The 67,918-nt window shown below is 47.3% G+C and overlaps 17 protein-coding genes across 17 annotated transcripts; 8 read left to right on the top strand and 9 right to left on the bottom strand.

The window, feature by feature from the left end:
- Nucleotides 1–5,571: 5,571 nt before the first annotated feature.
- MYCFIDRAFT_83780 (uncharacterized protein) lies at nt 5,572–6,506 on the bottom strand (the record flags this gene model as incomplete). The annotated part of the gene is made up of 7 exons (XM_007932941.1): nt 5,572–5,664; nt 5,880–5,967; nt 6,047–6,091; nt 6,147–6,182; nt 6,239–6,257; nt 6,376–6,409; nt 6,462–6,506. 7 exons carry the CDS (start codon nt 6,504–6,506, stop codon nt 5,572–5,574), a joined length of 360 nt encoding a protein of 119 aa, XP_007931132.1.
- Nucleotides 6,507–17,025: 10,519 nt separating this feature from the next.
- Nucleotides 17,026–18,395, top strand: MYCFIDRAFT_43498 (uncharacterized protein; the record flags this gene model as incomplete). The annotated part of the gene is made up of 2 exons (XM_007932345.1): nt 17,026–17,998; nt 18,067–18,395. 2 exons carry the CDS (start codon nt 17,026–17,028, stop codon nt 18,393–18,395), a joined length of 1,302 nt encoding a protein of 433 aa, XP_007930536.1.
- Nucleotides 18,396–18,796: 401 nt separating this feature from the next.
- On the bottom strand, nt 18,797–20,422 carry MYCFIDRAFT_43551 (uncharacterized protein; the record flags this gene model as incomplete). The annotated part of the gene is made up of 3 exons (XM_007932351.1): nt 18,797–19,573; nt 19,679–19,864; nt 19,916–20,422. 3 exons carry the CDS (start codon nt 20,420–20,422, stop codon nt 18,797–18,799), a joined length of 1,470 nt encoding a protein of 489 aa, XP_007930542.1.
- A 681-nt stretch (nt 20,423–21,103) lies between these two features.
- Nucleotides 21,104–21,839, top strand: MYCFIDRAFT_144592 (uncharacterized protein; the record flags this gene model as incomplete). The annotated part of the gene is made up of 2 exons (XM_007932940.1): nt 21,104–21,410; nt 21,472–21,839. Coding segments are annotated over 2 exons (675 nt in total), but the record flags the coding sequence as incomplete, so codon positions are not given.
- Nucleotides 21,840–22,094: 255 nt separating this feature from the next.
- Nucleotides 22,095–22,655, bottom strand: MYCFIDRAFT_83784 (uncharacterized protein; the record flags this gene model as incomplete). Its single annotated transcript, XM_007932939.1, has 1 exon — nt 22,095–22,655. One exon carries the CDS (start codon nt 22,653–22,655, stop codon nt 22,095–22,097), a length of 561 nt encoding a protein of 186 aa, XP_007931130.1.
- A 454-nt stretch (nt 22,656–23,109) lies between these two features.
- On the top strand, nt 23,110–23,950 carry MYCFIDRAFT_83785 (uncharacterized protein; the record flags this gene model as incomplete). The annotated part of the gene is made up of 3 exons (XM_007932938.1): nt 23,110–23,129; nt 23,196–23,481; nt 23,549–23,950. The coding sequence occupies 3 exons, from the start codon at nt 23,110–23,112 to the stop codon at nt 23,948–23,950; spliced, it is 708 nt and encodes a 235-aa protein (XP_007931129.1).
- Nucleotides 23,951–24,457: 507 nt separating this feature from the next.
- MYCFIDRAFT_83786 (uncharacterized protein) lies at nt 24,458–25,210 on the top strand (the record flags this gene model as incomplete). The annotated part of the gene is made up of 3 exons (XM_007932937.1): nt 24,458–24,477; nt 24,539–24,806; nt 24,899–25,210. The coding sequence occupies 3 exons, from the start codon at nt 24,458–24,460 to the stop codon at nt 25,208–25,210; spliced, it is 600 nt and encodes a 199-aa protein (XP_007931128.1).
- Nucleotides 25,211–26,419: 1,209 nt separating this feature from the next.
- Nucleotides 26,420–27,180, bottom strand: MYCFIDRAFT_212486 (uncharacterized protein). Its single transcript, XM_007932936.1, has 2 exons — nt 27,068–27,180; nt 26,420–27,015 (listed from the first exon to the last, which is right to left on the bottom strand). Exons 1-2 carry the CDS (start codon nt 27,109–27,111, stop codon nt 26,523–26,525), a joined length of 537 nt encoding a protein of 178 aa, XP_007931127.1. The 5' UTR covers nt 27,112–27,180; the 3' UTR covers nt 26,420–26,522.
- A 752-nt stretch (nt 27,181–27,932) lies between these two features.
- On the top strand, nt 27,933–28,433 carry MYCFIDRAFT_43644 (uncharacterized protein; the record flags this gene model as incomplete). Its single annotated transcript, XM_007932359.1, has 1 exon — nt 27,933–28,433. A coding segment is annotated over one exon (501 nt), but the record flags the coding sequence as incomplete, so codon positions are not given.
- A 1,062-nt stretch (nt 28,434–29,495) lies between these two features.
- On the top strand, nt 29,496–32,223 carry MYCFIDRAFT_205194 (uncharacterized protein; the record flags this gene model as incomplete). The annotated part of the gene is made up of 5 exons (XM_007932935.1): nt 29,496–29,651; nt 30,621–31,198; nt 31,257–31,536; nt 31,629–31,799; nt 31,852–32,223. 5 exons carry the CDS (start codon nt 29,496–29,498, stop codon nt 32,197–32,199), a joined length of 1,533 nt encoding a protein of 510 aa, XP_007931126.1. The 3' UTR covers nt 32,200–32,223.
- A 53-nt stretch (nt 32,224–32,276) lies between these two features.
- MYCFIDRAFT_43665 (glycoside hydrolase family 47 protein) lies at nt 32,277–33,999 on the bottom strand (the record flags this gene model as incomplete). The annotated part of the gene is made up of 2 exons (XM_007932362.1): nt 32,277–33,695; nt 33,754–33,999. 2 exons carry the CDS (start codon nt 33,997–33,999, stop codon nt 32,277–32,279), a joined length of 1,665 nt encoding a protein of 554 aa, XP_007930553.1.
- A 615-nt stretch (nt 34,000–34,614) lies between these two features.
- On the bottom strand, nt 34,615–42,390 carry MYCFIDRAFT_43517 (uncharacterized protein; the record flags this gene model as incomplete). The annotated part of the gene is made up of 1 exon (XM_007932347.1): nt 34,615–42,390. The coding sequence occupies one exon, from the start codon at nt 42,388–42,390 to the stop codon at nt 34,615–34,617; it is 7,776 nt and encodes a 2,591-aa protein (XP_007930538.1).
- Nucleotides 42,391–43,793: 1,403 nt separating this feature from the next.
- On the bottom strand, nt 43,794–45,358 carry MYCFIDRAFT_144462 (uncharacterized protein; the record flags this gene model as incomplete). The annotated part of the gene is made up of 3 exons (XM_007932934.1): nt 43,794–44,334; nt 44,449–44,661; nt 44,712–45,358. 3 exons carry the CDS (start codon nt 45,356–45,358, stop codon nt 43,794–43,796), a joined length of 1,401 nt encoding a protein of 466 aa, XP_007931125.1.
- Nucleotides 45,359–45,972: 614 nt separating this feature from the next.
- On the top strand, nt 45,973–46,981 carry MYCFIDRAFT_178957 (uncharacterized protein; the record flags this gene model as incomplete). Its single annotated transcript, XM_007932933.1, has 8 exons — nt 45,973–46,012; nt 46,038–46,152; nt 46,182–46,226; nt 46,265–46,352; nt 46,386–46,399; nt 46,428–46,507; nt 46,535–46,921; nt 46,962–46,981. The coding sequence occupies 8 exons, from the start codon at nt 45,973–45,975 to the stop codon at nt 46,979–46,981; spliced, it is 789 nt and encodes a 262-aa protein (XP_007931124.1).
- A 1,758-nt stretch (nt 46,982–48,739) lies between these two features.
- On the bottom strand, nt 48,740–51,441 carry MYCFIDRAFT_157570 (uncharacterized protein). Its single transcript, XM_007932932.1, has 2 exons — nt 49,329–51,441; nt 48,740–49,269 (listed from the first exon to the last, which is right to left on the bottom strand). The coding sequence occupies exons 1-2, from the start codon at nt 51,114–51,116 to the stop codon at nt 48,973–48,975; spliced, it is 2,085 nt and encodes a 694-aa protein (XP_007931123.1). The 5' UTR covers nt 51,117–51,441; the 3' UTR covers nt 48,740–48,972.
- Nucleotides 51,442–52,370: 929 nt separating this feature from the next.
- On the bottom strand, nt 52,371–54,193 carry MYCFIDRAFT_60460 (uncharacterized protein). The gene is made up of 4 exons (XM_007932425.1): nt 54,084–54,193; nt 53,670–54,023; nt 53,060–53,607; nt 52,371–53,009 (listed from the first exon to the last, which is right to left on the bottom strand). Exons 1-4 carry the CDS (start codon nt 54,099–54,101, stop codon nt 52,472–52,474), a joined length of 1,458 nt encoding a protein of 485 aa, XP_007930616.1. The 5' UTR covers nt 54,102–54,193; the 3' UTR covers nt 52,371–52,471.
- Nucleotides 54,194–54,393: 200 nt separating this feature from the next.
- On the top strand, nt 54,394–55,003 carry MYCFIDRAFT_178954 (uncharacterized protein; the record flags this gene model as incomplete). Its single annotated transcript, XM_007932931.1, has 7 exons — nt 54,394–54,468; nt 54,494–54,605; nt 54,638–54,678; nt 54,702–54,730; nt 54,758–54,819; nt 54,866–54,907; nt 54,963–55,003. 7 exons carry the CDS (start codon nt 54,394–54,396, stop codon nt 55,001–55,003), a joined length of 402 nt encoding a protein of 133 aa, XP_007931122.1.
- Between the last annotated feature and the right edge of the window lie 12,915 nt (nt 55,004–67,918).

Raw genomic sequence — 67,918 nt, 5'->3', positions numbered from 1 at the left:
TCCTGCTTATAATGTTCTCTAATAGTGTCGCTAGGTAATATAGGTTAGAATGTCGTCGCTTATACTCTCTAAATAATTCCCTAATTATTTCAAGAGCTATCCTTATCGCAAATTCGGTAGAATTAAAGCGCGCGGATAATACCTAGAGGCGTAGAAACAGTAGATTAGACTTAGTCGTTTTGAATGTTAGTAATACGAAAGAGGAAAGGACAAGGATACCGATCCCGCTAAGACCCCGGATTTGCTATAATAGAGCCCTTAATTAGCGGGATTAAATATCGCGAATCCTTCCCTCCGCGTATTACAATACTAGCTTTACGACTCTCGCGGTATCCGACTTTTACAATAGCATAATATCTAATCTAGCGAGATACGTCGATTAGGCGCATTTCTAGCAAAAGGCGCTAATAAAAGTATCTAATACGATAACGATAGCGTCCTTAGGTATACCGAAGAACCGCCTCCGAGCCTAAGCATCTCCTCGAAGTCTAATAATAACACTAAAACTAGAACTATACTTATTGCACCGTAGCTATTAGCACTACAATATATACGGCAAGGATAGACACGTAGAGTAATAACATACATTCGAGAACCTAGCGGCCTCTTACGTTAATACCCTTCTATTACTTAGACTCTCCCTAAGTCACGATCTACTAGAAGGACTTAGTTACTATAGAAGGCAGAGAAAACGAATAGTAGTGTCCGGGGATCTAATTTCCTAGCGGCTACTAAGCGGCTATAGAAGCATACACTACGAAGCATATACTAGAAGCATACATTACCTATAGACTTATACTCGAGCGAGCCGAAGCAAGCCGTTATTATAAAAAGTCCTTAACGCATTCTATTACTAACTACAGCACGTATAACTAAAGGACCCGAAGGACTAGGACAAGGTATATAGAACGGGTACTTATTACAAGCGTATAAAACACGTGCGTATATACTAGCGAACTTAAAGAGTTAGATACTAGGTACTAACCGATACTATATAGAGAACAAAGGTTGAACTGCGCCCGAAGATGTTAAAAGACACAAGGTATGTTTTTGTCGAGGGTGCGCACTATAGATATAAAGTAGTCTTAATACGCTCGGTTCGGGGAGGGTACGTACTATAGGTATAAAGCAGTCTTAATACGCTCGGTTCGGGGAGGGTGCGTACTATAGGTATAAAGCAGTCTTAATACGCTCGGTCTTAATACCCCTATAGAGACGTCTTACCTAAGGACGCCTATTCGTACCGTAGAACTATAGTATAGCTAAACCCTTATACGGTCGCAGCCGAAATTAGCTACCGCGTACTCGCTTCCTAGAGCGCTATATCCGACATCGTACGCTCCTATTACCGAGTAGAAGATTAAGACGATTATAGCTGTTAGGAGTCTAAATTCGAACTAAATCGGGATTCGAGAACAACCTATACAATTACGCAAGCTTAACTAGATATACGTTTAGTATCTAGAGAAGAGCCTAACGTAGGAAGCCCTTATAGTAATAGACAAGAAGACTATCTACTAAGGAATTACCTAACAGTAATGCTACGAACCTATCTACTTATTAGGAGAGAGGGCGTCGGTATACCTTATTAAAGAGTTTTTACCTTAGCCGATGCTTTATCGGTGTAACTTACTAAAGAGTTTTTACCTTAGCTAAGCCTATTAGAGACCTCTGCAGTTTGCACTACGCTTAAACTAAACAAACCTCGTTAGGCCTTATTAGTAGTATTTGCTACGTCGAGTACGCAGTCGGCGCCTATCGGAGTCTACTAGTTATCGCCGTAGTTAGGAGATCCTCGCTAGCAGTATATGCGCTACTATATCGGTATTACTCCCTAATCCTCGCTCCTCGCTAGTAGTATATATGTACCGCTATAATAGCTCGCTCGGATCCGACTACTTATCTCTAACTATCTTACTAAGCGGCTCTAGCGATAGCAAGTCGCAGAACTAGCAAGGAATCCGGTATTAATCGCTATAGAGCTACCTATATACGACAAAGGAGGAATAGACACTGTCGCTAGTTACGCGCGAGGCGGATACTAGTATATAGGTAGTAGTATTATTAGTGTATACTATCGCTAGTTACGTAATGCGGATACCGGTACACAGTTAGTATTAATATAAAGAAGAAGAAGAAGTAGTAGTTAGAAAGCGAATTGCTATATATAACGGCGTAGGTAAGGTTTTACGCTATATCGTATAACGAATATCTAGGCACCGACAACGGCTATGTATTATCGCACTATACTATACTATACTTCTAAAGGCAAGAGCAAGCTCCTTCTACCTAAAGTGTAGCTTTCTTAGTATACCGATAGCGAGATTACTACGGCTAGTAGGAGTAGCTACGGCAGAGCGAGCCTCTTAACGTACTTACCGATAGCAACGACGAGGTATTCTTAGGAGCTAAGCGTGCTATCTTAGAGGAAGCGATTAATAGGCGAGATTATAAACTAGAGACTATATTAAACCTTGCAAGATCTACTGCCGCCGGGGTTGCTAAAAGTTAATAAAAGTTACTAAAAATTCTTAGACTTGCCGAGCATATACTTAAGGAGCTGTTTAAATGCAAGATCTACTACCGCCGGGGTTGCTAAAAGTTAATAAAAGTTTCTAAATGTTCTTACCCTTGCCGAGTATATGCTCGAGGAGCTGTTCGAATACAAGATCTACTATCGCCGAGTTGCTAAAGATTACTAAATGTTCTCGAGATTGCCGAGTATATACTCGAGTACTAGATCTACTACGATTACGGATAGGAATGTTACGGCTAATACTAATAACCTCTATAGCCTTATACGTATACGCTAATAGAAGTTTATATCCGATTAGAACTTTTAGTAACTTTTAGCAACTTTTAGCTAATCGTTAGAATATCCGAGGTTGACTATCTTCCGGCCTACCGACGTTATACGCTAAACGCGAGGAGACGCGATATTGCAATACTACTACGATATTTAAGACGAACAACGAAGCACTATAAGTTACTTTTATACGAACGCGCGAATCGAGCTCGATACGGAAGCATTAAAAAGCCGCGAATAGATAGCACTACTCGGACTAAGGGACGCCGAGAGATGCTAAGTAGAAGATGCTAAAAGATGCTAAAAGATGCTAGAAATTAGTATAGGGCGAGATCGTATATCTAGACGCCGTAGTCGCAAAGTGTCCTTATATAGATACTATATAGCAATGCCGCTAAAAGACAGGCTATATCTTAATAACTTGCTAACTTCGTCGATTCTAAGCCTATTAAGCGCTTTATAGTATATATCTTTACTAGAAGACGACGAAGAATACAACATCGTTAAGCGCTTTATAGCGTATATCTTCGAGCATAAGGACTACGAGAAGGACTACGAGAAGGGCTACGAAGAAGCGGATATACTCGAGATAGGAAAGTATACTAGCTGCGGCGACTAGGCTATACCTAGCTAATAATTCCGAGATTAACGATTTATCGATATTAGGCAGTCCGGTTTAATCTTTAGTATAGCAAATCGTTATTATAGGTCGCGGCGATGCCTCCGCCGGTAGTACGACTAATAGCTAACTACATTTCTAGAAATTGTCGGTACGATAGAAGAAAAGTAGTAGTACGGAATGCGGTCGTTATAGTATATTTATATCAAAACAGCTATCGAGAATGCAGATATTGTTTATTTAAACTGCCGGTCGTTATACAACATCTCGCTATAGCAAGTAGCAGCGTATTGTTCCTTCGGTTGTCGGCGGAAGTAGGTATACTCGATATAGTTAGTATCGGCCGAACGAGATACATCGAAGAGCCTAATTCTATAGATACTAAATTCGAGAGATACTAGCTATACTAGTTGCCGAGAAGGAAGAATTTAGCGAGGTTACTATACCTACCTTTAGCGCTATTTAAGGCGATCCTTGCCTCCGCGAGAACATTAACGAAGATACGAGGGGCGTATATGTCTCTTAAGAAGACTATATCTAGCGATTGTTCTAATATTAATATTTGCAACTTTTTAGCAAAGACGAAAGCTAAACTATAGCAGAATACTAGCAATACCGCTAGCCTAGAAGCAGAATCTTAGACATTGCCGCTAGTCCGGAGTTAGAACATTAGGATTACGGCTAGGTCTAATGCCGAATCTTAGACATTACCGCTAGCCTAGAAGTAGAATCTTATACATACCGCTAGCCTAGAAGTAGAATCTTACACATACCGCTAGCCTAGAAGCAGAATCTTATACATACCGCTAGCCTAGAAGCAGAATCTTATACATACCGCTAGCTCGGATGCCGAATCGCATTATTATAGCTATTTCGAAAGCAGAATCGCAGACATTACCGATAGTTTGTAGTCGAAACTTAACACTACCGCTAGATTAGAAACTAAAATTTAACTATTACCGCCTATCTATAGCGGAAATCTAGTGCTCGCTATCGGGTTTTAATCGAATCTAAATACTATTACTACCTTCTACTAGAAATCTCGTGTATGCTATCGCTTTCTAGTCAAAATCTAATAGTGCTTTTGCCTAATAGCTCGTTAAAGCTTTAGCAGATTGACCGATTAATTAACGCAGTAACCGTCTAGTATCGCCTATTAATAAGCTAGTCTATTTTATAGCAGTATCGACGGCGATAGGAAGAGCGACACTTAGCCCGGCGCACTCTTAAATATAACAGAGGTCGCTAAGTTAAACGTCGATAATAACGCCGAGCTAGGCTATATTATTAGTACCAACCCTTAAGAACAGTTATAACGAAGCTATTAAGATCCCCCCCCCCCCTATTACTAGGAGCCGTCGCTATCGTATTAAGCACTTTTGCTAGCTTGTATTAGCGGAAAGTAGCTTAATCGACTCTATTTAATAGTGCCTCTATTATTCGTTTCCCTCTATTAATCTATAAATAAAGACGCTACCGGTATACTATAGCAATCCGAGAAGGACTTCTACTATAGACCTATAGAGTGCCTATTAGCACGCTAGCAAGTTAAGGAACAAGGACACTAGAATATTAACATAGTAGTAGGATTAGCAGAGCGAGAAGAGACTTTATTTATAGCAGCAGAACTGCTATACCTAAACGCTAAATAGAAGACCCGCTAAGAGTATAAAAACAAAGCAAAGAATATAGCCTATTATACCCGAAGGCTAGCAAACAGCAACAGCAAAGCAAAGAAACAAACAAAGAAGCAGACTAGCTACTATGCCTAAACGCTAAACACCGAACACCTTTAGTAAGCATCGTGCGACTTACTACTATATTTTAGGTCTTACTACGCAAACAAGCAAAAGAATTAGTAGGCGGCGAGGCTACCGCAAGCACTACTACCTATCCTACTATCCTTGCTACTACTATAGCCGCTACCGAAGCTACCGCCGAAACTATCTAGCTTTAGAGCTAGGCTCTTAAGCTCGAGCCTAGGCTCCTCGTCGCGGTAAGAGTAAGGGATCTAAAACAATATTAGCTTTATATCTCAATATTAGTATAAGAAGACAAGACTAGAATGCTATACCTTGCGGAGACGACAGCGAGCACAACTACGGCTAGGCTTCTTAATAAAGGCCTTAATGCCCTCTAAATAACCCTAGTATTCGAAGCCGTCGCGACGGTAGGCATCGTATAGGCGAGCAAAGCGACGGCCTAACGTCGTCTCTATAATACGAACAACGTAGTATAGCTACGGGAAGCGATTAGCATAGGCGGCTACAAATATATTAACTCTTAGTTCTATCGCTTGCTCGATTAATATAACTTACGGTCGATAGTGCCCGGAGACTACTAATGTCCTATTGCCTAAGCAGGCTTAGGCGTCGTGCCTAGAATCGGCGGTCTAGTAGGCTAAGGGCGAGGCACGATAGCACCTCTAGCTAGGATAGGCGGCATATTGCTAACCTGCCCGCCTATTATCGGTGCGGCGGCCGGCGGAGCGAAGAAAGGAACGGCAGTAGTAGGAGGCAGCGCAAACGCGGCGGCAGTAGGGCTAGTAAAGGGTTTATTCTCGCTATAGTATAGTTAGCAATTGCACTTCTACGATAGTATAACAGGAATTAGTTACTTACTCTTCGTTATCGTCGCTACTAGCGGTAGCAGGATTATAGTCGTTACTATAGCATAGTTAGTATCTGCTATAATAGTAAGCGGTACGAAGCAATAACTTACTCGTCGCTAATAGGGCCGAAGTTAATGTCGTCGTCGCTATAATATAGTTAGTATGCTAACACTACCGACGACTAGAGCTTTAAGACACTTACTTGCCGTCTTGCGGCGTAACTAGTAGAGTAGGAGTAGGAGCGGGTACTAGTACTAGAGCTAGAGCTAGAGCTAGAGCTAGAACTAGAACTAGAGCTAGAGCTAGAACTAGAACTAGAGCTAGAGCAGGAGCAGGTACTAGAGCTAGTGCTAGCGCTAGCGGAGGCTAATAGCTATTATATATATTAGTATTATTCTCGGAGATCGATAGATAAAGATACGTACGTTGCTATACCCTAAAGGGTCGTAAAGAAAGGGCCGCTTAGACATATTAGTATACGCTCTTACTAATACGCTAAAGACTAAGATTAGTATACTTCTATTAATGCTGCTACTACTATATACGTAGACGAGCAGCGACGAGGCGGCGGCGGCGGATAGCGCGACGAACGCGCCGAGTAGCGTATACTATAGCTCGATCCTCCTATATACCTATTAGTACTATCTCGGCCTCTTAATACCTTCGAAGCTAGTAAGCAATACATATATCTACGCCGAAGAGAGGGTAGCCGCGAGCGGCCGGAGCAAAGAAAGGACCCGGTATTTTGTTACTTTCTATACTATTAACGTAGTTCTTATATTTAAGGTAACGTTATAGGCGATAGTAAGAGGGTATATACGATATCTAGTAGAAGAAGAAGAAAGGAAGGAAACGAGAGAGAGACATCTAAGATATATACCTATAAGACTAAGAGCGGAGTGAGTTCTATTATCCTACTAAAGAGCAACGTAAAACCGACTAACAATAGTATCTAAAGCTTACTACTAGGGAAATGTAGGGCAAGTAAAGTAATAGCTCGTTCGCTCGCCCTATTATTATAGGAGCGGACTAGGAGGGTTGATACTTAGTCTGCTCCGGCTGCTTTAATCCGCGCGTTCTTATTAGCCGAAAGTTAGTAAAAGTTCCTAAGAGATGCAGAAACTTTATATAGATAGCTAATTAATAATAGCAAGGCCCTACTTTTCCTAGCATTTACTATACGAAGTGCCTAGCAGTTGCCTAAAATACCCGGAATAGTATTGCAGAAGCCCGGAACGTATATTAATCCTCCGCTACTCGAAACGAAGTATACACTAATCCTTTGTAGGTAGGATACGGCGTTACACGAAAGTACTCTCCGCTAAGCCGTTTTGCGGCCGTATCCGCTAGTTACTACTCCTTCCTACCTAGGTCTTACACTTTTACTCTTAAAGCTACTAAAAGACAAAGGGCGACAAAAAGAAGCTATATACTAAATCGCTACGAAGCCGGACTTACCCTTTTTTCTACTTAGTATATACGCCGCTCGATATACGCGCGCTAAATAGAACGACTCTACTAAGTGCCTAGAGCATATAAAAGGTGCTAAAAGTTGCTAAAAGTTGCTAAGTATATAGACAAGCTATTCTAATAGAATTAGCATAGTATACCTAAGCGGAGATACACACTAAGACCGAGCGCTACTAATACGAATCGTAGCATCTCCTATATAGCGTTCGCACTTAATATACGCGGATTCGAGGACTGAAAGATGCTAGAGAATGCTAGAGAATACTAGAGAATGCTCGAAGATATCTTAAAATCACAATTACTAGTCGAGTATAAGGAGCTATACTACTATAGGAAAGGAAGGTACTATATCGCTAGACTTAGGCTCTACCGAAGGTTCTACTTCTAGCAACTATATTATACTCTCTCTCTAGCTATACTACCCGTTCGGGGCACTTACGGTTCGCTCCCCGGTTCTACTATCGACATCGCATTAGTAGTATTAATATAAGCTACGTTACGATGTTTCAAGTCTGCAATATCGGGCTTACTATACTATATCGAGAAGTTTCTAAACATCCCTATTAAATAGGATGCACTAAATCTGCAAATAGGCCTTACGAGGAGCACTTCCTTAGCGCTATACCTAAAGCAAACCCGCTACTTCTATAGTTAAGCTAAGAGCAAGAAGTTCAACTTCGACTAGTAGGCAACTAATCGCCGCGGTAACGATGTCTCTACTTCTCTATCCTCCTACTAGGATCTAAGTATACAAGGTCGGACTTAGTATATACCCTTCGAGAAGTTCCCTAATATCCCTATCTACTAGTTCGAACATTTACTAGAAGTCGGAATAGATAGACAAGCGAATACCCGCGTTAATAAGGAGGCTTATCGCTATAAACTCTTAGCAACCCCGGCGGTAGTATATTATAGAGTTTACTCGAGTACGCTCGACGATATCGAGAACATTTAGCAACTTCTATTAACATTTAGCAACTTTTAGCAACCCCGGAAGTAGTATATCGTACTATCTAAATAGCTACTCGACTATATACTTAGCAATATCGAGAACAATTAGCGAACTTTTAGCAACTTTTAGCAACTTTTAGCAACCCTAGTAGCGGTATATTACGCAGTTTACTCGAGTACGCTTAACGATATCGAGAACTTTTATTAACTTTTAACAACTTTTAGCAACCCCGGCGGTAGTGTATCTTGCACTTAATAAAGGTTTACCTAGATCTAAAAGCGTTCTCTTCGCTATATATCGCTTATTAATTTCTCCTATCGAGCGTATTTCTTAAAGAAGAAGAAGACCGGCTATATAATCCCCTCGTATAACACTATATAAGGGGGAGTATATAGCCGAGTACTATTACGCCGCGCCTCTTACCCGTTATTAACGACTATTTAGCCGGCCGTCTATAGCTACTAAGACTTGCGAATCGATCGACGCTATAAGCTCTAGTAACGAAACTTCTAAGAAAGCGTAGAAGAAGAAGCCTATACCGCTTAATCTGTAGCTATAATAATAGTAGCGGTTAATAAGTGTTTAAGATCGTATTAAGTAGCTCGATTAGAAGGTTAAGCAATAAGGAGGATATCGTAAGCTAGATCTATAGAGCACTCGAACGGTAGTATCTAAGCGTAAGCAGTAGGCGGAGGCAGATACTAAAGCGAAGGCTAGTTAGAAGGCATCGTAGAGAGGGGATCGTCGAAGAGAATAATTAAGTAGCGAGATATAACTTAGAGACTAGCGTTTATAGCTAGACTTCTGCTTTTAATTATTAACTTCTGCGTCTAATACTTAACTCCTATATTTAATGCTTAACTTCTACTCTACTCGGTAGCTAGACTTCTGCTTTGCTCGGTAAATAACCGCCTTTTAAGTAGACTTCTTAGAAGAGATTAGATAGCTTAATAACCGCATTCGATATAGATTAAGCTACGAGCTTCTAGATAATGTTAGAAGGCATATCGGCGGCATATTACTACTACTAAGGCAGCTATAGCATTAAGAGCTTATACGGATCTCTATAATAGCAAATATAGAGCAGTAGACTTAGTCTTATATTAACATCTTATCTTATAATATTAACGAGGCTACGTTCTTAATTAACGTCGATCCTTATTCGCGTTCTCCTTCTACTAACCGAATATCCGCTAAAACTATAGCTATATTATTATAGGCTCGAACCTACGCTCGCGGACTAACGTCGACTTAAGCTTGCTATCGTAGGCATTGCGGCACTAGCTATGCGTTGCTAGCTTCGCGCTACTACTAAAGCTAATAATACTACAGTCTTCCTCTAATTTCCTAAGCCGTTATATCGATATAAGATCGTCGTATCTCTTAAACTAGCGAATACTATAGAATTTAGGATATACTCGCGATCTTATACCCTCCTTGCGCTCTATAGCTATACTAATCTTCTTGCTTTCGACTAGGCTGCGAGGAAGGTTTATAATACCGCTTAGATCCTTCTATTCGTATATAATAAACACGTTCGAGCCTCGGAGGTCGCGAAGGTCCTACTATAGCTCGCTCTACTTAATATCGTGTCGATCGAATTCGATAACGATAAAGGTCTATAATTTAGCGGCATACTGCTTATTCGGTTTGTCCGTACGCTATTCCTTGCGACCGATCGCAAGTGGAGCTATCGATCCGTCCTTATAGACAACCTCGCTAACTTTAATATACGAGACCTAAAGCGTATAGTTAGTATCTATAGATCCTTAGCTTTCTTAGATCTATACCTACTAGTCTTAATACCGTACTATACCTCCGTCGACGTCGAAGCAGGTAGAAGCTATAATAGAGTATTCGAATCGGCTTAGATATATATTTGAGCTATCGAGAAGATAGCTATATTCCGGAGGTTGTTGTTTGTTATTGTCGATAAGAGCAATCGAGGGCTTAGTATAGGCGTAAAATACCTGCTATTCTATACAGATAGCAGGTAGCAACTAGCGCCTACTTCTAGAGACAGCATATAATAGCGGAAATGTTACTACTAGCATAACTTGAACTGTTACTACTAGCATAACTTGAACTGTTATATACCGCGTAACTTCGTCTATTAACTACGTACGCTTTCTAGGCGACAAGGCAGGAGCTCCGGTAAGTAGTCGGTTACTGCTTATATTAACTTTAGTCGACGGCAATCCTTCTTCCTTCTTTAATATTAATCGTCAATTAGTAGATAGTAATCCTTCTTCCCTTCCTTAACAATATTTATTAATTACTAAATACTATATAATACTCGAGCAACGACGACAAAATAGCTAATAATATATAGTAGAACCTAGCGTAGCAGCACTAACTCGATTATTTCCGTACGGATTATAGTCTACTTCCTAGCCGTTTAGGGATAGTAAGTGCTAATAGTCGTCGATTCTTCTATATAGAAACTAACATTTAAAGGGTTGCAACGTCGGCTTAGTCTAGAACAGCATAGGTAGAAATTAGCTAGGTACGCTCTATTTTGCTACGAGGGAGTATAATCTACTAAACAATAGCGGCCGCGAGACTATATCGTAGTAGGTCGTGCAAACTATAATAGGGCTAACTACTAGCAGATATACTACCTATCGGTTCGACCTTAGAGAGGATAGCATTTAAGGCCTTCCGAATTAGACGACGCGAGCTTGTTTCGCGTTTATAAGACGTTATCGCGGCCTTACCGAAACAAACCGGCTTACGTTAATAAGGTAGGATACGCATACCTTGTTTCCGAATAGTTACAATTATATCCTAGCGCGGTAGGGATATTAGCACGATAACAATAGTCTAAATAGCGCTAATCGTTTAAGTCGATAGATAGTATACGAGCCTGCGTTTCTAGCGTAGTATACGCGAGTAAACGGGCCTCTAATATAGCTAGTACTATCGACTTTTCGACAACTTAAAGCAAGCCGATAGCGAGGAGATCTAGCTAACGACCTATAGGACCTAACTAGATAGTAGGCACGGCACTTACGTAAATAATAGGCAAGAGTGTAAGGGTAGAGGGTTAGGCAAGAGTATAAGGGTAGAGGGTTAGGTAAGAGTATAAGGGTAGAGGATTAGGTAAGAGTATAAGGGTAGAGGGTTAGATAAGCGGGTATCTTAAAAGCGTTCCGCGTTGTAGCCGATAGCTAGGCCTTTACATCTCTGCCTTAGAGTAAGAACTTAATACGTTAGAATAGGGTTTATAGAGTCGCGAAGGTTGATCTCCTACTTTTAGCGACTAGTAGAGGACCTATATTAAGCTATAGGCTCTAGTATTGCGACTAAGATTAGTATTAGCATATCTCCTACGTTAGAAAATAGCCTTATTCCGAGTAGTACTCGTCCGTATATTAGCTATAGTTGTACAGTCCGTTATACGGCATATACTGCTTACTATAGCAGTTATTTAGTCGTGCTTGTCGGTTATACTTACTACTAGACAACTACGTTCTCGTAGGCAATCGTAGCAAACTTTTAGTCGAAGAGTAGTACTTATTGCGGCTCGATCTCCCTCTTAAGTAGGATACCCTACGAGATATCGAAAACACAAACTAATAACTTAGGCTCTATACCAAGTATCAAGCACTAAGTACTAAGCATTAAGTATCGAGTATCTAGATCAAACGTCGTTCCGAGCTTAATTATATAGCACTAAACCTAGTCGCTACGATAAGCTCTTAGAACGATAGCAAGAAGGCTTCGGAGAAGCTAGCGCCGCTCAATTTGCAGCAATAGCCTTCCTTTACTAAGCGAGTATAGCGTATAGACGAGGAAATGCAGCGTCAAGTTAACTAGTAGTAGGTCTAGCCGACGAGTACTAGATCTTAAGGCCTAGCTTAGGCAGCGATCGAGCGAGAGGCTACAGATATTACGCGAGAGAATTTTAAGGTAGCTTAGGGACATTGTCTAGGGCAGACACCTCCTTAATATCGCCGGGATCTATAGAAGGCAAGAAGGATAATAAGAAGGGCTAAGCATCGAGTATTAATATAGATTCTATTGTTTCTACTATCTAGCATTAGTCTTGTTATTTAATTTGAATAGTTTCTAGCTTTGATATTAGTTGTTTAAATAGCTTGAATAGCTCCTAGTTTAATGATTTTAATAGCTCCTAGTTTAATAATTTGAATGCCTTCTCGATAGACTCGATTCTCTTTATCTTAGTAGAGTATAGTATTCCCGTATTCGTTAACGCCTTAGAGCGTACTACGACGTTACTAGGAAGGAACGCTAGGTTAGGAGTTTCCTATTAACATTCAGAACAATACGAGCTTACCTAAATAACTAAACCTGCTAAACTTACCTTACTCTTATAGTTATATATTGCCTGCTTCCTAAGACGCTTCTCTTCTATTTAGTTTATCGATACTACGTATACTTTCTCGCTCTCTTCTATAATAGCATTACCTTAAATATAAGAACTACGCTAATAGTATAGAAAGTAACAAAGATAGCACTAGTACTCTATAAGTTGCCCTAGTAGGCTCGTCTCTACCTTAGGTATGCGCTAACTAGGAAATATAGCCGTTATAAAGCTTAACGAGGCCGATATATAGGCAGTAGTAGCACAGCTCCTACGGCGGGCTACTCGCTTCGGGGCTAGGTAAGTTATTCTCTAGCCTAGTTAAATCGTCGTTCCTACTACTAATATAGATCTAGATAGGGCACAGTAGCACCGTAGCAGCTACCTTAAATAGTACTATTACTAAATCTATAAGGTCTTAGACTATTCGCGCCGGGTATGTTTAGTCTAGCGCCGCTTGCCTTACCGCCTTCTATCGTACCTCTAGCCGGTCCTATAGTACTACTACCGCTACTACTACTACTATTCGTGCCTGCTCTACCTCCTCTAGCACCTACGCGTCTCGTCGTACGTATCGACTTCTACTAGTTCTATCTGCTTTAGGTAGTAGTCTTCGTAGTTTTAAAAGCTTTTGTTTTTGCTTAGGCTTAGACCGGTTTCTAGAAGATAGGCGAGAAGGGCAAATACGGTCTTAGTCTTAAGAAGTTCCGTAAGGTCCGTATTATTACTAAGCACCGTAGCTAGCAGAACGAGGATAAGTATTGCATCGAGCGCTTTATCTACTAGGACGCTAAGCAGTACAAGGCCTATGTCCCTCTACGACTACTTTGCTAAGAAATACAATATCCGTATCTACTACTTTCTAATATCTTCTAAGAGTAACGTCTGTCTGTTACGCTAAGATTTGCTAGTTGTCTTAGTCCTCGTTGTTTAACTTCGCGCTAAGAGTAACCTCTATTACGCTAAGACTTAGTAGTTGTCTTAGGCTTAAGGTTATTGTTAACCTTCTTATTTCGCTAAGGTTTGCTACTTGTCTCGGGCTTAAGATTATTATTAATCTTCTTATCGTTACACTTCTCGTCTGTCTATTACGCTAAGATTTGCTAGTTGTTTTAGACTTAAGCTTATTATTTAACTTCTCGTAGATAACTGCTAATTAATATCGGCCTATTCTATAAGGCGATTAAGGTAATTACTAAAGCTGCCTAGGCTAAGTTCCTTAATCTAATCCCTTAATCTCCTTAGGGCTATAGGACTTGTTTAACTTATCGACATTGCCGCGGATTAAGTACATTAATACAGGAACTGCATAGCCTTACTATTATCCAATTAGGCCCTTTAGTATAGTAGTTAAGTACGCTCTGCGGTATAGCAACGGAGCGTAGCTACTTAAGGACCGCCTATCTAGTAGCTATAATGCCTCTAATTATATAGACTGCCGATAGTCGGAGGCAGAAATAGCCGAGCTAATAGGCGCGAGAGCGGTTACAATCTATATACTTACGTAATGCTCGATCGAGAATATCTCTTTTATACTAGAGTAACCTGGGTTCGAATCTCGGAGGGGCTATATTCTTTTACTAAGGTCTTAAGGTTCGAGTCCTACTCTCGTTATCTTCTTTTGCTAAAGTCTTATTATTGTACTAAGGTCTTGTCTTTATGCCTAATATCCTTTTTAGCTCTTTAAACATAGGAAGTAATATCCGCGCTTCTTAAACCTATAGGCTCCGAGATGCTAGTATAACTGTTATCGCGGCGACGCTAATATAATCTATAAGCTTCTTAACAATTAGACCGGCTTAGTCTCTAGTGTCCTTATGTTTTACCTTAATTAGAGCGATGCGAGCTACTATATCGTAGGCGATAGTTGTTAGCGATCGTTAGTCCTATTTAGCGGGTAAAGTCGTCGAATTGCTAGATATTTATACCTATAGAGTATTTAGCTGCGTTTACTGCTTCCGCTAATATTGTCGGATTAGCGGTATATACTATCGAGAATATAGTGCATCTTACGGCTAAGAAGGTTGCGGTTAGACGAAGTATGCTTCTAAACTAGCGGCGTTATAAATACCGAAAGTTAATAAGAATTGCCGGATAGGGGCTTCTCGACGTATAATACCTACTATCGCCGGTTATTAAAACTTGCAGAAGTTTGCTAAAAGTTAATAAAACTTCGGATTAGGGCTTCTTAACGTACAAGATCTACGGTTACTAGGTCTTACTAAAAGTTGATAAAAGTTTAAATATAGGGTTTGTAAGGTACAAGATCTACTATCGCTAGGCTTGCTAAATGTCGATAAAAGTTAAGCTAGATCTACGGTCGCCGAGTCTTACTAAAAGTCGATAAAAGTTAATAAAAGTTGTATAATATCTATAGTCGCTACGTCTTATAGAAGATTAATAAAGGTTCGAATATTAGAGGCGTAAGATCTACTAGCGCTAGGTCCTACTAAAAGTTAATAAAAGTTATATAAGATCTACGATCGCCGGGTCTTGCTAAAAGTTAATAAAAGTTCGAACAACCTCTACGGTCGCTAGGTATTGCCGGAAGTTAATAAAAGTCGATAAAAGTTCGGATAGTAGCTTCGTATAGCAGATGTCCTATCGCTAGGTCTTGCTAAAAGTTAATAAAAGTTAATAATAGTTAGTATAGTAGGAGCTAACCTTTTAGATATATTAGAGGATAAGCAATAGTTGTCCTTTGCCTAAACGATAGGCAGGCTATAAAACTGTAAGTAGATACTATACTTTCTAGCGAAGAAGTCGTAGAGGGACTTAGTCGTCTTAGTATCGGATAGACCCGTAAAACCTTATACTACTCGAATATAACCGCCTAAAGCGCTCGATATAGTAGGCGTCTTAGTGCTACTAGCTATATTAACTAGCTATATAAGGACATTTCGGGACATCCTAAGACTAAGACGGCGCTTAGTCTTCTCGCTAATGCGCTAAAGGCCTTCGACGATCGATAAATAGACTAGCTTTAGATTGCGAGTCGGCGAAGCTAGCGCTCCTACTCTAAATAATTATACTGCGGTGCCCTTCTTATGTTTTAATATAGCTCTTCTTGTATTTCGATATAGCTCGGTCCTAGTATTCGTCGTCGATAGCGTCGATATCGATTAAGGCATACGGCAGATCGCGATAATAATATACTTTCGGCGGGATACAGTTGTTATACCTAAGACTCGGCTCGCTTGCGTGCATTCTTTAGTATATATTATTAACCTATGTAGGAACATAGTAGAAGGTTTGTATCCGAGTTAGCTAAGTAATAGGGATATCTAGTAGGCTAATATATACGCCCCTTATATAAACTACTATAAGGGGCGTATATATTAGATATAGAACGCAAAGAAATGCTAAAGCAATAGAATACGCTTTTAGTATTTATTAATACTACTAACTTTATTAACTTCTAGCAGCTCTTACGGCTTCCTACGTCGAAAGAGTAGTATTAGGTAATAGCGACATCTATACCCGTAATTGGCTGAAAGTTGCTAAGAGTTCACGAAAGTTGCTAAGGGTAACTGAAATTTCATGAAATTTGATTGAGGCGCTAAAAATTCCATTTCCGGAGCTTTGCTAGTCTAGAGCCCGTCATTTCCGGAGCTTTGCCACTCTGGAGCTCCGTCCGGGGCTGCTGCGGCGGGCTATTGCTCCCTAGTTGCAGTAAACATCACCTCTTCTCCCCTGTCGTTGCTCCTCTACTGCTGAGCCTATCGATATCGCGATTATTCTCATACCAAACGCAATGCAATCTCGTTCGGACGCCTCATTGCTCGAAGCTGGAATGCAGGCGAGCATGCCGACCTTGCCCGCTTGAGCTCTGCAGATGTCAGCCCCTCAGCCCCAGTCTAGGTCACCTCTGTGACCAATCAATGTCCATCGCCAGTCAATGCTATCAGCCATATAAGCATGCAAGATGTTGTAGGTCGTACCGCTAAACAGAATTCTGTCTCTCTGGACTACGAAGACTCGTTATCAATGTCGTGAAGAGCAGACATTGCAATACCACCGAGCTCGATATCACTCACTCATATGTTATAACCGGGACAGTGGGCCTCGTAGGCGATAGGGCAGAATCGCAGCGAGAGTACTCGGACCGAGCAGCACTACTGAGGTTCTGCTCGTCCTGAAGCCTTGTGAACGTTTGATATACAGACGAGCTCCCAGAAGTTGGCAAGACTTGCACCACTTCAGCGTTCAGTCCCCAAAGCCTCGACACCTCTCTGCCAGCATGGGTTCCACAGAAACTACCAGTCCGCTCCACGTCGCCATCGTCGGAGGAGGTCTCTGCGGCATAGCCCTAGGAATCTCTCTCAAAAGACGAAATGTCCCCTTCACGCTTTACGAAAGCAGATCATCCTTCACAGAAATCGGCGCCGGAATAAATTTCAGTCCCGCAGGAGTCAGAGCACTACGTCTCATCGATCCATCCCTAGGAGAGAAAGTCTTCCAACTCGCCACACGCAACGAGCCTCCGAACGAAGATGTCTGGATGTACTGGAGATACGGAGCACCAGGCCCAAACCACCAAGACGGCGAACTGATCAAGACAATTCTATCTCCCCCTACAGGTAGCATGACATTACATCGCCAAGAACTCCTCAAAGCGCTAGCCGAAGAGATGGGTAGCGAGAACGCGAAGTTCAATAAGAAGCTCGAATCCTACTCGCAAGACGATACCAGCGTCACATTAATTTTCGCCGACGGCACGGCAGAGAAAGCCTCAATCCTCGTCGGCTGTGATGGCATCCACTCCAAAGTCCGAACAACCATGTTCGGCCCCAAAAGCAACCTCAGCAAAGCCGTCTTCTACGGCAGCATTGTCTACCGAGCCGTCCTCTCAATGTCCCAACTCGTCTCCGAAATCGGGGAATCCGCTCGCTCAGCGCAGATCCTAATGGGACCGGGCGGATACCTGATCACATATCCCGTCAACAGTGGTAAGAATGTAAATTGTGGTTTCTGGGCTTACAGGAAAGGTATGGAATGGGATCCGGACAGTGAGTGGCTGATGCCGAATCAAGGAGAGAGTTTTCGGAAAGATCAGGAGGGATGGGGGGAGACGGTGAGGAGGGTTTTGGGGTTGTATGAGCGGGATCCGGCGATGTGGGCGGCTTTTGAGCATGGATGTCAGCCGGAGAGGTTTGCGGAGCAAAGGGTGATTTTGATTGGGGATGGGGCGCATAGTATGCCTCCGCACCAAGGTGAGCTTCGTGCTGTGTCTCGTGTGTCAGAGATGTAAGGTACTGACTCGCTCGCTCGCTCGCTTCAGGCTCCGGTGCTGCCACCGCTGTTGAAGACGCATACGTCCTCGGCGAAGTCTTGTCACTTCTCCAAGGTTCTGATGATCACAAAGCTATCGTGGAAGCTCTAAGAGCCACCGACCAGATTCGTAAGCCAAGATTTCAGCGTGTTCACAGGTACTCATCAGAGGGCGGACCAAGATGGTTTGACTTCTACAATCAAACACTAGAGGGCCTTGACGTTGAGGCATGGATCAAAGAGGGCGAGGCACGATTGAATTGGATTTGGTCTTTTGATTTGGAGGCTCATGCTGAGGAAGCGAAAGCTTTGTGTCGTGAAAGAGTAGCTCAAAGATAATGTCAAGTGATGTGAATATCTTGAAGCTCATTGTGTGCCCTGATTGCTGGTGATTGCAAGTGCCCTCAGTTGATGCGTCCCTTGTACGAGGTTGATTGTTTCACTTATGATCCCCTAGAGCGAGGATCGGAGGTGGTAGATTTGGTTCAGGCACATGCCCTCCAGCGTGAATAAGGATGGCGGCCAGTGGCAGATATATGGCAGCAACGAGGATTCCGAGTGCCATTGTCCATAGAGCTAATTGCACTCGGTTGTGCGATGTCCTGCCATTATGTGACTGAGCATATGTGAGTCTTATTTAATTGGCAAAGGCGGCTGAAAAGAGAAGAGATAGTCTATCTATTGCTATATATACAACACTATTGTAAGACACATGATTGGTTTTAAAATCTTGTCAAAGATTATGGCCTTTTCCTGCCCCGGTAGGTATTACGCTTGCTCCTCCTGAGAAGTCGCGGCCTACCGCCAATGTAAATGTAGGACAAGACACTGGTGATCAAGCAGATTCCTGCGAGCACAAGGTTCATGTTGCCATACCCAATCTTTTGCCTCAGTTCACCAGCAAGCTCAGGTCCCGCGGTGAGGCCGAAAGAGAATACCATGTTCGACAGGCCATACAGCTGTGCATACGGGCCCTGTTCTCCGAAGTAGTCCGGATTAACTTCATAGTATTTCTGGACGACTGCTCCGGCCTCGACGATGGAAGGTGAACCGACACCAGCAAGACCGACACCGCAGAGGCCCAAGAGAACGGCATAGATGGCGATCTGATCCTTGCCACCTTCATGCGGGATTCGAAGACAGATCAGAACTGGGACGAGGAAGCCAAAACTGAGGACAGCAACAGGTTTCGTACCGTATCGGTCAACGCACCAGCCAAGAACAGGTCCAAGTGCCAAGTCCGCTATTCCAAGGGGTATGAACATGAGGCCCGATTCCAGGGAAGAGAAGCCAAAAAGCTTGCTCGCCACGATGGGAATGGTAGAGTCGAAAGAGCCGAGTAGCAGGGCCTGAATGAGTGCTATCAGTAGCGCAGTGAGCAGCATCGGGTCAGATAGACATGGCAGGAGAGATATGTAGCGAGTTAGGCCTCCATACTCCTCCCGCGTTTTAAGGCGATAGTATTCGTTGTCGGGGTGCTTGCCGCCAAGTAGCGCCTGCTCCTCGCCTGCCTCGTCCTCATGTCCAGCTTCGCCATTGCCATTGCTATTGCCATTCGCTTGCTGTTCCGAGTCTTCATCATTGTTTTGCCCCTCGCTATGGGATGCGCTGAGGTCGCTGACAGTACTCGGGTCGTCGACTTCATACTTGAGCGCCGTCTTCTTTTCAATGACGAGCAATCGCATGATGAAGTCAACTACCAGAATTGTAGAGCCAAGCGCAAATACACCCTCGAAGCCGACCTTGTCATATAACACGCCACCTAGGACCGGAGCTGCAAGAGCGCCGACAGAGATGAAGCTGAAGATCTGCAATAATATTAGCAAGCGTTGATGGAGTACCACACAGAAAGAACGCACACTTCCAATGGTCTTGCCCAGGTTCTCCGGTCCGACAGTCTCCAAGGATAGGGCAAGGCCAATGGTCCAAACGAATGCGGCACTAATACCTTGCAGTACTCTTGCAAGAATGAGGATTGGAACGGTGCTGCCCAAAAAGAGCAGAATCGTGCTTGCCAGCAGAGCTAGGAGACCTGCAAGGAAAGGCGCCTGTCTCGAGGAGATCTTATCGGCAAGAAGTCCAGCCAAGGGCGAGAAGACCACGCTTGCAGCGGCATAAGCTGCGAGTAGTCCTGAAACCAGGCTCTGGACTTGTTCTGCTGGTACGCCGACACGATCTTGGAGCATGTATGGTAGGACCGGGACAATCAGGCCATAGAGGAAGGTATCGGTGAAGAGACCGATGCCGACGGTCGCGACGATGAAGAAGGTATTCGACCTCCAGGTGAGCCCGGCTGGTTTGACATTGTAGTCTTTCGAGAGCTGGAGGGTGTTGAGCAGCTTTAGCCACCCGTTTGGCTTACCCATGCTGGCGGCAGTCTTTCAAAGTCTGTGTCGTCAAGCTCACTCAGACTCAGCTGCTCGATGGCGAGGACGATGGCGCCCAAGAAAAGGTGGCGGCTATTGTGTCAGCATGTTGATGAAAACGTACACGAAAACATCACTGAGGAATACGCTCGACGTCATTCTCTGCACGCTCTGTAGGAACGACCGAACTCTGTTTGGATACCGAACTTGTTTTCCCGGTATAGAGGCTGCGCATTCGTATTCAGCACGAGGCAGCAGATGACTGAGAGACACCGAATTTTGAGTGATTGCGGTGTGATTGTCGCAGAACGCACGTAGCACGGACATTGCAAGAGTGAAGATCAGAAGCAGAAGAAGAAGAAGAAGCGAGGTGCTCGTGATCGTGACCATGAGTCTTGGCGCTCGGCTGCTTCCGACGGAGACCTTCACTTCAGTTCGCGATGCTTGTCCTTAGCAAGAACCAGACAAGACTTCTGCAATTGCAGAATCAGGGCCATTTGCGCTCGTAACAGTAGAAGAAGTCCCCCAAAATGGCTGAAGACGGCAACCCCCCAAACGCAACGTTCGTACACTGCACTCCGTACGAACTTTGCAAGGCGAGGGAGGACATGCTAACCAACGTGTAGACTCTACGTACGCGACTGCCCAGCCCAACTCCTCGATACGATGCTGACAGCTTAGGTCCGTGGAATCGACGAGAGAATCAAGATCCCGACGCTGATTCAAGAAATCCATGACACCTTCGGCGAATTCGGAACCATCATCGATGTCGTCGCGAAGAAAAACCTCAAGGCCAAAGGCCAAGCTTTCGTAGTCTTCGAATCTCCAGAAGAGGCTGAGATTGCTATGGAAGCTCTACAAGGTTTCGATCTGCTCGGGCAGCCTGTCACGATTGCCTTTGCAAAGACGCGATCAGACGCGACGATCAAGAAGGACGATGGCGACGAAGCGTTGGAGGAGTGGAAGAAAGTCAGACTGGCGGAGAAAGGTGCGGCACACATTGGTATTATAAGACATTGCGATACGCTGCTGATATGATGGATTTACAGAGCGCAAGAAGGCCGAGGAAGCCGCCGCAGAAGCAGCGAAACCCGCCAAACGCCCCGCCGATGCCGCCAACCTCGCAGAACGTCCTGCGAAGAGCAACACCAAGCCCTCCAACGCGATGGCAGACGAGTATCTTCCACCAAACAAGACTTTGATCCTCCGCGACTTCCCAGACGAATACGGCAAGGACGAGCTTTCGGCGCTCTTCGCGAGGTTCCCTGGTTTCAAGGAAGTGCGTGTCGTGCCGGGTAGAAAGGGTTTGGCCTTCGTGGAGTACGAGGATGAGCTTGGTGGTACGGCGGCGAAGGAGGCGATGCATGGACAGGAGTTGGGCGACAAGACGATTAAGGTTACGTACCAGAGACAGTAGAGTCTGGAGAGGGAGAATGAGGATTCGGCATTGAAGATTCGTTGCAGTATGTCATCCAGGTCACCTTGCCTCTAGTGGAGGTCATTGACAGTCCTCGGAAGTTAATCGCGTTCTGGCCATCCAATCTCGCTTTCCGCGCCTGTAGCTCCAGCTGCTGTTCCCATACCACGCGAGCATTGAGAGCTGGTCTTACGGGCTTTTCTGATGCTTCCTAACTCAACACTCGTCGCGAATTCCTCCATTGCTCTCAGAGACTCACTCCAAGTCTTCCGGCTTCCACTGATCCAACACACGCGGAGGCAAGTGACCAAGTGTCTTCAACTCTTTCACCGTCCTGTGGAACATGACCAGAAACCCAGTACCGTCAAGCTCTTCTAAACCATACTCATCCAGTGGACCGAATGGATGTTCGTCGTCAGCCGCCTCAGCGACAACATCAAGCAGTCTTTGCCTGATTGGAGCTTTCTCGAACTCTGGTCGGAAGAAGAGTTCAGTGAACCAGGCAGCTTCTCTCGCGCCAATAGCCATGCCGATGTGTCTCATGACGCGGTTGTGGAATTCGAAGAGGCGATAGTGGAAGGCGAACTCGACGCACAGCACCCCAGTCATCATATTATCCTTGATCAGAAGTTCTGGCGCCACGACATTGGTTGCGGAGGCAAGCCATATCAGAAGGGAGGCTCGGCAGGCATGACGCTTCAGCAACAAGGTGCCGTTGGTGCGATCAATGAGCTCTTGGAATACCGATGACTCCTTGTGCAGGACGTATTCGGGAACGTATACTGTCTCATGATAGGGGACCCGGACAGCGATCATTCGCGGGTTGCCTAATTTCCTGCCAGAGGTCAGTACATGTATGGCCTATGAAGACTTCCAATGACTGTTCATCCTGCTTACTCCTCAATATCATTGAGCGCTTCTCCCAATTCGATTTTGCGGTGTTCACTCTCTATGGAGCGATGAAAGATGTTGAAGAGCGCAGAGAGAGTGAACGCGAGGGAAGTTGTTGCAGTTGGAAAGTGGGGCGCGCTGAAGCACAGGGCATGTGAAAACGAACATTGGCTTGGCTCACTTGAGCTCACTTCGCATCCAAGTTCAACATCGGCCGAAATCTGAGGCTCACTTACGACACAACACATCAAACGCAGCATCGCTAACACCTCCGTGCTCACATATCCAACGAAGTCGCCGAACGATACAAAGCTACAATCTGGCGCAGCATCCAGACACCTGTCCGTCGAAGGTCCTGAGCCGGACAGCGCATGCATCCATGGCTTCTCCAAAGCCAGAGTTCGCGGACCTGATCAAGTAAGTCGTCCAGCTGTTGGCGAATTCTATTACGCTGTACTCATGCAGGATTAGGGCCTTGCAACAAGAGCGTCTCATCAGCATCACGATCGGAGAGAATCGCAAGCCAATTCAGATCCAGCAGAAGGTACTCGAGGGTGCATCTGACTGGTTCGCCAAGGCACTCAAGCGCGACACTTTCGTTGAGGGCAAGAACGGGAAGCTCAACTTTCCTGATGATGATGTCGCGGCTTGGGATGTTCTGATCTATTGGATGGTCAATCACAGGATGTTTCCGAACGGTCAAGAGCGAGGTGATGTCGTCTTGGTGACGAAATGCTGGATTCTTGGCGACGTGAGTATATGTCGGCATTGAAAGCCAAAGTCGCAACAACAACTATGTTCGCTGACACTCGCCACAGAAGTACGATATCAAGCCATTCCAAGACCAAGCAATGTACAAATTGATCTGCTACCTCCATTGCGTTAGTATCGGCCCTAGCTTCCCGGCGGACGACCTCAACGCGATCCTTCGTCTTTGCCCTCCCGGTTCCGTCTTGGGGAGGATTTTCGCTGAGGATCTCGCCAACGGACTCGCCTTCAATGCGATCAGCTGGGACTGGCTCGCAGGCCTCGACATGGGTCATTTGTGGAAAGAATTTTGCAAGGCAAAGACTGTCTTGAAGAGTAATCCGCATTGGCGATTTGCGAATCGTCGCGGGAAGCCCCAAAACGATTACAGGCCTCACTGGACTGATTACATGGTCGGAGGTTTGGCTGAGAATACTTGGGCTCCAGTGCAGACGATGGACAGGTCAGACTGAGCGAACAGAGGAAGCACCCCTGTGACATGTCGTTCGAAGCACACCGGCTGGGAAAGCACTCATTATCAAGCACTTTGGCTGGATGTAGCGCATGGTCGATGAGATGGCACAGGAGGCTTTGATGAAATACGCCGGCGACTCTTGATATCACGAGCAAATTCAGAGAATGCAATGAGCCCGTCAAATGAGCTCTTAAGTATTCTCGTGTCTTGTATGACAAGACGCAAGACGATATGCAGCAACTTGAAGTTCCCAGCGTAGCCGGATGCAACGAGAATAAATCAATAAGGCTCCTCCTCATGTCAATCCGTCTCACTTTACAGATGAAGCGCCATAGCGTATGTGACGCTATAAGTGAAGCTCTTGCCTCTGAAATTTCCTGCCACCTACTTTCACCACTTTCTCACCTCATTCAAACTTTGCTCACGACCAACACCATTGTCCGCGAAGACGTCCATCTCCAGTCTTCCATCAGAAGCCGACACCAGTCCTGAACCAGTGGACATCATGGCCGAAGATCTGTGGAAGTAAGTCACAATCTCGAACGGTGGGTGATATTGCTCCCAAGATCTAATTTCGAGGCAACAGGTCATTGCAAAGCCAAGATCGACTCATCAAGATCACGATTGGCGACGATGGTGATCCGCCGATCTACATCCAGCAGAAGGTCCTCGAAGCAGTCGCGCCGTGGTTCAAGAATGCCCTGAAGCACAACACGTTCGTGGAGGGACAGACTGGTTCGCTGAGCTTTGCAGAAGACGACGTGGAAGCCTGGAAGGTGCTCGTCTGCTGGATCATAAGACACGACTTCAGCATAGCCACAGAATGCGCAATGGAAGAGCCTTTCGAATTAATGGTAAAGTGCTGGGTTCTGGGTGACAAGGTGAATTGAGCTCGAGCGACTGATCTAATGTGAGGATTTCTTTGCTAATAAGCACGGCCTCCTAGTACGACATCAAACGATTCCAAGACGAAGCTATGGCAGATTTACTTGCGCAGTTCCAGGAGTCCGAATTATCAAATGCCTCAGACGAGGCCTTGAACCGGATTTTCAAGATTTGCCCACCAGGGTCGAAACTGGCAGAGTTAGTCGCACTAGAGGTCGTGCGCGACTTTGAAGATGGTAGCATGGACTGGGACAGAGCGCGAAATTTGGAGCTTGTCAACATTTGGTCCGACTTCTGCACCGCGAAATCGAGAGGGGGGGGCCGACCACGATATGGTAATGCTCGGCTTCAAGGCTCCTGTGCTCGCATATGAAGACGGTGGATATTTTATGGTTGGAGAAAGGATCGCAGCAGATATCGAAGAGTGAAAATATTTCCGCATACCTCGGCGCGCGTCCTGGTTCCATTTGGGGTTGAGTTCTCTATTGCTGATTCGAAGGGACTTATGTGGACGGCTTGCATGATAAATGGAGTGCAGAGACTCCATGGTCTTAATCCAACTTTCTGGCGTGTACCCTCGCGGACGTGCATGGATAGTATCAGCCCCAGCCCCTACTCCAATGCCAGTGTTGGGTCACATCATCCAGAGATATATTTAGCACAGCCATCATCGGCATTTACAATTCGTCTCGAGCGATGAGAAAAGAACAGGAGATCCTCAAGCTCCATAGCAACATGTTCCAGTGCTCTAAATTCCATCAGGATCTGGCTTTTCCTCCGCTTTTGTAGATGCTCGATTCTTTCGCGATGCCCGGTACTCTCGACGGAGAATTTTTCGCTTTGAAATTGCTTGAAGACGAGGAGCCGACGCAAGTTCAACTAGATGCGTTCCTCTCATAACTGCTCGGGCGACGTGAGGCGTCTTCTAGAAAGAGTTAGCTCGGGTATGGCGCAGGTCGAATTTAGGGTGGGTGACAAACCCACCTTGATAGCTTGTACCATCGCTTCTAGCCTTGCAGAGCACTTGAGCGGCGGTATATATCTCCTTGGCTTAGCGCCCCATCGGGCATTTCTCACGTGGACTGTGGTGGTATCGTAATTGACCGGGCGAAAGCCAACTCGATGCAATCGCCAGACCTCGTCGATGAGCAACCAAGCGCGTCTTTCAAGCTCATGGGGTTGCATTGGATCTTCAGTCTTTCTCCTGATGCTGTCGACGCATACCTTGTGGGATGCACGCAAGTATTCGGGATCCACCGGCGGGTCGATCCTGAGTTAGGCAGTCAGCTAAAGTCTGAGCTTCAGACGTTGAGCCGGCATCTCCTTTCGAAAGGTGACTCGGAGTAGAGCGAACTTGCTACTTACATTTGCGAGGTGTTCCGAATAGCGTTCATAATCTTGAGTACCCATGCCTTCTTGTCCCTTTGGCATTCTTCAAAATCGTCCACTTCACCAGGTGGCAGCTCCTGCGGGACTCGCGCATAGCGGTCCTCTCGCGCGTCTTGCTCATCGGCAAAGCGGAAAATGTAACCGGCGTCGGAATGGGATTGTTTTGCTGAAGTGTTCAGGCGATACGATGAAGTAGAGAAGGCGCGGATGCTTGTATTGATACTGGCAGAGGACTTAGCCGAGTCCGCTCGTCATGCTATACGAGATCTGACGAGAAGGAGAAGAACAAAGCGCACTCACTGCCCTCTCAAGAAGCTGGTATTATACCTCGATCTCTCATCCGGCGCTTTCCACTTGGCCTTCCCTTCCAATAATGCCTTCGCCTGCTCTTTCATTCTTTCTCTCCGCTCCTCGTTGACCATGGCGTCTGACATACTGCCCAGTTTCTCCTGCATCTTTCGTGTCTCTTCATCACCTGCCTTAACCTCCTTCCTATTCCATTCTTCGTGGTCTTCCGATCTTTCCGGCCACACGAAAGGACGTACGAGGGAGACTGTCATGTACTTTTTCGCCTTCGGTCGGTGCCATCTTCTGACCGAGGGCCGAATCTCATGGGGCTTGCCAGATTGTACGCGCGACTGTTTGACGTAGGAACGGACGCGCAGAATCTCAACTTGGTATGCGTGCCAAAGATAGTCTCGAAGGTCGAGCTTGGAGAACCATAGCGGGACTTGAAATCTTGCTTCGTGTGGTAATCGTCCTCGTATGAAAGCTATGTTGACATTGGGACTGCAGATTGATAAGCACTTGTGTTGTAGTATATGGACATATTCTCACTCACATGAAGAGCTCTTTCTTGCCGACTCTAAAGGATGCAGTGGCCATTGCCGTGGCTGTCCGTCCGGCGTGTACCAATGCAGCAACGCTTCAGGGATATGTTCGATCCCGAGCCGGTTTGATGAACACGCGTTGGTGAATTGAAGGCGGCGCGTCAAGGTGATGTTCAATGGCGTGCTGCTCGTCTCGGGAATGTCGAAGTTGCCCGCAATGAAGGACTGAAGATCACACCAGGCCACTGCAGGGCTTGGCAGCAACCTTGCCTTACCCCAGAGCCTGTAGTTTGGATTCCCCTATGCACCTCTGAAATGACATTTGCAAGGCTTCGGATCTACATATGTACTTGCTCTCTCATCTACCGGGGCGCGGGCGATACTACTTAACCATGTTCGTGGACGCAAGATGGTTCTTTTTGTCATCCCTACTATCACTACTCGGGTTTCAACGCAGACTACTTCATCATCCCCCCATCCTCCAGAGTCCAGCCTCACAATCTTCTCCGTCGAAGGACCCGGCTGCATAACCCACCTCTGGTTCGTCCAAACATGTCGAAAACTCCTCGGCCCCGGTCTCATCCCCTACTCCACCGCCTGCAAGTTGCAACCCACCCCTCCTCGAAATCCCCAACGCCTCAGGCCTGAATTTCGAAATCAACGACGCAGACTACCACCGAAAAAATTCTGCTCAAAATCTATTGGCAAGGTTCCGAAGAAGCGAGTGTGTCTAGCTCCACTAGGAGATTTCTTCTGCGTGGGGAATTCGAGGCCGAAAAGTTTCGCTTCTGCGGCGTTTTGTGTGAGTGTGAGGGAGCAAGATGAGAAGAGGTTTGGAGGGGCTGCGGCTTTGAATTGTTACTTGCCCATGCCGTTGAGGATTACTTTGGGCATGGCTGGGGCATGCACAAGAATGCATTCCCGTTTTGTGGTTCGATTATTCACGAGTCGGAGATGCAGAACTATCAAGTCAGCTATCGGTGGCATGTCGTCGATCCTGTGAGGTTTAGGAAGAGGATCAAAGTGACGATGGAGAGTGGACATGCTAACCATTTGAGAGACGATTGGAGCACGACTGCGTATTGGTATCAGACTCTGCCAGGTCCAAAACTGCAGATCTTGCCGGTAGAGCAGCGTCTACCTCGGAAGCCGCAATACCCAGGGGCCGGTTCTCCATCAGAGCCAGACTTGACTGCTCTAGACCCTTTGCGGAGGGCGGTGGTGGAGCAACGGGATGAAAGGATGCACCAGTTTGCAAAGGACAGAGCCGAAAGCCTGGGCAAGAGGGCCGAGGAGTCCCGCGAGCGCGCGATCAAGAATACTGAATTTGCACGAGAGGTGCGCAGACGATATCTAAGCAGTCTTGCCAGTTCCTAAGTTTCGAAAGTCCGGACTTGGCTCAGAGCTGCAACACATCTTCAATCCAAGAAGCGAGAGCTTCACAAGCGGATGCTCGACTCACAGCTACCATCGATGCGTACAGATGGCCATCGTGTATCCCGGCAATCGAATCTGCACACCATCGTGCCTTACTGACGTTGGCCGACTTTCTGTACCCTCTCATCGCCAGGAGTAGAGATCTACACACCAGTAATGTGATGCAGTTGGCGGACGCTGTCTCTTTGTCTACCTGGAAGGACTGCAGATACGGTGTGGACTGGCAAAGGTTGTTGTCACTCCCATCCGCAGATCTAGCGAAGAACTCTACGTGCTGGAAGGCTGCTTCTCGCCAGTGATTTCTCGCATGTCCGAACCGGACGTTGTGTGCTTCGGACTGTGAAGGGAGCCTTGTCAACTGGTATAGTGAGCTATAAGACTGCTCGACATATCGAAAAAGCAGCCACCTCTGCAAACGATTGATTGAAGCCCGAATGGACAATGAACTCTGCGATCTCTGGAAGGCCATTCAAGAGAATGACATCTTGGCATAAGTAATGCCCGATCTCAGCGAGCTCGTTGAGGCCGCGTGGGGATGTCTCCAAGGTGCAGAATGGCAATACCTGATGTGTTAGCTTTCTTGTACCGGTTCGGCGTACTAGGAGGACTGTAGTGAATGAACATCACGAGAGAGAACGCTAGTACGGATCTAGTCAAAGGTGGTCCAAGCGTCGGGTTTAGGTTTCTCGCTATCGAACCCAGCGTCAGATCAGCTTCCTTGCTTCCGTACTGTTCTGTTCCTACATCATTATTTGCGGCATCACAGCGGACGAAGGCCTACTACAATGTGCCACCACGGCGGTAAGGTACCGCTCCTGAATCCACCTTGAAGACAGCTGTATGCGCCTGCGATTGTCCTGAAAGTCAAGATGAGTTTCTCCCGGGTTGACTGTAACGAGCAGCGGCCGGTACTTCACAGTCTCGCCCCAGCGTACGACCGGGCTGAGATTATTGGAATTGAGTGACTGGCATCGTGGTCTTGATCGTACAAGACTGTGTACAATGCTTCCAATTTACGAAATCACCACTAATCAAAGAGAACAAGAAGACTTCAAAGCTGAGAAACTGGTTATGACCGCCGCGAGTATGGCCTGCCGGGCGATGTCGATGCAATTCGTGCCTCAACCCGGATCTTTGCGACATCAGCAGGAGCAGATGGTGAGCGATGGTGAGCGGCAGGTGGCTCGCTTGACTCACTTCCCTGAGTCTTGTTCGTGTCTTGTGCATATGCCGTCAAAGAGCGCGTCATAAGTCTTCGCGTGGCCGATGAGATGCCATTCTGGCTTGACTCGAAGCTCTTTTGCGAGCTTCGAGTCATGACTTCGAGCAATCACTGGAACAAGATGATGGCAGGTCCAATGCATGTCTGGATCACTACTGGGTTTGCATCAAGTGCACCTTCAGTACGGCCTCCAGATATGCTCTGTGCGGAGATGCGATGAATATTTGATTCAGACGCCGATGAAGGTATGGACGCGAAGAAGAGACTAGTCCTGCACACTGTGAAAGCTCCGGCGTAAGACCGCTTCAAGTGCATCAATGCTCCTCATTCTCACGAACAATCCTCGAGCCATTTTGCTTGGCTGGCGATGCAGCGGCGCGGCGGGAATTGGCGCCATGAAAATGCTTGGCTGTCGTGAGGGATGGTGCTCGCCTTTCGTTCGTTGGTGGAAGAACCATGCCGCCGAAATTATACCGAGTCGTCTCTCTCTTCCAGGAATCTTGGACAACATCTGCTTCACGCTCCAGCCTGCACTCGTCTGCGGCCATGGCGCTCTCCGCAGCTTGGCCATAGCCACTAGCCTCCGGATATTCTTTTACGCGACTTGGTTCATACCACAACATCACACCAAGTTGGTTCGAGGAGTCTAGAGGTCCCCACAGTCTGATCCAAGATCTCGCTCCTCTTCATGGGGTACATAAGTCCGGAAGATCACAGTGGTCGGTAGACATCATGTACTCCCACCTGTCGAGGCCATTACTCCTTCTCACCGTGCCTTGCGATTCGAAATGGCAGAGAAGTCTCCTCCCAGCCCTCGCTCATCTCTCAAAGAGACCTCGGAGAAGCAAGACCTCGCCGCACCAGAAGTCTTAGCAGTCCAAAATGCTCCAACCACCGAACTCCAGCAATTCTACGCTGACTTCGCAGCAAGAGACCCGGAATTGAAGAAGTCGTTTGAGAAGAAACTGGTTCGGAAGATCGACATTCGTCTATTGCCACTTCTCGTCATCATGTACCTCAACAACTTCCTGGACAGATCCGCTCTGGCCCAAGCACGAATTGGTACACTCGAAGAAGATCTGGGCATGAACCCTTCAGGCACCGACTTCAGTCTTGCGACCTCGATTCTCTTCGTCGGTTACATCTTGGGCCAGCTTCCGTCTAATCTTCTCCTGACTCGCCTTCGACCCTCATGGTATCTTGGCATCGTGATGGGGATCTGGGGCGTCGTCTGTGCACTGACATCAACGGTGCAGAATCTCGGCGGGCTGATTGCTGTCCGGGCCTTTTTGGGAGTCACTGAAGCTCCCTTCTTCCCCGGAGCAATATTTCTCATGAGCTGCTGGTACAATCGCGCCGAACTCACTGGTCGCATTGCTTGGTTCTACAGCGGTGTATCCTTGGCCAACATGTTCGGAGGATTGATCGGAGCGGGAGTGCTAGGGAACATGGAAGGAAAGCTAGGGATCGCGGGTTGGAGATGGTATGCTCGCGCATTATCAGGCTTATACCTGTTGCGATGACTGACAAGAACATTCAAGGCTCTTCATCATCTCCGGATCCATCACTGTCTTCTTTGCACTTTGCTGCATCTTCGTCTTGCCAGACTTTCCGGCCACCACAAAATGGCTGACGCCCGAAGAAAGAGCTTTCGCTCAATGGCGACTACAGCTGGACGCTGGCGAGGACGATGACAATCATGCGGTCTCACTCTGGCAAGGTCTGAAGCTGTGCTGCAAAGACTACCGCCTCTATCTCTTCCTCCTACTCCAGCACATCTCGACGCTGTCGATGACCTTCCAGTACTTCTTTCCAAGTATCGTTCAGACACTAGGATACGGAAGAATCGAGACACTTCTTCTTACAGTAGGCGTAGTATCGAAGACATTGCATGCCTTTGCTGACGACTTTAGGCGCCTGTATGGTTCGCTGCATTTTTGATATCTGTCGTGACGACATACACTGCCGGACGCACTAAAGATCGAAGCATCCATATCATATGCCTCCTCATGATTTCTTGCGTCGGCAATATCATCGTCACAGCAACACTACACACTGGAGCACGTTTCTTCGCCATGTTTTTAGTAAGCATCACCATGCGATCATCTTAAAAAAGTCCTAGCTGACGAATCCCAGATGCCTTTGGGAGCAGTCCCAGCTTTTCAAATCATCGTTGCCTGGGTCTCCAACTCCTTCATCCGACCAACCGTCAAACGCTCCGCCGCCATCGCGATCTGCAACACTTTCGGCAACAGTGCCACGATTTACGGAGCTTACATGTATCCTCTCTCCGATCGACCTCGATACTTGCCAGGTGGAGCGGCAACAGCAGTCATCTGCTTGCTGGTGGCAGCATTGGCATTCGTGCTTCGAATCGTGCATATCCGGGAGAACAAGAAATTGGAAGTGGCTGAGAATGAGGGCATTAGCGAGGCTGTGCCGGAAGAGGAGAGGAGAGGGAGAGGCTTCAGATATGTCTACTGAGAAGAAAGACAGCTCGGCGATGACAACCTATCGCCACCCAAGCCAATCTTTCCGTCATCTATACCTCCTTCCCTCCCTCACACCGGCCTCCTCGCCCTAACCCTAAACGGATGCGCCTCAGTATTATAAACAAACAAATTCGTCTTCTCCTCCCCTTGCAACACATCCCAAACCCCCTTCTTCTCCGGCGGCGCCTGGATCAAATACTGATACTTCAACACCTCCGCCAACATAAAACTCGCCATAAAATTCCCCCTCTCGCCCCCATCCTCCCTCAAAACATTCCTCACACTCACAAACCCAGACCCCACCTTCAAAAGTCGCTCCTGACTCAAAACATAAGCCCAAGCCACATCCCTCCAATACTGCTCCCCCGTCGCCTGGTAAGCATAATACCAACTCTCCACCGCCTCAGGAGCCTGCCCCCCTCCAAACGCAAAATTCTCCGGAATAAACCACCCCGCCCTCTCAAAAAACCCACTCTGATTCACAAACTCCGGTTCGGAAAGGCGTTCCAAATCCCAAGAATAAATCGAAGGCCCGATCCCGGAAGGCGTCGATCGATAACCATTCGCACAGAACTCGGAGAAATCGAGGCCCGGACGAAGGTATCTGGCGTCGCGGAGCGCCGTGCTCCCCAGAATGAACGACCCCCCGATAAAACACGCGAGCCCTTCGGAATAATTCGCTCGGTCCCTCCCGTCGAAGGCTTGCACCATGGTCAGATCCGGGCGCGACGCGGGATGCGACAGGAGATGTTCGAGCGTGGAATCGGCGGCGCGTTTCCAGCGCTCCGCATAATTTGCGTAGGTGTCGGGATCGTACACGAACATTTTGATCAAATACTCGTAGGCGGAATCGTGGCCTGAAATCCAACCGCCATACTCATCCAGGACTTCTCCCGTCTCGACGGAGAAATTCCCACCCGTGAGACCCGGCCAGATCTCGCGAGCGCGGAACCACCAAGATTCCGCGCGTTGGGCCAGAGCGCCGTATGAAGGGTCGCCGGTGAGGTCGGAGAGATGTTGCCATTCGAGAACCAAAGTGCCGAGTTCGGCGAGACCCGCGGTGTAGACTCCATTCGCCATGCGGGAGGTGTTGGTGAAGGTTTGGGAGTCGAGGTTGACGATTGAGACGGGGATACCGGTTGGGGTATTGAAGCAGAATTTCAAAGCGTTGGCGAGAGTTTGGGCTTGGGTGAGGAGGGCTGTGATGTGGGCGGGGTTGTAGTTTTGGGATTTGAAGGGGCCGGTGAGGAGGTCGTAGGCTGAGAGGAGACCGCCTAGGTAGCGGATGTTGGTTTCGAAGAGGCTGGTTGTTGTGGGGGATGGGGAGTGGTTTTTTGTGAAGTCGATGGTGGGGATGAATTGGAGGATTGTGGTGACGATGTCGTGTTGTTGCATGATTATGGCTGTATCCAAGGCGTCGATGGCTGTGAGACCCCAGCCGTTTCTGGAGTTGCGGAAGCTGTTGTTTTGGGGGAGGAGGTCGTCGTTCTGAATCCAATCCCATCAACCATCATCCTCGTTCAAGAAAACGAAGGATTCAACTCACCGGAAACGCATACTTCTCATACCCCTTCCAAGCAAATCGAAACTGATCGATCACAAACTGAGCCCGCTTACCCTGATCCTTCTCAAAGCCCCGATAATCATAACCCACTCCACATTGACGAGGATAGTCCGCATTCGCACACGACGCAGTAGTCCCAGCCACTCTCTGTCTCGAATGCCACTGATGAATGAGCGCACTAGCCTCACTCGTTGGCTCAGCCTTAACCACCAGCGCCGCAGCAGCCATAAGAGCCATCCATCGTGCCATTTCGTTCGCATGAACAACAACAATATCAGCAGCGTCCAGCCCAGAGATATAGAATCTATCCCCGCCCGCCAGAAGATCTCAGATGATGATGACGAGATTCTGAAGAAATGTCGTGCGACGTTGCGACAAACGTAATCTCAAATTACCTTCTGAACCTGGACAACTTAGAATAGCTTCACCTCCCTGCAACCTGGAGAAACCGTATTCGAAAACCCGTCCGACCGGTCCGTCCTCCTCTTCTTCTCAGCCATCTCTATAATTTGACACTTTCGGCAAGTGGCGGACTCATGCATGCCTTGATATGTTCGGATTCTTCATGCATCATCAAGTCCTTACGGCAAACCAGAATTCACTAACCTGCCGAAACCGTCATCCTTGTCGCCCAGGAACCTTAGAACGATAGTTACCATAACCGCGGAGCTACTCCCATGCCCATTGCTTACTGTAGTCCGGACAGCGAGATCATATTCTACCGGGGGTTCTATTTAAAAGATCTTCGCGTATATGGGTATCAATACTACAAGCGGACACCACTCAAACCTATCTTACAACTTCCGCTCCATACTATACATGCCCCATCCCCCTCCCTAGTGTTCACGGTTCAGCACTAAAAGGCCCATTCCCATTCCCATTCCCATTCCGACTCGAACTTGAACCCGTAACATTCGGCACAGGCGGAACCTTCTCATGACTAGCCTTCGTCCTCAAATTCTCTCTCGCCTCCTTATGGCCCGAATTACTCGTCAATCTCCTCAAACCACTTCGCAGCGCCTTGAGAGAGCCCGTGCCACTGAGTTTCGTAGTGGTATATTGACTGGTTTGATACGGTTCATCAGCAGTGTGAGTTCGCGACACGAAATGATGATCGTCGTCAGAGAACGTCTCCACTTCTGTGTCGGAATTGATGAGTTCGAAGTGTCGCGTCGTGGTGGCCGGGGGCGATTTGGTGCGCATGGATGGGGAGGTGATGGAGCGGTTGTGAAGACCTGGTCGTTGAGGTGGGACTTGGTGTTGTGTCTGAGCGAAAGCGCCGGGGTTCATGATTGCCGGTGCTGCTGGTTGAAACCGTGACTCTGCAAAACCGGTCTGGAAGGACGTGATACTGGCATTGCGCTTGAGAGAGCGGTGCAGAATCGGCAATGCCTGTTGGTCGTACAAGTTCTCACGCTCCTCGACGCCGTATCTCGACGAAGATCCGTTCCGTAGTGGCCCAGGGCTTTCCGAAGGCTCTTCGAAAAAGTCGTCAAGAGTGTCAAGCTTCTCGGTCAACTCCCCAATATTCGTGTCCGCAGTCCTTGTGTCATCAGACATCATAGTCGCCGTGCGATCGACAAAGTACGAGTCCGAATAATCATCCCTGTGGAACTCGATCTCCGGTGTCGTAGTTTCACCACCATCCTGTAACCCATTCTGTCCCACGTACGCCAGAGTGTAGAACACAGCATGCACATTCGCTCTCGCCTGCTGAGAGTGCACAGCAGGCATTGGAACCGACCAACCAGACTCCTCTGGAATACCATACAAGCTCTTCGTGCTATCGTACTCCTTTCGCGTCGCACGACTCGAATGCGACCCAGCCATACTCATCCGCAAGTGTTTGTTGTCGAGAGGCGTCCCAGTCATGTCAATGACATTATCCAGGACATCCAAAGCTTGCTGACAATGCTCGGTCTGCAGCAGACGCAGCAACGGTGAGATGAGATCCGGGCCCTGACAAGCAATTTCCGGCTTCCGCATGTCGATATCTGGGATCATGACGCACAGAACCTGCATCGTCTTGACCTTGAACCACGAAGTCTGATTGTTGACCATACCAAGCAGGAAGACCAGGCTGTGGAATTCTTGCGACGGGAACCAAGCATTTCGAATGGCTTGCATGCATTGACCAAGGAAGTCTTTCCCAGTCTTGAACTTGCGCTGAGTAAAGGCAGTCAAGACCTTCGCAAGCCCAACGTAGTTCTGACTCTCGGCTGCGAAAGCAAGTGTCTCAGCAGACTCCAAGCACGGAACCTCGCTTTCATTCTCAAAGTGATGCAAAAATCTCGGCAGATTCGCAAGGACCGTGAATAGTAATCGGTCGTCAGACCCGACAATGTCGCTCGCTGGCATCTTGATGAGCTTCTCCATGATCTGTAGAGAGCGCTCCATCGACCTGCTCGATCGTACACCTTTGTACAAAAGCGCATGCACGCCATTGAAGCCTCCTTCCCATTTGACAGGCTGGCTCTCCTTGAGGATTTTGATGACAGCAGGATCGCTCAAGTCCATCCTCGAAAGAAGTTGTGACAACATGTTCAAACCTTCCTGGAATTCGCGCTCGAAGATGGTGTCCAGACAAGCACATGTCGTCCAGAACAACTGCGGATACTTGAGAAGGTTGAGCGGCTCCAGAGCACCAATAATGCTTCTCAGCGTAGTCAAAATCTCCAACGAAAACACCAGATAGTCGTGATTTTCGTCATCGGCAATCGTATTCGAAAGTCTCGCCAACATATCCGCGAGCATCTGCTGATCAAGCGTTGTGAGAACGCACCTGAAGACCTGGAAGCTGCGGCACGCAACATGTCTCACAGCACAAGAAGTGGCCCAGTGCATTGTGGCCTTACCCCATTCCTCTCGAATGTTGGGGTATGTAATGGAGAAGATGCGTACGCACTCGTCAACCACGTACGCCATGGGTTCCGAGACAGCGCGATTATCTTCCTCGCCAGCTCTAACTTCGCTGTCGGAATAAGACCACGCAATCTTCGGATCATGGCGGCGCACACATTCGATGAAGTCCTCAATAGATTTCTTGTCTGGTTCCGTGCTGCCTGGATCGATCTTGGAGATAACCAGCTCATGGATGAGGTGTACAAGCATTTCCCGAGCTTGATCTTGAACGATGCTCACGTACTGATCCCACTGCACGAGAATGACCTGCAGAAGCATCGGCACCTTATCTGCGGGAAGCTGAAATGGCGAGACGACCAGGTCGACGAGCAGAATCATACTCAGCTGACCCAAAGACAGCCCATTCTGCTTGGCACCGCTTGGTAGCACCAACGAAAGATCCGCGACGTACGGCAACTGAAGTCCCACTGTCTCTTGAGGTGCTTGCGTAGGCTCGCGTCGCTCAGCAACCATAGTCTTTGGACAAATCTGCAGAAGCAAATACTCGACCACCCTAGCACCAGCAGGAGTCTTGGACAGGAATACCACAATTTGCTTTGCATATATGACAAAACTCTGCTCTTTCTTGTCAAGACAAATGTTGATGATGAAATCCAGCACAAGCTGGACATTCCCTGCATGGCCTCCTGTCGCGAGTGCCTGCCAGAGAGCCTGGATCTCATTGTGAAGCGTGATACTGCTCTTGACGGTGATCTCGAATAAATTCACGAGGAGCATATACGAGGTACCAGTAGGTCCGCCATTTGGATCGAGCTGTAGCTCAATGGTCTGAATCCACGGTAGCATGCCAGATACCATGTTTCGCTGATGGTCAGGCTGAAGCTCGTTGAAGTAGGCCGAGAACTCGGAGAAAACATGAAATGCGAGCTCGGGATGTTGGGCAGCCAGTCGCCGCGAGATCTCAAATTGAGCCAGCTTGTACACAGCAGTCGTTTTGTCGGAGACTGAGATATCAAGATCTTGCAGCTTCGAATTCTTGCCGAGACGCTCTTCCAGCGTGCGCAGTAACCGGGCAGACTTCATACGAATGTGGCTGTCCTCGTTGCCGAGTGTGTACAGACCAGCACATAAAATCTTCCAGAAGGGAGTGTTGGCATTGGTATTCTCCGTCAGCACTTTTGTAACGACTTCGAAATAGCTGGCCAGCGCTTTAGGCATGCGAGCGACGTAGCACATTCGTATCGTCTGCGCCATCAATGCCGGCTGATCAGGGTTGTGGATGATCAAATTTTGCAGAGCCTTCCTGCCGATGGCATGCGTGCGATCACTGGGCGCCTCAAAAATGGCATTGATCCATGCCAGCATTCGACGCACATCGAATTGCATCAGCACGCGACCATCAGCAATGAAGCGCAGAGGCCCAGCACACAAGGAAGCCATCGCACCCAGAGCAGCAATCTGCAGCTCGTTCTTCTCCTTCTCGATGGCAGAATTGATGATGCCACGATTTCGCGTGTTCCGTTCGCGTTCGAGGATAGATCTACGAATATGTTCTTGCTGCCGTCGCAACTGCGTTTCGTTAGGCGAGAATCCACACCAGTTCTCCATGAGCGAGAACGTAGCTTGCCGAGCCTGGAAAGACATCCACTGTGATCCTTCCTTCATATCTCTGATGCACTCGTACCAGCCGTCGATAAGAGTGCAGAAGTACGTCCTAAGTTTCTGAAACTCCAACTCAGCCTGCACTTCAGCATCACTAAGGAAGATCCGTAAATGCTTTGTGTAATCCATGATATAAGTCATGACATATTCTTCGCTGGAGATTGCAGGATCTCGAAGTAGATGGCACGTGAGGCTGAGGAGATGCGTGATCTCCGTTCTGAGAAAGTCTGTACGTCGGCTTCTTCGCACATGGCTGACGCTTCGCTGGTGAGCCGCCATTCGCTCTTTCGCCTCGGCGCTACATGCCGCGACGTACGGCTGCAGCGTCTCCAGCAGCGTCTGGAACAGCGTCACATTCGTAGCGCCCAGACCGGTGACAGCAGCATTACGCACTGCGGCATTAGGTACGGACAAGAAGGGCACGACTCGAGAGAAGAGCTCCGAAGCCGACGCGATCCTTTCCTGGCTGGCGGCAGAAGACTTGGAGCCCTTTCGAGTGTGCTGTGAGCTCTGACTGGAGATAGGGTGCGATGTGGCATTTCCGATATTGGTCAGCGTCGTGCAAGCAAAGATGAGATGGGTCTTCCACTGCGCGATGATGATATCCGGCGAGGTGCTGTTGAGACGAGTCGGCGGGCGATTTGGTCCAAATGCCTGTTCCAGAGCTGTACCAGTGGCCTTGGAACCTTCTGCGAATGCTCCGATAACACGATAACTGTGTGACAACCTTTGGCAAACAAGCTCACGGGTCAAGGCCACGGCGTGTAAGCAGATCTCCGAGCTTAAACGGACTAGGTTTGGGAAGACCTTGAACCATAGATTCGCGTCATGCGCGACATCGCTGCTGCATAATTCCACCAGGGTGCTGTTGACATTGCTTTTACGCAGGCCCTTTTGCAGACGACTACGCTCGGCAAGCGACAGGCGTTCGTCGTCCACGTCAATGACCCGTTGGGAGCTTCCTTGCAGGATGCTGATGATGCGGTTGCTCGGCTTTCCCAATGCAGTATCGAACTTGGTGATGAGACGGAGCACATTGACCGCGACAGCACGCACCGCTCGGGACGGAGAGCAGAGGAAGAAAAGGCCATGAGACTCAACCTCATCAACGTGGGCCAAAATTCCCGAGAGATCGAGCGGCAGAGGTCGCACACCTTCCTCTTCATCGCTCGGCTCAGCAACAGCTTTCCGAGTGCGTTGCTGAATGTCATCGATCCAAATCTGCAACAGTTCCACGTACAGCTTGAGCGTGTTCTCGATGTGACCAGGTCCCAGCAAGCTGCCATCCGAAACGGTAGAATATCGGTCGTCAAAGTTGAAGATGAATCGCGCGAATCCAATGGTGACTTGCTGGGCATGCGACTGTCTGGCAATGGACTTGAGTGAATTGGCAGAAGAAGTAGCAATATGCGACTGTACATGCGCCGTGCCCGTGCAAAGCAAATTAACCAAAGAGTTGATCGGGAGGTCCGGCGAAAGACATCGCGGGAGGGCCTCGACAGCCACATGCAAAAGATCATAATAATGTTGCCGTACATCCGTCGGGTTCATGAAATCATCTCGCTTGTTGAAGGTAAATGCTTCGGCCATGGGTGTCTTCGGCGTTTGAGAAGCGAACTTCTCATCCAGGACAGCCTGGCCGCCGAAGGTGTTGTCGCAAATTATCGTGAGCTGTCCAAGCATCTTGCAGAATTTTACATAGTACTCTTTGGCACCGTCATTAAGGTTCGTAGTCATTACGGGTCGTGACAAGCGCTCCGTCCGGCCTGCGGACACAGCAAAGCCTTGGGAACGAGTCCTTCGGTGGGTGATGGGTGAGCGAGAAGAAGGGTCCAAATGTACATCACACTCGAAGCGTGAAGGGAATGGAGGGGCCTCGCCTTTTTCGAGATCGGACATGATGGCGAGGAAAGCGCGAATGGCAATGACAGTCTTCTCTGGGTCCAGGTTCTCGATTCGAAGGTCCTTTTCGGGGCCAGAAAAGAGCTCAGAATTCATCAACGGAAAGATGATATTCCTGAAGCAAAAGTCCTGGTGTTTGTAGCCGATAATGCGGATGAGCTGGATCAGGGGATCAGCAATCATCGGATCCGTCGAGATTAGTATCCTCTTGCCGCCTTGAAGGACAAGTTTAACGACCTCATCAAGCTTGCGGGCGACATGGTTCGGCGATTCGGTATGTCTGTACAGGAACCTCCACACGACTCTGCAGAACGCTTTCAGGGCGTGCGATCTGCCTGCTCGATCTCGTCCCTTGGGCTGGAAAGACATGACGAGCTGGATCCATTGTGTCGCAAAAGTTTCCGGCGGCGATGCGCATAGCAGCACTGCTTGAAGTGGGCACACATATGACCAGTGGTCTGCCTTTGAAAGCATCTGAGTAATCCTCGGTTGCAGAATATTAACCACCTCCTTCCACTTCGGGTAAGTCAGCTCAGTCGTGGCAGTGGCGGCGATGGGGAGTAAGAGATGTTCGAAGAGCTCGGCATAGGCGTGCTTCATCGTCCGTCCATGCACTTCCGCAAAGTATTTTGCCAGTACGGTCAGCACGTCGCAAGACCTCTGCCAATTTTCTTCTGGTTGAATGCGGATCTTCAGCCATCGCATGCTCTGCACCAGCAATGCGGTCTTGGCAGTCAGCTTGGGATCCGAGGCACCTTTCACGGCCAGCCGTTTCTGCGCTCCCTCAAGGTCCATGATGAAGCGAGAAGCCACTTCATTGAAACGCACTCCGCTCATCACACCCAGCAACTGTCCTCGGATCACCCAGTTTGCTCGAATGACCGGTGCGGTGGCAAGTGTGTCGGGATCTGCGCTCTGCAGCTGCCCATATATGACATCCTCGAGCCGCGCAGCGGTATTGAGGCTGTTGTCCGGTCCATTGAGTGCTTTCAGCGTCGTCTGGCCAATGATCTCGATCAACACCCGACACAAAATATAGATCGAGACGGTACTCCTTCTATCGGCCAAAGCCACGCTCTGTTCCAACATGTACAAATCTTGGCCACTCGGCGGCGAAGTAGGTATCGTATGCGCGCCAGAGCCATTCGTTCGATTCGTAAGACCAGCCGCCTCCTTGAAAGCCTTGATCTCGTTGTAGATCGTGTTCGCTGCATCGGCCTTCTTCTTCCGCCAATGGATCACGGCATCGATCAGTGAATTCGGCTTGTGTCGATTGATGTGTCCCAGCGAAGATATCAGTTGGTCAAAAGCCGGATCAGCGCCTGGTCCACACACATTCTCCACACGCGGTTCGGGTTCGCCAGGCTTCTGCAGACATCGTTCAATCCTCTCGTCTGCTTCGGCAATGAATGAGGTGAAGAGATGATGTAGCGCATACTCTCCCACGGTCTTCGGCTCGGGCACGCCTGTCTGGGCCCTGGATTGCGATCGATTATGCTCGTGGGCCCTCTTGACGCGTCCACTATGCATTCTCTCCGGCCGTCTCTGCGCCAGTGTGCCCCCATTCTCCAAGCTCCGATTGACCGACGTATTCCCATTGACTGTGGTGTGTCCACTGCTGGGCAACTGCGACATGGACGGACTCTTCTGGAGAGCGGAATTCGACAAGCTCGCAGTCGGATGGACACTGAACGGCTGAGGAGGCTGCTCTCCACCACTGGCCATGATTTTCGAGGAACTCAACGGGCTCGCATTGGTGCTCGACAACAAGCTGGGATTCCTCGAATGCTGGACTCCATGCACAATGCTCGCTTGGCGGTGATGGCTATAGCTGACGGAAGGCTTGCGATCGATGTCGGCACTGGGCTTGCTCACATGCGTATGCGTCCTGCTTTGCGCAGCGGGGGTGACAGCGCGCGGCGATGCATTGCGCGAAGAGGTTGCGCTCAAGGCTCTGCCCCTCGTGACACTGGGGTCGCGTACGGAGGGGGAGACGGGCTTGGGCGGCAGCGGGTAGTGAGGAGGCTGCGGTGGAGCGGCGAGCAGCGGTTCGGGGGGCGGACTCGTATTGGGGTCGGTGTAGACGGGCGAGATGGCGGTGTTGATGGGTGATCGTCCATCGGCGGGCGAGGGCACGGCTGTAGGGACGGTGATGGTCAGTACAGGCAGCGACACGACTTCTTCCACTTGCATCGGACTGCGGCTCTCGTCTGCCAACCAAGTGCTGACTGCTGACGACCACACCAGACTGGGCTGGAGTAGGTGAGAATAATAATGGCAGTGGCAGTTGGTGGATCGCCAGGCCAGGCCAGGCCAGGGTGTTCATTTTCGGGGGACAGAACCTACTCATCCTATTCTATCGCACAGCGGAAGCTTCCCAAAGTCCCTCTTTCATCGCGCAGCGCATATCAATCCTCAGACCGTACGATGCAGAAGTTCAGCTGTAAAGTTACGCGCAAACAGAGCACCACGCACGCCCAACGACGACGACGACGACGACGACGTGCGTTCTGTTGCTGTTCCTTGCATTCACGCGCCGCGCTGCCCACTATTCTATTCTAGTGCATTCTTCCTGCCAGGGCAGCCAATTAAACCTGAAATCCACCCACCCACCCTGCCAAAAACTGCCGAACCGACATCTCCCTCTCTCTCTCTCGCCTGCTACGCAACCACAAAAAGCCACGCGTCGAGTAGAATGTCTATACCAATCCGAAATCCTCCAGTATCCTGATCATACCTCTCGTCCTCATGTTTGAACGAGAACTTCGACAAGTTTGGGTAGCCTTGTCAAAGTGAACCCGAGTTTGTTGGCTGCACGACATGCACTTCCATGCCGGCGAACACGAGTGGGAAACACAAGACACGTAAGTGTGATGTGGCGAAGGCATGATGCGAAGTCAGGCAGTGACTATCGGAAAGAGCAGAGGGATTGGTGGCGACAAGCAAGAATCATGTACCACTCTATTTACTTTTCCATGCCGCAGAGAGTCATGAACACCTGAACAAGCTATGATAGCAGAAAGCAGCAGCAGCAACAGCAAACAAATCATTACCATTACCACGCCAAACAAATTCCAGCCCGCCCATGCATACCATACCGTCCATGATTGCCTGCGAAGGCTACAGTCTTGAAGAGCTGAGCTTCGAGCAACGCTGCCAAACACAGAGCCAAGCTCGCCGTCGCCGCCGCCCGTGATGCTGTCGTGTGACAGACGATATCGCCGAATAAAACATGTGAAGAGCTAAAAAAGTACAGAACATGCAACCGAAGATGCTAAGTTCCAAGCCAGCCACGGGTGGCATGACCAACACACATTGCTGATGATCACGTTGTAGATGCCACCATATCACTCACTCATAACTGCTTGTTTGTTGCATCGACAGTGAGTGACAAAGGGTTGGGTGGAGGAACCAGACATGCTGTAGTAATGCACAGATCCGAAGTGCCGCGATGCATCTGGTCGTGGGCAATCATGAGCTCGTAATGACATCGTCTAGTCGTCATGTTGTACAAAGTTGTGTGCATCGCTGCGTCGACAGTATTGATAGATCGAAAAGAGGGTCGGGTTTGAGGGTGGAAGCCAGCACACCCGCTCTTACTCCTGCTCCGAAGCAGCAGCAGAGTCAACTGGGCTGTGAGCGTGGGCAGTAGCCGGCGAGGTGGCGGGTGCAGCCTTGGCGTCGACAGTGGTCTCGGGCGTGGCGGCTTGTGTCTCGGTACCAGAGGCGACGTTTATCTGAACGAGTGGTGGCTGCTGCTGGGAGGCACCAGTGTACGGCATGCCGCCAAGCGGGCTGCGGCCTGGAGCCTGACGGATTGCTGATTGAGCCCAACGCTGGCCTTGGATTGGCACGGACGCGCTGGTGCCAAGGTACTGGTCGAACTCGTTAGTGTTCTGATTGTTGTCGTGCACCGCCGAGCCAGCATATGGGAGACGGCCCTGGCGCCAAGCTTGTGTTGCGTACTCGTACTCAGCCGACCGGAACTGGCGAGCAGCCTGTGTCTGCTGCTTCAAGGCCTTCTGCTCCTGGGTGTCGGCGTAGCGGATCTGGATCTGGAGCTCCTCGCCTTGAGACTTGATGGTGTGGTTGTTGAACGTCTTGATGACCTCTTCGCAAGCATCTCGAGACTCAAAGCTGTTGATGACCGTCAGTAGTGAACAGGACAACGAATGTGGAGGGAAGCCTTACCGCGCGAAGCCGACACCGCGTCCGTTGCCGTTCTTGTCGCGAAGGATTCGAGATGAGCACACCTTATGTGGAGCGAAGAGCTGGGCCAGTTCGTGCTCGTTCATGGTCTTTGGCAAGTTGGAGACGTAGAGGTTGGTGTTGTTCTCGTCGGAGAATGTCTTCAGCTTCGAGTAGAACGACTCACGGGCGAAGCTGACTTCGTATCCAAGGTAGTGGAATCCGCGAATGCAATTCTCGGCGTCTTCATAGTTGTGGTACTTGACAAAGCCAAAGCTAAGAGAGGTCAGCATGAGCGACGACAGCGAGGATAATACAGCACTCACCCCTTGCAGAGACCAGTGTTGAGGTCGATGATGGACTTTGAACTCTTGATGTCGCCAAAGCGAGTTCCCCACTGCTCCAGCATCTCGTCGGTAGTCTCTGGCAGGAGACCTCGGATGTAGACATTAGTCTCGCCTCGCTGGTTCTCCAAGGCACGGTCCAGTGGCTTCAGTGGTGAGGACGGAGCTGGGATGGCACGAGGAATTGCTGGCTCCCTGGAGATGAGCAGCTTGATACGAGGAGACACCTCGCTCTGCTCAGGCTGCTTTGCAACAGGCATGCCGTATGGACCGACCATGGAGGTCGGCGATGGAGTGCTGTGAGTGAAGACACCGCTGGGAGACCTATTGATCGCGACACCACTGTGAGCAAAGCCAGGATATCCGGCATAGGAGGGAGTGGTCGGTTGGTCATTCTCATTGGACGAGATGGAGTCGCGGCGAGGCGTAATCAGAGTAGGCACTTCACCAGTAGCGCCGGCGGTGGTTGGCGTCCAGTTCTGGGACAATGGGCTGTTGTCATGCTGCTGGTAACCGCCGTAGTTGAGCTGCGGCATGTACTGAGTACCGTGAGGAGTGTACATGCCGGGTGACTGCACATTTGCTCCGCCGTAACTGCCCGGGAAAGCGTACTGGCCCTGGCCGTACATCGAAGCAGGCATGGAGGTGCCGACGGGAAGTCCGCCGTACCCGTTGTTGGGCGCAGTGGACATCATGGCGTTCTTGGCCTGAGCGGCGAAGGACTGGTTGCCCATGGTCATGCCTTGAAAGCCATGAGCGAGTGCCGCCATGGGATCGGATTGAGGGTTGTGGTGCATGCCGTAGCCCTGACCTTGCTGGCCCCGATTGTACTGCTGGGTGGAGTACATGTTGTTCTGCTGGTTGTATCCGGTCTGAGCGCGGTTGTAGCTGGCGTTCTTGGAATCGGCCATGGCTGCCATTTGCTTGAAGCCACGGTCAGCGGGTGCCTGGCGGCGGTGAGGTTTGCTGAAGAGCAGGTGGTGGGTGGAGAGGGGCCCAAAAGCCGTCATCTTGCGTGCAGAGGGATGTGCAGAAATGCTTTTGCTCCAATAAAGATGTTCTCAGGTGAATTTGGCCAAGGCGAGGCCGATGTCCAAACCAGTGTTGCCGCTGCCACCAAAGACAGTGCTTGAAATCTTACCGATGATGGTCTGGTACGGATGGATATGTTCCAACGGTGTCCTGGAAGGAACGTGACTTGAGACTCTGTGATGCAACATGTCAGCGTTGGCATGTGATGGCGATGTCAGGTGGGCTGATGACGAGGGTGCTGCTGGCGGGGAGTCTCGGGATGAAACCCGGTGAGAGAGAAAGTGCTTGGAATGGGCCCGACTCACCTGCTTGAAGCGGATGAAAGTCGAGCTCGATGGTGCTGCCGGTCGATGGTCGACGGTGACGAGAATGCAGATGTCGGCGAGAAGGAGTGACAAGCGGGATGCGATGCTGGCAGAGGCGGTATGTCAACGGCGAATGCACGAAAGAAGAAAAAGCAGAAGTGTGAAGTGTGTAAGAACTGGGTGGTGTTGTTGTATGAGGGAGATGAGAGAAAGAAGAGCAGAAGGTCGAGCAGAGAAAGGTCGGTGTTGCCAGCAGCAGAGTTTCGCACTAGTCCGTACGGTGAAGGTGAGGAAGGAGCTGCAAAAGCGCACCTGAAAGCTCAGAAGTCACGGGTGGCAAGGCCGACGCCGATTTCTGCAGTTTCTGCGGTAGGAATGAATGCCGTCGGCGTCAATGGGAGGTGGTGAGCGTGTTGGGCGGCAGTCGAGTCGCGTGGCTCTGTTCCCGAACGGGCAAGTGATGTCGAGTATTTGCTGAAATCGATGATCAAACGCCGTCAACTGAGGCACCCGCAGAGCGCAAATGCGACGCTGGTCTCGCTCCCACGAGTCGCTGCTACTCTCCGGCCAATTCCGTGCGTATCGCCAGATGCAATAACGATGCTGGGTCGGTGGAAGGTATGGAGTGCACGCCCGCACTCAGATGGAGTGCTTCAGGGGCCGGGAGGTGCGATGCAACGGTGATGGCAGAGGGATGGTGCTGGCGATGGGCGGGTGATCAAGAGGCTCAATGGCTTGGGAATGATAGATCAATGGCGCAGAGGGATGTGCCGGATGGCATCAGAGCAAAACGGCATCAGGCTCGAGGGCGAGGCGGAGCGGTTTTGTTATGGCCTGCAGTCAACGGCTCGACCTGTCACACGCAGGGGCCGGTCGATTGTTTTGCACCTGCAAGCCCTGCCGCCTTTGTTCTAAAGGCAGCGCTGCTCTCAACCCTTCTACAAACCACTCATCGCGAGGCTACACAAAGCGATGCGCTCTGCATGATTAAGCTTTGCGAGACGCCACCAAACGCTCACTCCATCGCTTCTGCCCTCCATCCCGCGCACATGTGAACCGTTACCACACCACCGACTGGCCTCGATAGCGCCCGTGCAGACGAGCATCTCATCTGACTAGCTTCCTGATCGAAGTGCGCAATCCCGCATCGACCGGATCTTTCAAATGTGATCTATCATTTTCGCGAGCCGCCGAACGGGCCCTTCGATCGAGCAGCCGTACAGTAGCCGTAGCGGGTCCGGGATGTAGTGCCAATGCCAATCCTCCAACTTCCACCCACTGCCTATCGTTCAACATTCGAAACACCTCTACCCACGCCGCATTGCCGTTGGCGATGTGGGGAAAGATGTCGTTTCTGCATCGCGGCTCTCGCAGGGCGCTGACGCCATTATGGCTGCGTGTTTGATGCAGGTTTAACAAGAACGAGACTTCCGCTCTCACAGCGCCCAATTTTAGCCATGACAATGCTGATCCAATGTTGTACCTGCATCTGATTGTGTGCGCCTTTGCCGCCTGTCCTTGTCAACCCGGCTAACGGTGGCTCCAACCTGGTTGATGTGCAGCAGCAGCCATATCATCAGACCGACTCCTAATCCGTGCCCAGTTCTGATCAGCACCTGACACTGTTTCCCTTCCTATTTCGCTTCTGCTTACACGAAACTCATGCTGCTGAGCAGCATACATACCCAGCCAGCGGTGCAGATGCTGTCAGCTGCCCCCCAAATCCGTACTGCACTGGCACCCAACCCGTCATCGTGGTCTCCGAATCTGCAAGCGATCAGGCTTCCACAAGATGGCGAGTCGTTTGACCAGATTTGGGAAGACGCGTTGTGCGTTGTCCGTCAGCGGAGAAGGCCAGTTGTTCAGCAAGGTGCCGCCTCGAGGTCCGTTGCCGACGTCGTGCGACCATAGACTGGGAGGGGTCCGTCGAGTCGCTTCGTATCCATGCCTGCAATGCAATGCAAGATTGACATTTCCCCGGATGCCCAAAGCATCACACATGAACCCTCACACCACACCATACTATCAGCGCTGGCTCTCGCGGCCCGACGATCACAACATTAGGCGCCATCAGCTTTGACATTAGCAAGGACGGGCAAAGATGCTCCAGTCCCAGCGCTCCGAACCTGGTTCTTGGGAACAGTCGGCGCTCGGCCAGCAGCATACTGCGCGACGTCCCGAAGTCTGCCGGTATCTTGACGTCCACGGCAGCGTCAAATGACTGGAACAACTCGACGCGTCTCTACAAACAGAGTCGAGTGTACGACGCATCTCGAGCAGAGTGCACTTCAGGATCTTGGTCCAGCATAGCACCTGCTCGACGTTGTCGACAAATGGTCCTTCCTCGTTATCCGACATTCTTCCTCGACTGCCATCCTAGCTGACAACTTCATCTCTTGAGAGCGATTGCGACGTGTTGTTACACCCGAGGTCTTCTTTCCAATCAATTTACTGTACTGTACGGCTTCATGTCGCCTGATGTCAAGAAAGAACCAGCCGGAGCTGAGAATCTCCTGAATTCAAGGTTTCCGACAACCAAATGGCCCAAGCTTTCTCCAGGTTGAACCCTGTTCTGATGCAAAGCGATATCGTTGCATGTTTCAGACATATGAAAAGCATTTCCGCACGTACGTCGCGTCGCGCTACCAGCACCATTCCATTGCACATTTTTGTCATGGACACTCGTGTATGTATCGAACTGCGGAAGGCATCTACAAAAAGATTTGCTGTATAGCGCCAGGAAGGAGTACGCCGTCACTTGCGTCCGGGAAACAAGCCGTCACATCGCGGCACAATTCCACGCTACCATTACCGACTCCAGATCGCTAAAACACAATTGCCCCACGCATCGCTTCCGATGAAGGACGGAGTGAGTGCGCAATCGAAAAAATGGAGTTCGCACTCCTCTATGACCAGACATCCTCTTGGTACTGGTTGGCGGCTCTCATTGACTTCACAATGTCCTCGCCCTTCTTCTTGTCCACGCCTCTTTGCTCGGAGATGATCTGTGCGAGGATCTCGTTGACCTCCCGAGCCATGTTCGCAGCATCACCGCACACGTAAAAGTATGCCTTTTGCTCGAGCAACTTGTTGACTTCCTCTGCTCTCTCCTTTAGCCTGTGCTGTACGTATACCTTCTTCTCGGTTTCTCGGGAAAACGCGCAGACGAGCTCGAATGCACCGCCCATGTCTTTGGTCCATTGCTGTTGATTCAAGATTAGTCGGCCGCTCATAGGTAGGATATGTTTGAATCTCAACTCACCTCCCACTCCTTCTCATAGATGAAGTCTTCTGTGCGATTTCGGCATCCGAAGAAGAGTATCGTCTTTCCAACGTTCTCGCCATTCTTGGCCTGCTGCGCTCTCTCCTGCACAAAACCACGGAATGGAGCCACACCAGTACCTGGACCGACCATGATAATGGGCTTGCTTGGGTCCGATGGCAACTTGAAGTTTGAGTGTCGGATGTGGACTGGAACGTGGCAGCCGTCGTACTTGTTTCGAGGACCTGTGATGGCGTAGTTCAGGCCGTGTGGATCTGGGTTTGCCTCACCATGCTGCTTGAGCATGAGCGAGAGCAAGTAGTTTGTGGTCACACCCTTGACGATATGTGGCGCGCCAGGAACTTCCACAGACTCTACCACAGCGGTGATTGCAACCCTATGCTTCTGGACCAGGGATGAAGAGGAAATCGAGTAGTAGCGAGGTTGGATCTTGTTCAAGCCTTCGATGAAGAGCGAGAAGGGGATTTTGGGCCACTTTTCACCATTTCCGACGTACTGAAGGAACTGTGCGATGTTGAAGTTCTTCTTGGCAACTTCCTCTGCAAATACATCCTTGTCGGCACCGATCTTGGTCATCTTCTCCTTGATCTCGTCATTTGGCGAAAATTGGGCGAGGGTGCCGACGAATTGACGGGAGACAGGAGCGCAGATTTCAAGCTGGTATCGGAAGACGGTGTCGTAAGTGGTAGGTGTTGGGAAGGGCACCTTGGCAGTGGCATCAAGTCCCTTTACTTTGATCACAGTATTTCGCTTCTCGGACAGACCGCAGACTTCGAGAAGCCTGTCGACTTCCTTGCCGGCATTGTTGGGCCAGACAGCAATGTGATCACCTGTAGTGTAAGACAAATTGGAGCCAGAGATGTCAATCTCCATGTGCAGGCAGTTTCGCGTCTGATCGTGGAAGATCTCGCGAGACTCAGCGATTGGTGCGATGTATGGATTGTGTGCGTTGTATGGGCCCTTGGAGTGTCCTTCAAGGTGATTCTTGTTTGGCTCTCCCAGGTAGACTGTGTCAGTCTCGGCGCTCATTTCAAGCATCTCGGTGATTTCGTAGTTGGGCTCGTAAACAGCCTCACGCTCTTCCAATTGCATTGCCTCGGCGAGAGCGGTCCACATTGGCTCCTTCCATGCAAGGAAATCTTCTTCCATGGTTCCAGCACCATCGTCACCTTCACCGGCCGCGCCAATGCGCTGAGCACCGAGCTTAGTGAGCGACTTGTCGACCTCGCGCACCATGGAGTTGTAGTGTTCGTAGGTGTTGTTGCCCAGACCGAATGCGACGTACTTCATGTTTGAAAGTGGCTGCTCTTCAGCACTCTTTTCGCTGAAGCTGGGCTCGTCTCCATGAATGAACTCGTAGAACTCAACCGCGTTATCCGTGGGCTCTCCCTCGCCATATGTGGCCAGCACAAAGAAGGCGATCTTGTCCTCCGGCCACTGGTCCAGATTCTCGTAATCATACTCTTCCAAATCTGCCGTCATGGTCTTCAAGCCGAATCTCGAAGATCCCTCTTTCGCCAATCGAGAAGCATAGTCCTCGGCGGTACCAGTCTGAGAGCCATAGAAGACAACACAGTTCTTGCCGGACTCCTCCATCTTCTCGAGGATGTTCCGCGTCTTGCCCGCCTTTCCAGCGTGGCCATTGGCGTTGGCGTTGGCATAGGGATCTTTCTGTACTGCCCAGTATGTGCCCTTTGTGAAGTAGGCGACGGTTCCCAGCAGTAAGACGACCAGGACGATGATGTCCAGTGTATCGAGAGACGCCATTTTCGGGTGTGTGTTGAATCAGTGGAAGGGTTCTCGAAAGAGTGGCGTGAGAACAGGAGTGCATACAAAAAGAAGAGCCGCTGATCTCGGGAGGTAGGTGGGCCGCTTATCGTGCCGACGTGCTTCTACGACCGGCGCGCTGACTGCACGGGGCTGGACAGGGAGTAGTGGGTAAGTCAGGCGGCGAACTCGCAGCCAAGCGGTCCGACGGAGATGAAGAACGGCGTTGCTCAGAATGCCAAACACAGCACACGGGGGGTGAGGGTGATGAGGGCGCGGCTGGCAAGTGGAATGCGTCAACGATATGAAATGGATTGGTGTGGCGCTTCGGCAGCTTTCAGCAGAGAAGTGCACCGGTGGGGATCGGCGCTGCTGAGGGTAGAACTAAGGGTCGGCCGGACGTTGCGCCAAGGAAGCTCTCCGGCTTTGCTTTGCCTTGTGGCACCCTGATGCGTGGTCGGACCCTTACCCTTACGAAAGCGACTTGGCCGAAGTCGAACGACAATGTTGGCTCGTGCATAAAAATTGCCGTGACGACCTCCGAGACCCTTTTCACCTGAAAGTCCACAGTGTGGCGTGCGTGGCCCAGTGGAGATTGTTTAGTGCACGACCACGGAAGCATTCCTTCACTTCACTGACCGAAGTGAGCCTCACACGAATGACGTAGCGTGCATCGTCCGCTAGCTGCTGCGGAATGAAATGAAGATGCCTCGGTGCCTGACTTTTCGACATCCACATCACGTAATCCACAGCACATTTAGAAGATCCTATCCAGCTACTTCAAAACGACCCTCAGACAATCAGCAAACTACAGCAGCAACAATTCTTTCATCACCGCAACAAGATCCCTCCATCTGCCAACAACCATCCCCGACCCACGCCAGACCGACGAACCAAGCACCACCAGTCCACGGTCACTAGTACACTCATCATGATCTGTTTTCCCACAGTTGTTGTAGCCCATTGAATCTGTGTCATCACAGTGCCACGCGACTATACCCTAAGCGACTGTTGCTGCCGATAGAAGGAGAAGCGGTGTGGAGAGCGTGAGGCGCATGGTGATGGGAATGCAATGGTTGAATGGCGGCTACGGTGACGAGGCAAGTCTTTATTATACAACATCGGAGGGGAAGTTGGGAAATTTGAGCGGTATCTATATACTTCTATATCAGAGCTATAAGGTTTTTACAGGATTGAGCCAACCTGGAGGCCGAGTGGACTAGGTATAGACACGATTAGTAACAAATGCATACATGAGTAGAATGAGATTGCATGGTTCAGCTATAGAAGCCTTGTTGCAGGCCTACAACCTGATCATATGTACTCTAGAAATCATAAACAAACTTCGCGCACCCTCACGCCTGCTTTTCTGCCTCCTCTCCAGCGGCCTTCTTCTCCATGCTAACCGTTGAGCTGATCGGATCACCTCCTCTCGTCACCCCATGTGTGACTTGATGGTTGCCTAAGAATGTCTCGAACTCGCACCAGTCACCAATCTGTTCATCGAAGAATTGGTCGAGATCGAGACCACGAATCTCCGCTTCCTCGCTCACCCGTAGCCCAAGTCCAGGAATGAATTTGAGGATGAGAAGCAGAATGCACGTCACCACGAAGCTGTACGAGCTGATGGCCGTGATCTCAGCAAATTGCTTGCCAACTTGCACGCCATTGCCATTGATGCCACCCGGGTAGCGCGAGCTCCCGTCCAGCGCCGAAATCGTCTCGTCTGCGAATATTCCCGTCAAGAAGGAGCCCATCATCCCGCCAATTCCGTGCAGCTTGAAGACCTCCAGCCCTTCGTCGATGTTGATCCATTCGTTCAGATTCTGCAGACTGGCGCACACAACAGCTGTGACGAAGCCGATGACAGCAGCGAGCCAGAAGCTCACATAACTAGAACACAATCAGCAACACCCGGCCCATCGACATCGGTTCCGACTTACCCAGCCGCAGGTGTGATTCCGACCAGACCAGCGATCGCCCCCTCACAAGCACCAACCACAGAGAATTTCCCCTTGGTTCTGATAAAGTCGACGACGACCCAGCCCAAAACTCCGGTCGAAGCGGCGACATTAGTGTTGAAAGCAGCATACATAGCACGAATGCTAGCATTAAGCGCAGATCCGCCATTGAAACCGAACCATCCAAACCAGATCAAAATCGTGCCGAGGAAGACGAGCGTAGTATTATGCGGCTTCTTGTGCGTCTTTTCTCCCGTCTGTCTTCGCTTGCCGAGTATAAAGGCATATGCCAGACCAGCCCACCCGGAAGCGATGTGGACCGGCCCTCCACCGGCGAAGTCGAGAGAGGGCAAGTTGTAGAGCCAGCCATTGCTATTCCACGTCCAGCATGCGATCGGACAGTAGACGATCGAGGCCCAAAAGAAGCTGAAAATGAGGGAAGAAATGATGCGACCACGCTCAAACGACCCTCCAATCACAATCTGCACGGTACAAGCGCAGAAAAGCAACTGATAGAGACAAAACACAATCTAATAACCCAATCATCAGCATGAAATCATTCAACACCAATCCCCATCATCACCATACCTACCTCAGGAATATAAACACTCCCCGGACTCGGCGCAGCCCTGACATGCCGCAACCCGAAGTTCTCCAAATCCCCTATAAAAGCATTCGCCGTGCGCGAATACGCCAACGAATAGCCCCAAAACATCCATTGAAAAGTCGTGACGGCCGCCACCATGAGACTCTGGAAGAGTAACGACAAACTGCTTTTCCGCCGTGCGAGTCCGCCATAGAGTAATCCGATTCCGGGGATTATGAGCCAGACGATGAAACCGCAGAAGATCAGGTAGACGTAGTGGTATTCGAAACCGGTGTATTGGGCGTTTACGTCGATTTTTAAGGGGTTGCCGCCGGAGGGGGAGGTGGGGTTGAATTCGGGCTAGAATGAGGAATGAGTAGGTGATGTGCGGGTTGGGTTTGGAAGGGGTAGGTGGCTTACTGCTATGAATTCTGCCATATTCTTTTCTGTTTTGGAAAAGGTTCACTTGGAAGTGAAGGAGAAGAAGAAGAAGAAAAAAGAAGCTATGCAACTTAGCAATACGCTTGATCGTCCCGGCAGCGACGAGAACAGAAGCTTCTTACAAGCAAGCAAGCAAGCAACGTTCATTCGGTAGATACTACTGCATATGTATAAGAAGCCTATCGCAAAAGCCGATCTCAGACAACAAAGGCTGAAAGACATGAAGGGTCTTGGCAAAGATAACAGCAGAAACATGAATCCTTGAATTGCGCTCACCTATTGGCGGTAGATGTCGCCCAAACGTGGTTGTCGGCAAAGCACGGATTCCATCCTCATCAATCGATCGCGTGGCAGAAACGAAATCGTGGTTTGGCATTGCGGTTCGTGAGACAGACGATAAGCTGCCCCAGCCCCCGGATCGCGAGGCTGGGGTTGTGTGCGACCTTATCAGGCTTATCTATACGCCTGCGCCTGCGGCCTACGGGCAGAAGGCCAAGTTTGGTTAAAGGAGCGCTGTCTGACGGCTTGATCAGCGACGGTTGTTGATGCGTGGTGGTCCTTTCGGGATCATCTCGTGTTGTGTGGAATGTTGTCTAGCTTTGTTGGGAAAGAGCTAGGATGTTGGAGTAACCAATCCTCCGTAGTGCAACAAGGCTGCCTTTGATACCGGTATATATAGAGTTTGAAGTTCAATTGCTTGCGTTGATTCCACGTGGTGATCCTAAAGGAAGGTGTTGATCGTGGTTCGAAATAAGAATGAGGCATGGCATGCATGGGAGGTCGTGTGAAGATGCTGGGATTTGGTCTTATCTATTATCCTTGTCGGTAATGTCGATGTCTCTTGGGGTGGTGATGGAGCTGCGCCAATGCTACCTCCATTCAGGCGCCCCGCTTTGTAGGCTTGCATGGACCTTCTACCTAAATTTAGCACCTTCTACCTTCTACCTTCTACCTTCTACCTTCTACCTTCTACCTTCTACCTTCTACCTTCTACTCTGTCTCTACGTCCTTATATTATCTCTCCGCTAAGTATACTAATATATATCTAGCTTAGCGGTCTATACTAAGCCTATAGCGAAGCGCCTAAGACTAACCCGTTCGGCCCTTATATAACCTACTATATTAGAATTAAACAATCGCATATAGTGCACTAGTTCTACGCTAGATATCGACTAACCTAGAAAAAGGGTCCTACGTAATAATACGATCTATTAAATTGTCTATATAAAGTATCTACTAAAATACGAAATATATACTTAATTCTTAGTATACTAAGATAACCTTACGTACGCTCTGTTTGTTCTACCCTACCTTATACTATATATATATAAACGAAGCATCTAACAAGCTATAAAGGGTACGCGGAGCCTAAGAAATACTACCGCTATAATCTCCCGTATTTAGAATGTCTATATTATTAATACGTTGCCTCTGTTTTACTACCTAGGGCGAGTAGCCTTTATAGCCCTCTCTGTTTGCTTTTTACCCTTCCTATACACTAATTTACTTAGTATACGCGCGTTTGTCTCGTAAAAGCTAGAAGTCGGTCTACTAGCCGTTTCTAGGTTAATCTATAGTATTTAAAAGTCGACCTTACTACCGCTAGCGTAGCAAACTTCGTTACTAAACATTAACTTCTAAAGTGCGCGCTAACGTTAAGGACTCGCGCTTTCGACACTCGATACTATTTGTATAGCCGTTTAGTTATTACTACTACTACTGCTACTACTACTACTACTACTGCTTCTAGTATATTATACTTCTATAACCTTGCTACTACCGCCGCCTCCTCGCTATCTCTAATCTCTAATCTCGCCGCGCCGCTATACTCGACTCGATCTAGCCTAGTATACCGCTTAAGAAGCTTAGTAAGAAGTAGTAGAATGCCGTAAATACACAAAAGAAGCAAGATAAGAACTAGAAGCGTACTATTCGACGCGTTCGTACTAATAGCTAATAATAGCAATATCCGACCGAGTTACTAGGTCGCGCTATAGTAAGTCGCGAGCGCCTAGATTTTAGCTATCTGCTAGAGATCTAGTAGCTAGCGAATAAGTCCGAATACAAAGCATTCTTCTAGGATAGATACCGCTAGATTAATAATACTAATAATCCGCTTAGCCTCGAGGAGATCCGCCGACTAGTATACGATACGGCAGCCTATCTAGAAGTAGTAGAAGTATACCGCGACATCTACTTAGAAGGTCTACGTAAGATTCTTAGGCTGCTTTATCTAAGGAAGGAATACACTCTAAGGCCTATCTAGATTAATAGAGTCTACGCTATTATGTTTAGCGGCAATAATCTACTATAGATCTTAAAGATAGGCAAAGGCAAGACGCTAACATTCCTGTCCTTTACGTTATTAATAGGTATACTATTTAATACTAGTTTAGTTGCTATTACTATTAGTACTAACTTTCGCCTAGGTCTAATAACCCTCTAATTTATACCGCTAAATCGTCTCGGCGAGGAATAAGCCGATAGTATTACTAGTATCGCAAAGGAGCTAGAAGTCTTATTAAATGCTATTAATATTACCTCCGAGACGAGAAGCGTCGATCTAAATCTGTTTAAGTATATCCTCGATAGCAAATATTATTATATTATCCTAAGTCTAGAGACAGGTACTAGTCTAGAGTTTCGCAAGCTTCTACGAGATCTAAAGGTCCGCGTATATATCGGTCTAGTCGTAATCGATAAGATATACTTAGTAAACAAGTAGCGCGACTTCCGTAAGGAGTATGCCTAAATATATATACTACGTAAGCTCCTCCGAACCGATATAGTATAGCTTAGCTGCTCTGCTACTATATCCGAAGAGACCGAAGAGTTTATACTTAAGTATAGCGGCTTCCGAGAAGTAGGTAATAGGCTATATTAGATAAAGATTCTCCGTAGCAGTATCGACCGTCTAGATACTACGTATATACTACGTACTATTTCGAAGAACTAGCTTAGCTTATACGACTATCTATACTTTACTATTAAGGGTGCTTTCGATTCTAATACTAAGGAGGCAATACCCGAGAAGATTAAGAAGGCGCTATTATTTATCGATAGTCGGAAGTATATCTAAGACCTAGCTAATATTATCTACTACTAGCTTACTACTACTACTGCTAATTGCTAAGATCCGAAGAAGCGATATACCTAGGATAATAAGGGTATTAACGTTTATACTACTATTACGTTTTATACTAGTAGTATCGCTAAGCGTAACTAGAAGCGTCGATATAACTAGTACTATAAGACAGCCGACTATTTAGAAGAACCTTCGAAGTATCGTATTATAATCGCTACTATAGCATTTAGCGTCGGCTTAAATATTCTAGATATTAAGATTATCGTATAGGTTAAGTTCCCTATTATATACGATATCGAGGATATAATATAGCGTCTTAGTTATATCGGCTATGCGATCGTTAGTAGTCTAGCCTTTATCTTCCTTCTATACTATATCGACGATAGTATAAAGAATGTCTGCCTAGGAACTAACTATACTACGATTAACGTTACTCGCCGTACTCGTTGTAACTCGTATACGCTATTTCGCCTATCTAGACTCTACTAATCTAAGCTACCGGGCGAGGATACTAGTATAGCCGGTACGTAAGAAGGCGGTAATCCGTTTAATAGTAACGATAAGGAAGAGGATCCTATATACTAGACTAAATCGGAAATCGCTATATAAAAGAAGATCCCTCGTATCTAGTTCGAGATCTAGAACAATACTACCGAGAGTAGTATAGTATATATCCTTATAAAGTCGTCCTCTAGTATCTTAGTAAGGGTAAGGCACTATATACCTAAGACCCGCCTAATAAAGATGCCTACTATAATATCTACAACCCGGAACTTAACCTCGTATATATCGATTTACCTCTAGAAGCCGCGATACCTCCGAAGTTTAAAGCACTAAAGTCTAATATCCGACTAGGTATTACGTTTAAGATACTATAGGCGTAGACCTCTACTAAAGTCGTTAACGACTAGTATCTAGGCTAGGAAGATAGAACTATATTCGACTTCCCTTTGTCTTGTATTATTAATAATCGTATACTATATAGCATTACTAATGTCTTTACCGCGACTAACTTAGTAGACAATTAGAATACTATATAGGGTATTAACGTTAATAAAGACCTTATCGAGAAGAAGGTATCCGAGTTTAAGAAATAGTACGATTCTATCGATAATAGATAGCGGCCTTTTAGATTATATAAGTTACTAAATAAACTTAAGCGTATTAGTCTAGAGGTCTTTAAGTAGTAGCGCGAGGATATCGATATAAAGAAGAAGCGTATAGAGGACTAAAAGAAAGCTATAGAAACCGCCGCTATAATAGTAGAAGTAGAAGCCTAAGCTACCCGAGATGCTTTGTTATAAGGTACCGCTACCGCGAGTAGATCTATATTACCGATAGCGCTACCGCTTACTAATATCTAGCGATAAGCGCAACTTAATGCCCTAAGGAATAGTCTTACTTAGTCTAGTCGTATATAGGCCGATCGTCTCCTTAGTCGTAATAGCTAGGTAGTAGACGTACGTTCTATAGCTAGCTAAGGTTAAGGTTAAGGTTAAGGTTAAGGTTAAGGTGCTCGTAGTAGCCGCAGAGATAGACAATGTACTGTAGGTTCTTCTAGTAGCGCTAGAGGTAGCGCTAGAGGTAACGCTAATACGGTTATATAGAATACTAGCTATTATAATAAGCGTAGTTCTTTTAGTACTCTAGAAGGTCGACGTAGTATACCTCGTATTAATCCCTAGATTAAGGCTAACTATTAGCGATCTAAGTAGTTACTAAGTACTATATCTCGTACTATAGAAGAGACTAGAGGCAGGGTGCTCCGGCGTAAGCGTAGGCTATTAGAGGCTAGTCGGCGTATAATAGGTAGCTTTCTAGGTAGGCGTTAATTATTAATCGGATATAGAAGAAAGGAAGGGACTACTTAGAGATTAGTAGCTCGCTATAGAAGGAAGAATACTCTAGAATTATAGACGTTTTAGTCGTATTTGCGCTACCGATCCTCTTCCTCGTAAATTATCTTAAGTATATAGCTAGTATACTAGTATAGCCTCTAGTACTAGTATAGCCTCTAGTACTAGTATAGCCTCTAGTACTAGTATAGCCTCTAGTGCTAGCATAGCCTCTAGTGCTAGTATAGCCTTAGGCACTTACCTAGCAGTCGGCGGCTATTACTTTAAAAGTGCGGTAATATATAGCCGTTATTATTGCCTTGCTATTATAGCGTAAATAGCGCAATCTTATTAGTAGAGGCCGACCTTACCTATAAGGCGCATATAGATACCCGCTTTCTAACCTTAACTTCTTCTTCTTCGTCTTCTTCTATATATATACTAATATACTAATACCCCTAGCAATATACTAGCTATCGGCGTATATAATAGTATCGATACCTCTTTGTCGCATATAGGTAGCTCTATAGCGATTAATACTATTCCTTGCTAGTTCTGCGGCTTGCTACCGATAGAGCCGCTTGTCTAATAGTTAAGGTTCCTTAATTAGTAGAGTTTGTTTAGTCCTTTCTCTTCGAGGTTTAGTCTCCGATAGGCTTTGCTAAGTAAGACGTTGCGAGGCGACTCTCCTAGCGAGTAGGTGTTTTCTATAGCTTTAGCGGGCGCCGACTACGCATTTAACCGAAAGAGTATAGTTAAGGTTATTATTAGAATATCGCAGTCTTAGTACAAACTATAGAGGTCTTAGATAGATTAGCGGAGGTAAAAACTCTTTAGTAAGGTACACCTATAATACGGCTAACGGTCTAACTTGGTAAAAACTCTTTAGTAAGGTATACCTTAAGTAGCGGCTCGATAGCGACTCTCCTACTAAGTAGGTTAATAAGTTCGTAGGTTAATAGGTTCGTAGTATTGCTATAGGTCTAACTCGGTAAAAACTCTTTAGTAAGGTACACCTTAAGTAGCGGCTATAGGCTTCCTACGTTCGGATTCTTTATAGGATAATATACGCGTATCTAGTTAAGTCGGCGTAACGCCTTTGTTACAACTGTTAGTTATAATAACCTTAGTCGTTATATAAGGGCCTCTAGTATACTATATACTTAAGCCTAAAGGCGCTTAGTCTTAGTCTTAGTCTTAGTCTTTACTACTATACGACTGTAGCCCTTTACGTATTAAGACTGCTATTCGACTGCAGTACGCACCGATCCGAAAGCGTATTAAGACTGTTATCCGACTATAGTACGCCTCCTCTTCTAGCAAGCGTATTAATATTGCTATACGACTATAACGCGCTTGACAACCTTTTTTTTTCGCAGTATCTCTAATACTAAGGGCGCGGTTATACTCTATTATTGTCTAGGTACTAATAAGTATCGCTTTAGCGAATAAGCTGTTATTGTTTCGCTTAATAAGTCCCTTCCTATATACCTTATCCCTTTAAAAGGTTATACGTATTGTAGTTAGTAATAGAATACGTTAATTGTTATATATTGCGCGTAGTATATAGGCTATTAAAGGACGGAAACTAATACTACTACTACTACTAGCAGCAATAGTATAGGCAACCGAGGGTAATATAACCTATAACAATATAGGCAGCTATGTTTAGTATAATAGGATAACAAGGCAGTCGCTTAGGCTAATAATTAGAGCCCTACAATATAGGCATTATAGAAGTGTAATATAAACAATGTGCTATACGAGGTTAATAATTTGTCTCCTATGCCGAAGGAGGCCTCTTATATAGGCTCAAACTTAGCCTATAGATATAGGGCCGGTTACTAGCTAATATCCCTCCCTTTCTTCGTATCTAACTAGATACGTATTATAATGCGCGCTTAAAACAAACAGTTATGTAGTAACCTTAGGCATCTTAGCTAAGGCTATTTTTTAGAGACTCCGTAATAATACCCCTAGGGTAGCATTATTCCTAGATTCTATTAATATATAGAAACAATTTCCTAAGCAACTAATCTACTACGCCTTACTATTGCTTTAATCTACTATAATCCTTACTAGCAATAACCTTATTAGCTAGTCGATTCTCCTAAACTCCTCTATAGATATTAAAGCTATTAGTACCGAAGCACTTAGCCTCGTAGTAAGCCTAATTAACGAGGAGGTTAGTAGCCTTATCCTACGTAGCGTTCTCCTACTCGTATAGATATTCCCTAAGCTCCTCTTTACTAAACTAGAGGATCTATTTAACTTCGTTCTAAATAACGTAACTTAACTAAGGAATTCTACCGACTAGGGCATCGGAAATGCAACTAAGACCTTCGACTAAGATAGCCGTAGGGAAGGCGAATAGTACGAAGGTATTCGAACCTAGAAGAGCGGTTAGATTGCGGTATGCCTTAGCAACCTTAGAGACGGTTAAGTTATCGTAGCCTTTAATCTTAGTACTGTCGATAACGCGAGAGTAGCCTAGGTCGATTAATATATAGTCGCTCTTAGCCTTTAGATTACTATATAGAAGGTATAGTATCTAAATAGAGACTTCGCACTCCTTTAGAGGGTTAAGGATCTACTAAGCTACCTCGCCTTCGTTAGGCTAACTATCGAATATATACTCGAGGTCGTTATTAGTAAGGTGCTTATTAGTAAGCTTGCCGATCTTGCTTAGTAGAACTAGGTTACGGCCTATAAGTTTCTTAACCTAGTTATCGAAGACTTCTAGTTCGTATATGCCCTCGATAATAGTTAAATAGGCGGTCTTATCCTTAGATATAAGGGAAACCTTAATACGTAGATAGCTAGCACCCTTACTAGCTACGAGCTTAACTATGTCTTATCCGAGACGAGAAGTCTCCTTAGTAGGGCAGTTCTTATAACCGCCTTTACCTACCTTAAAGTACTTAGTAGGCTTAGGGACGGAGATAAGCTCGTATATATAATTAGGTCGAAGGGTAACGGCTAAAAGCTATAAGGCGGGATACTAACGGACGATTTAGTTGCTTATACTATAGGTTTAAAGGGCATTGCGGCCTTCCTGCTTAGACTTAGGCAGCTTACGTATATACTAAAAGTATATACGAAATTCCTTCTATATTAAGTCGATAATAGGAGAAAGGTACGCTCTACGAGGCGATTGTATCTAACTAAAGACTCGAGGGAAGATAGTATTACTAGTCTAGCGAAAGCGGTCGAAGGAGGTGCCTTAGCCGAGAATACTAGCGATTAACTTGCACTAACGATTAGTTAGCGTAAGATCGCGAGTAATAGCGCTAGTAGGGTTAAATGCGTAGAGTCCTAAGGAGGTTAGCGCGGCAGTAGGACGTCTAGGAAACTAGTTAGTATAATTAGTCTTAAGGGTAGTAAAGGCATTCTAATTAGCAATCTTGCGTCTAATCTTTAATAGGCGGCCGATAAGAACATTCGTCTTAGTACTAGCGTAGAGACTATAGACCTTAGCGGCCTTCTTAATATAGTTAGCATATATAGTAAAACGCTCTTTACCTAGCTTACTAAGGTCGTCGAGCTATTAATAGATAGATAGGGCGGTAGGAGCTTTGCCTATATCGGCCTTAGGAACTATATCGATCTTAGTAATAAGGTACGCAATAGAGTCGCCCTTATAGGAACTATAGATATTCTTAGTTAATAGGGTCGGCGAGAGGCCTCTATTCCTATACTCGCTAAAGGAGCCTTCGGAGGAGATATCTTCTAGTAGCATATCTAGTATATTAATATCCGAGTTACTATAGTTAGTACTAGAATGAGTGCTAGACTTCTTAGTAGCCTTACGGAGGGCCTAGCGAGCGTATAGTGCCTTCTTACGCGCTACTTCGGCCTTAGCGCGCTCGTCTTTAACTTCTTAAGGAACCTTATAGTTATAGGTCGAGCGACGGTCCTTAGCTTATATCTCTATAGCGAGCGTAAGACTAGCAGCTATATCGGCCTCTATTTCTAGACGAAGAACCTTACGTTTAAGGACATTAACGATAGGAGCCTCTTAGCCTTTAACAATAAAGCCTATACTATTAATACGATAGCCCTTCTCTTTTAGTAGATCCTTAGTAGTCTATATATTAAGATCGACCTAGACAATTGCATCGTTATACCGCTTCTAGTAGGCTATCGTAAAGTCGTTAAGCGTAAAGGACAAGTTAAGTAACTGCTTGCCTACCTTCTTACTAGCGGTAGATACTCGATAGATTATAGTACGGGAAAGGTACTCGGCGCCTTAACGACAGACCTTATACTTATTAACGAACGAAGAGACCTACTTAGTACGCTCTTGTCTACCGTAGGCGAAGTTAATAAGGCTCTTAGGAAGACTGCTTAGTCCTCCCTAATATTCGAAGGCCTAATCGAGGGTCTTAAAGCGTAAGCGGATCTAGGTACCGGCTATCTCGAGGCTATAGACGATAGGAAAGGCTTACTAAATATCTATATCGTTAAGAACGTCGCGCTTAAAGACACGCTTACTAATAGACTAACGTAGGTTGTTTATACTATACGTAACTAAGATAGTAGCCTTCTTAATATTCCTATTAATAACGCGTAGTAGGGTACGAGCGTTCTCGATCTTCTCTTAAAGATCTTCGAGAGTAGTAACGATCTAAAAGCAGTACTCGAGACTAGTTGTAGTAGCTAAGACGCTATCGGATAGGGCTTCGATCGGGACTAGGGCGGCTAGGCTTAGGTTAATAGGGATAGGTAGGTCGCCGCTACTACTAGCGCCTAGCGGATTCGGGGCGTCGGAAGACATAGTCGACCGAAGCGGCTTAGAAACGAGCTTATAAAGTGTTTGTTATTTAACAATAATAATTAAAGGGTTTAGATAGAGGGGGGGGGGTAGTAGGGCGGTAGCGAGGTAGTTAGTAATCGAGTAGAAGAAGGAGCTTAGGAAGCTCGCTTTAAATATAGTACGAAGGTAACGTAGTCCGTATATTCCGGTAAAGCAAACGGATAACGGCTATATATAAAAGTAAAGCTATATACGAGACTTCTTTATTATTAGGGTAGGCTAAAGTTTAATAATCGATCTAGCTAATTACTAGTAGCGACTACGCGCCTTTATTAACCTTTAGCTATCGTAGATACTCGCGCGCTCGAAATGTAACTAGTTAGTTCGAGTCCTTAGTAGGAATCTATAGTAGTAAGGCTAGCGGAACTAATAATACCCCTAGGGTAGTATTAGCTTTTCCTAGAGATACTTAGTAACGAGGAGCAAGTCGCCTAGTCCTAGCGTAGCTAATTCGTCGGTATATTAGCCTATAGTACTACCGTTATAGGTATAGTATTACCTTTTATATTAGCAAGTACGTAAAGGTAGTCTATGCGTTTACTTTCTTCCTTCTTCTAAACACTAAGCTTAACAACCTAAGGTCCCTATTCTTAGAGGCTATAGGCCTAGGTTGCTATATCTATCTAAGCGGTAGAAAGGGAGAGGGATAGGGAACCTCCCTTTCTTAGTATCCTACGTAACTAGTACTAATTAGGGCAGGAACAGTCTCCTCTAGTAAAGTATCTTATTATAGTTAATACCTAAGGATAGTTGCTAGAGTCTAGGAATCTAGAGGGAAGTAGTCCTAGAAGGGTAGAGGGTTAGGTTCGGCTATCTTCCTAATACTACCCCCGGGGTATTATTAGGAAAACACACCTCGTATAGTTCTATCTAAGGAAAAATAAAATGAGTAAAGCTATATTAATATTAATCGAAAGCAAAAGAGCAATATAATAGACAAAGTAAAGGCAAAAGAGGGCAACAACTATAAGTATTAATATCCGTAGGAATAGGTAGTAAGGACTAAAGCTATAGGGCAGCATTGTATTAACAGCGCGGAGAACGGTTAATAGAGGCAAGGAAAGTAACGTAGTAGAGGTAGGGAAAGATAAGCAATTATTTAGTCTCGGGATCGTCTAGCTATAATTCTAGGCAGTCTTCGTCGCTAGACTAGTCGAGTTCCTCCTTAGAGTTAGAGTTAGATAGCTAGAAGTCTAGTTTACTATCGGAATTAATATCGGAAATGCTCTACGCGCAATTAATACGTATATAACCCTCCCTTTATTTATAAGTTATTCCTAATAGCTTACTTAGACGTATCTAGGGATACGTATAGTTGTTAGGTAGAACAGGATCTATAATCGCGGCCGGATCCTCTTCTCGATAGGCATCTAAGGTCGGTAGAGGGTCTATAGAGGCATTAACTTCCTCCTCGGTCGGGGGAGGGCGGGTAGGCTCTCTTAATTCGACGATCTTCTTTAGGTTAGCCCGGGGGTACGAGTACTTTAAGGTAGCACTATTAAGTTCCTAAAGTCGGTACGTAGACCTATCGTAAAGGACCTCCTATACTCTATAAGGCCCTTTCTATTTAAAGGCTAGCTTATAGGAGTAACTATATTCTAGCTTAGACTAGTATAAGAGAACTATATCGCTAACCTTTAGAGGTTCCTAATTAATAGTATTATAGTTATTAAAATACTGCTTAGCCTCTTTACGAAGGCGCCGTTATCGAGCAAGACCCTCCTAAGAAGTCGTAGTTATATCCTTAAGAGCCTTAGCCCGTAGGGTAAGAAGATCTACCCTCGTACGAATAGACCCCTAATCGTAAACGCTATATATACGATAGGACAACTTAATAGGAAGAACGGCGTCCCTCCTAATTATAAGCTCTACTAGCGTAAGTCTAGTCGTATCGATAATAGTAGTTCGATCCGCCTAGAGAAGGGCTAGGACGCGGGTAGAGATAGGAACCGACCTATCCCCTCTATTAGTTATCTTAGATAGGGCATTAATTAAAGACCGATAGCTACGCTTAATAATAGCATTCGACTAGAGATAGTATAGGGAGATGCGAACGCTTTTCGCCCTATACGAAACAAGTAGCGCTTAAACTTCTTTAGCTATATTGTTCGTAGCGTTGTCTAAGATAATCTCGTAAGGTGTTCCCTAGCGGCAAAACAGATCTTTAAATAAGAAGGTAGCTATATTACGAGCATTAATAGCGCCGCAGCCCTTATAGAAATAATAGGCCTCCGGCTATCGAGAAAGACCCTCTCGAATAATATATAAGCTATTATTACGACTAAGATAGACCCTATCGCTATACTATCGCTCTCCGACTAATTAGGTAGTAGGAATACGTAGCTCTCCGGGACGTCGGTAGCTATTCCTAAAATTGTACTTAGGGTAGCTCTTATAGTAACGGGAGATATTAGCCTATACGCCGTCCTACTAGTAGCGCCGACGAAGAATATCGAAGGTACCCTCCGCCGCTCGGTAGCCGAGCTTATTATAAACGGAACGAAGGATTTCTTATCGGGCTGCTAGGTCGTTAATAATACGCTAAAGTAGCGTATTAACTATAGCCTATCGCTAGAGGGTGCGATCTTTAACTAGGAACCGTCGAGAATAGCTAATAACCCGACGATATTAACTCTTCGATAGACTAGGCGCTTTCTTTATATAGGTTAGGAAGTAGGCGATATAATAGGAGTCGTCGGAGTAGACCCTATTAAGGATATTATCTCTATCTAATTTATCCGCCTTAGCTTTAGCCTAGTTATTACTATTAGTAGTAGGGTCCTTGTTAGCCTAACCGTTAGGCTGCCCGTTAGGTTTATTAGGTTAGTTACTAGGCTAGTTGTCGGTAGTAGACCTAGTAAGTACCGGCATAGCATTAATATAGAAGGTAGTAAAGAAGGTACGGTTAATAACTGCGTCGATATCTTCTTCTTCTATTATTTCGGCAATATCCTCTTCTATAGTAGGCCTCCTAGAAAGGCTATCTAGTCTAGTATGCTTCTTCCTAGGAATATAGAAGACGTCGAAGTTAAACAAATAGATCTAGGCAACCTACCGAGCTATCGTAGAGTTTAGTAGGTCGGAGGCTATATAGTTAAGCTAATAGACTAGCGTCTAAGTATCGATTTCTAGGCGAAAGAATATACTAAAGAGCTATAGTCGGAACTTCTTTAGAGCCTTATAGACTCTAAGGCATTCCCGCTTGCTAGTATCGTATCGGGCCTCGATCTGTTTCTATAGTCCTAAGTTGTACCTAATAGGGTAACGTAAGGATAGCTCCTTACGGTTATACTATATTAGTATCTCGCTATAGCCTTCTCCGCTCGAGTCGATAGTAACAACTATTAAACCCGTACCCTCGGAGTAGTTAATAGATATAAGTATAGGTGCGCTAACGAGTGCCTTAGTTACCGTATCCTTAGCCGCTTAGTAAACGGAGGTCTATTCGAATTTAGCATCCTTCTTAAGTAAGGCGTATAAGGGCTTATATACTAATATAAAGTTCTCGACCTAGATACGGAAGTAGGAGACTACTTTAAGCTAGGTTCGGACATCCTTCTAATAGGTAGGATCCGGCTAGGATACGATCTTTAGGACTCGTATATTATTAGGATAGCGGCCGTTTTTATCGGTTACAAACCCGACAATGTTTATTCGCTTATATATAAGCTAAAGCTTTTCTCTATAGACCGTTAGATTAGCTCGCTCTAGGTCGTAGAGGACACTATCGAGGTTCCGGATATATTCGAGAAAGAACCTACGGATGCTAGGCTCTACTTCTTTATTATTATACCTAGTTTTAGGGCCCTTAATACCGATGTCGTCGAGGAAAGGCATCGCTATATAGGAGATATAGGCTGCGAGGACTTAGTTTATAATACGAACGAACTAAGCTACTAAGTTAGTCGCCCCTTAGGGAAGGGTAGTTTGTCTATATAGCCTAAGAGGGGTTTCGAAGCTAGTAAGGTCTCGGCTATTAGGGTAGAGAGGAATCTAGTCGTAGCCCGAGAAAACATTAACTAGTAAGGCTATAATATAGTTAGCAAAGGCTTCCGAGAACCTATTAGTTTCTAGAGGA

This window comes from Pseudocercospora fijiensis (assembly GCF_000340215.1).
Source record: "Pseudocercospora fijiensis CIRAD86 unplaced genomic scaffold MYCFIscaffold_9, whole genome shotgun sequence".
Classification (NCBI taxonomy): domain Eukaryota; kingdom Fungi; phylum Ascomycota; class Dothideomycetes; order Mycosphaerellales; family Mycosphaerellaceae; genus Pseudocercospora; species Pseudocercospora fijiensis.
The sequence above is the reverse complement of the archived record's forward strand: the minus strand, read 5'-3'. Positions and strand labels throughout refer to the sequence as shown.

Excerpts from the sequence above, each read along its gene's own strand:
- MYCFIDRAFT_212486 (XM_007932936.1), bottom strand. The coding sequence starts at position 27,111 with ATGGCCACTGCATCCTTTAGAGTCGGCAAGAAAGAGCTCTTCAT. Across the intron at positions 27,016-27,067 it reads GGCAAGAAAGAGCTCTTCAT|TCCCAATGTCAACATAGCTT; the intron begins GTGAGTGAGAAT and ends ATCAATCTGCAG.
- MYCFIDRAFT_157570 (XM_007932932.1), bottom strand. The coding sequence starts at position 51,116 with ATGGCGTCTCTCGATACACTGGACATCATCGTCCTGGTCGTCTTACTG. Across the intron at positions 49,270-49,328 it reads TCTATGAGAAGGAGTGGGAG|CAATGGACCAAAGACATGGG; the intron begins GTGAGTTGAGAT and ends TTGAATCAACAG.
- MYCFIDRAFT_60460 (XM_007932425.1), bottom strand. Across the intron at positions 53,608-53,669 it reads GGAGTGTTTATATTCCTGAG|ATTGTGTTTTGTCTCTATCA; the intron begins GTAGGTATGGTG and ends TTGGGTTATTAG. Across the intron at positions 53,010-53,059 it reads GGAATCACACCTGCGGCTGG|TTATGTGAGCTTCTGGCTCG; the intron begins GTAAGTCGGAAC and ends ATTGTGTTCTAG.